Genomic DNA, 69,765 nt, shown 5'->3' on the forward strand with positions numbered 1-69,765 from the left:
GATGTCCTCCCAGTTCTGCATCCACAGCACAGCGAGAGTCAACCCAGCAGTGAGCAGAGGAACAGAGGCCTCTGTTAACTCGTTACATATAATAGTCAGGCAAGAGCTCAAACTGAACTGTTAATAGGCAAACTCTCTGATGCCCTGTGGAGAGAGAAATTCTTGCGCATCTGGCCTTGTCCTGTCTGCAATACAGCCTGTATGATAATCGGATCGTAGATTGTTGTGGGTGGAAGTGCTGGGGATCAGGATTGGGATTGCTGAGCAGGAACAGTGTGCACAGCGTGGGATTTGGAACGTCGATCAAAGGAAAGGAGATGGGAGTTTATGGTGTGTTAGCAGCACCTGTGCTGTGCAGAGATGTACATCTCTTGCCCTCCCTCCCTCATCAACTCCTGCACTTTCCAGCAAACTGCCACACAAACAGCATGGACGTGTGGCTGAAATCAGCCATCTGGTCACAGACCGGCATCTGCAAGTGGTCAAATCACACTGGTGGTCTGTCAGGAAGGAATCCCATTGGATAATTCAGCTCCTTTTCCTGTGGGGCTCTATGACATTTCTTGCCAACCACAGCCCAATTTGTAATCAGACACGTTCCACTGAAGTGGTCCACGCAAGACGGGTGGTAATGAATTGTCCAACTGGAAGGAACGTTCAGAGCCAAATAATTTGAGTCATCTTTTGGAAGGTCGGGTCAGATAGAATGTGAAGTCTCAACATGCAGTGGCTCTTGGTGTTTGTACGGCGTGCACAGCTTGATGCAGCCACACAGATTGCCTTCAGAACTTTTCTCTCCTTTATCCAGAGGCACATCCATCAGCTCCGTGAACTTGCACCATTTTGAGCTCCAAATGATCTTGTGTTATTGTACCTGGTGCAGGTGTAGCCCCTGTAACAGTTGACTCAAGGAGCTCACACCAGATGACCAGGTTCTGTCCCATTCCCTCCCCTCCCCTCCCCCTCACTTCCCACTCCTCACCTCCCCTCCCCTCTTCTGTTCCCTCCCCTCTGCCCTTCCCTCCACTCCCCTCCTCCCTCCTCAACTCTTCCCCACCCTCCCCTCCCCTTCCCTCCACTCCCCTTCCCTCCACTCCCCTCTTTCCTACCCTCCCCTCCCCTCCACTTCCCTCTTCCCCTCCCCTCCACTTCTATCCCCAACCTACTTCACTCCACTCCCCTCTTCCCTCCCCTCTCCTCCCCACTTCCCTGCCCACTTCCCTTCCCTCTTCACTCCCCTCCCCCATTTCCTTCCATCCCCTCCCCTTTTCCCCTCCCTTCTTCCCCTTCTCTCTTTCCCCATTCCCTCCCCTCTGCTCCCATCCTTCTTCCCCTCCTCCATCCCACCCCTCTTCCCTCCCCTCACCTCTTCTCTTCCCTCCCCATTCCCTCCCCCTTTTCTCCCCTCCCCTCTTCCTTCCGCTCCTCTCCCCTGCATTCCTCCCTCCCCTCCTGTCCCCTCTTCCTTCCCCTCCGCTCCCTCCATTCCCCCTTCAATCCCCTCTTCCCTCCCCCTTCCCTCCCCTCCCCTGCAATCTTCCCTCCCATCCCCTCCCCCTTCCCTCCCCACCCCTTTTCCTGCTTCCCTTCCCCCCTCCCCTACCCTCTTCCATCCTCTTCCCTCCCCTCCCCTACAGCATTCCCTCCCCTGCTCTCCCCACTCCCCTCCCCTCGTCCCTCTTCCCCCTTCCCCCCTCCCCTTCCCCCCTCCCCTTCCCTCCCACTTCGCTCCCCTCCCCTTTGTGCCCCTCATCCCTTCCCTCGCCTCGCTCCCCCCTCCCCTCCTGCCTTCACCCACGTCACCACGTTTCTTTCCCCTCCTCCCGCCCCACATCCCGATCATTCCCCATCCGTCGCGCCCTTGTCCCTTCACCAACTCACCGCCTCTCCTTCCTCCCATCGTTTCCCACGGGCGACACCGCCCCGCCCCGTCTCCACGGCAACTCCTGCACGGGCCAAACCTCTCGGGAAGTCTCGCGTGGCCCTGAGCCCGCCGGCCGGCCGCCATGTGGGGGTGAGACGGTGGGGACGGTCGGGGGTGAAGCAGCAATGGAAGGAAGCCGGGTACAATGGACGGTGTGGGGTACAGGCAGCGCTTCAAGGAGGATGTGGTTGGAAGGGTCAGTACAGGATTCTCGGCTGAATGGCCTGTGATGTATGGGCGATGGGCGGGCACGGACCGCAGCGGTTCCTGCAGCACCCACAGTCCTGGGGGCTGCAGACAGTCCGGCAAAGAAAGCCCTCATCCCATCAGTTATTGGTCACAAGTTCCTTTCCAAATTTGATTTGACAGCAACTTGACATTTTTGGCTATTTGGTCACCAGTTCAGATTCAGTGAGTTATACAGCACGGAAACAGGCCCTTCAGCCCAACTGGTCCATGCTGACCAAGGTGCCGACCTGAGATAGTCCCATTTGCCTGCGTTTGGCCCATATCCCTCTCAACCTTTCCTGCCCCTGTACCTGTCCAACGTCCTTTAAGTGTTGTAACTGTACCCTCCTCTTCCGCATTGTACTTGCCTCTCCCACTTCCTCTGGCAGCTCGTTCCACATACCCTCCACCTTCTGTGTGGAAAACGTGCCCTTCAGCTCCCTGTTATATATTTCCCCTTTCACCTTAAACCTCTGCCCTCTACCCCTACCCTAGGGAAAAACCCATCCACCTTATCTACGCTCTCACGATGATATGAACCTTCATCACTTCAGCTACTTGGACCATTGGTGTCTCCCAGCACAGAGGTTCTCTGCACAAGAGGGGCATGTTGCAGCTGAACTGGAGGAGCCCTGGTATCGAGGGAGATTTTCCAGAGCTACTTGGGTTGGTTTAAATGAGTCTGGCAGAGGATGGGACCCTAAATAGTAGTTGAGCAGATGGGAAATTTGAAGCAAATATAGAAGTTTGAGCAAACAACTCCAAAGCAGGACAGAGTGTGGAAGGTCTGGCAGGATAACCTGCACTTACTTAACTGCAGGAAGCCTCACAGGGAAGGAAGATGAACTCAGCATAAATGGGCACATGGAATTGTGAGATTATATGACTGTATATGATAATATATAGTACATATTATAAACATGATGGAGGGATGGGCAGGACTGGCAGCTCAATATGCTGGGCTACTGATGTTTCCGGCATGACAGAGGTAAGAGAGGAGGGAGAGTTGTACTATTGATTAGGGAGAACATCACGGCAATACTTCGAGAGGATATCCCAGGGAGCAACGTCTTGCGAGACCATGTGAGTAGAATTTAGAGATAAGAAGGAGCTGATTACTTTGATGGGCCTCCCATCTACTATAGACTATAGACCCTCCCAGTGGTCAGTGGGAAAAAGAGTCACAAGTATGCCGTGAAATGACAGCTGTAAGAATACTAAGGTTGGAACAGTCGGTGGTTTTAATATTGCCTGGAACTGCCATTGTGCTGAGGGATTAGATGGGGCAGAATTTGTTAAGTGGGTCCAGGAAAGTTTTCTCAAGCAATATGTAGACGGCCTTTCTAGGGAAGGGGCAACACTCAGACTCTTCTTTGGAAATGAGGTTGTGCAAGTGGTTGATGGGTCAGTGTAGTTATGGAAGAAGATAGGACTGGTCCTGAGGTCAAAGTTCTAAATGGGGGGAAGGCTAATTTCAAGGCATCAGACGGGAACTTGCACACATTGATTGGGATAAACCATTTGCATGCAAAGGTTTGTCTGCCAAGTGGGAAACTTTCAAAAGTGAGAAAGGAAGAGTTCAGGGCCAGCACGTTCCTGTTGGGGTGAAGAGCAAGGCAGGCAAGATTAGGGAAGCTTGGTTGACGAGGGATATTAGTGTCAGGTACAGGCAGCTGGGATCAAACTCGTCCCTTGAGCATAAAGGATGTGGACGTATATTTAAGAAGGAAATTGGGATGGCAAAAAAAGGGCCTTGAGATATCCTTCGCAAATAAAGGAGGATCCAAAAAGATTCCGTACAGTAACAGCAAAACGGTAGCCAGGGAGAGAGTAGGTGCTCTGAAGGAGCCGTGCGGTGATCTATAGGTGGAGCCACAGGAAAGGGACCAGGTCGTAAATCAGTGTTTCTTGTCTGTGTTTAACATGTAGAAGGACATGGAAACTGGTGTTTGGGGAAGGAACACTTGTATCCTGGAGCAGATCAGCATTAGAAAGGAGAAGATGTTGGAACAGGTTTTGAAACATGAAGGTGGACCAACCCCAGGGACTGACAGGTGTATGGGAAGCAAGAGAGGAGATTGCTGGGACTGGGGCAGAGATTTGTGCATCTTTGTTAGCCACAAGTGAGATACTAGGAGACTGGAGGGAAGCTAATGCTGTGCCTTTAGGAAGGATAGCAGGGATAAGCCAGGGAACTATAGGCCGGTGAAGCTTACATCAGTGGTGGGAAAGTTATTGGAGGGGATTGTGAGAGATGAGCTCTCCATATATGGAAAGGCAAGGTCTGATTAGGGATTATCATATTGTCCAAGGCCATCCAAACCGGATCAAGTCTGTTCTGGGACAGGTGATCCACCCCAACCAAACCTGTGTTGTATCTGGTAGGAAGATTTCTGGTACCATCACCTCCTGTAGGACAGGGGCGTGGACACCCACCTGGTCAGCTTGGACCAGAAGGCAGCCTTCGACAAACAGTACTCTCCAATTTGGGCTTCGGTGAGGGAATCAGAAATTTGAGGAGGGTATTCATCTCGACCCTCACACAGACATCAGTAGCACAGTCAAATTAACGAGCAGGAATGAGGTGGCAAAAAGATGCACTTCACTGTGTGTTTCAATGTACGTGTGACTAGTAAAGAAATCTCATCTCATCAAGTCTGGAGTCAGGCAGGGTTGCCCTCTCTCCCTTGTCTTGTTTGTGTGTTTTATTGAACCCTTTCCTGAATCCATGAGCAAGGACGAGAGCATCAGAGGAGTGACGTTGCCAGGCAGTGAGAGCACCCAGGTGAAAACCTCCCTGTTCGTGGACGATGTCGTCGTCTTCTGCTCGGATCCGAGGTCAGTTCGCAGATTGATCAGCATCTGCGACCAGAGTGAGTCAGCATCGGGGGCCAGAGTTAACCACAGGAAGAGCGAGGCCATTCTCTTTGGCAACTCTTCAACTGATCCAACAGCCCCTTCACCTTCAGGTGTGACAACCGGAAGGTGCTGGGGATCTGGTTCGGAGGCGCCGAGGCATGCAACAAAAATTTGCTGGAGTGGATTGGGAAGGTTAAACAGAAACTGGGACTGTGGGAATGGCGCTCCCTTTCAATAACTGGGAAGCACTTAGTCATCAGGTGTGAGGTGCTCTCGGGGCTGCTGTACTCAGTGCAGGTGCGGTCTGTTCCCCACTCCTCCGCCTCGGATATTACCCGTGCCGTCTTCCAGTTCATGTGGGGATCCAAGATGGAACGAGTCCAACGGGTCACAAGTCCCCACTGAATGGGGGCAAAAGTGTACCCAACACTGTCTTTGTCCTGATGGCCACCTTCGCCTGTGGCTGCATCAGGCTGTGTGTGGAACCAAAGTACGCGGGCACCAAGTGCCACTACGTGCCAAGGTTCTACCTGTCCCTGGTGTTGCGAAGGATGGGCCTGGCCCTGTTGCCGCACAAACTGTGGAAGAATTCTTCCAAGCAAACACCTTTGACCATCAGGCAGTGGTCAGCATGGAACATCCTGCAGATGCTTGGGAGAAGGACTTGATGAATATTGTGGGGGAAGATGTGCCTGGAAGCTGTGGAAGTGGGTGAGGTCCTCAATGAATACTTCTCTTCAGTATTCACCAAGGAGAGGGGTCTTGATGACGCTGAGGACAATGCTGGTAAGGGTAATGTCCTAGAGTATGTAGATATCAAGAGAGAGGATGTGTTGGAGCTGTTAGAAAATATTAGGACAGATAAGTCCCTGGGACCTGACGGAATATTGCCCAGGCTGCTTTGTGAGGCGAGGGAGGGGATTGCTGAACCGTTGGCTGGGATCTTTGAGTCCTCGTTGTCCAAGGGGATGGTACTGGAGGATTGGAGGGTGGCGAATGTTGTCCCCTTATTCAAAAAAGGTAGTAGGGATAGTCCAGGGAATTACAGACCAGTGAATCTTATGTCTGTGGTGGGCAAGCTGTTGAACAGGATTCTTAGAGATAGGATCTATGAGCATTTGGAGAAGCATGGACTGATTAGGGACAGCCAGCATGGCTTTGTGAAGAGAAGATCTTGCCTCACAAGCCTGATAGGGTTCTTTGAGGAGGTGACCAGGAAGATTGATGAGGATAGTGCAGTGGATGTGGTCTACATGGATTTCTGTAAGGCGTTTGACAAGGTTCCACATGGTAGGCTTCTTCAGAAGGTCCGAGGCCAAGGGATCCAGGGAGGCTTGGCCGTGTAAATTCAGAATTGGCTTGCCTGTAGAAAGCAGAGGGTTGTGGTGGAGGGAGTGTGTTTGGATTGGAGGGCTGTGACTAGTGGTGTCCTACCGGGATCGGTTCTGGGATCTCTACTTTTTGTGATTTTTATTAATGACTTAGATGAGGGGGTAGAAGGCTGGGTTAGCAAGTTTGGAGATGACACAAAGATCGGTGGTGTTGTGGATAGTGTGGAGGGCTGTCAAAGCCTACAGAGGGATATTGATAGGATGCAGAGCTGGGCTGACAAGTGGCAGATGGAGTTCAATCCGGAGAAGTGTGAGGTGGTACACTTTGGAAGGACAAAGTCCAAAGTGGAATATAAGGTAAATGGCAGGATTCTGGGCAGTGTAGAGGAGCAGAGGAATCTGCGGGTTCAGATCCACAGTTGCCACACAGGTGGATAGGGTAGTTAAGAAAGTTTATGGGATGTTAGCTTTCATGAATTGTGGGATCAAGTTGAAGAGCCGCGAGGTAATGATGCAGCTTTGCAAAACTCTGGTTGGACCATACTTGGAGTACTGTGTGCAGTTCTGGTTGCCTCATTATAGGAAGGATGTGGAGGTGTTGGAGAGGGTGCAGAGGAGATTTACCAGGATGCTGCCTGGATTAGAGAATATGGATTATGAGGAGAGACTAAAGGAGCTAGGGCTGTTCTCATTGGAGAGGAGGAGGATGAGGGGAGACATGATAGAGATATACAAAATATTACAAGGAATAGATAGAGAGGACAGCCAGCGCCTCTTTCCCAGGGCACCAATGCTCAATACAAGAGGGCATGGCTTTCAGGTAATGGGTGGGAAGTTCAAGGGAGATGTCAGAGGGAGGTTTTTCACCCAGAGAGTGGTTGGGGCGTGGAATGCGCTGCCTGGGGTGGTGGTGGAGTTGGTCAAGTTCAAGAGATTGCTAGATAAGCATATGGAGGAATTCAAGATAGAGGGATATGTGGGAGGAAGGGGTTAGATAGTCTTAGGAGTGGTTTGAAGGTTGGCATAACATGGTGGGCCGAAGAGTCTGTATTGTATTCTATGGTTCTATGGTGTTGCAGTTTGGAAAGACAAATCAAGGTAGGACATACACAGTAAATGGTAGAGCACTGAGGAGTGCAGAGGAACAAAGGGATCTGGGAGTTCAGATACATAATTCCATGAAAGTGGTGTCACAGGTAGACAGGGTTGTAAAGAAAGCTTTTGGCATCCTGACATTCATAAATCAAAGTATTAAGTATAGGAGTTGGGATGTTATGGTGAGGTTGTATAAGACATTGGTGAGGCCAAATTTGGAGTATTGTGTGCAGTTCTGGTCACCTAACTATAGGAAGGATATCAGTAAGATTGATAAGGTGCAGAGGAGATTTACTAGAATGTTGCCGGCTCTTCAGGAGTTACAGGGAAAGATTGAACAGGTTAAGACTTTATTCCTTGAAGCATAAAGGAATGCGGGGAGATTTGATAGAGGATTACAAAATTATGAGGCGTATAGACAGATTAAATGTGAGTAGGCTCTTTCCACCAAGATTAAGAGAGAGAAGTACGAGAGGACATGGCTTCAGGGTGAAAGGTTTAGGGGGAACATTGGTAGGAACTTCTTCACTCAGAGAGTGATGGGTGTGGAACAAGCTGCCATCTGATGTGGGCTCATTCTTGAGAATAAATTGGATAGATACATGGATGGGAGAGGTCTGGAGGGTTAAGGACAGGATGCAGGTCAATGAGACTAGTGGAATAAAGTTTTGGCACAGACTAGAAGGGCTGAATGACCTGTTTTCTGTGCTGTAGTGTTCTATGGTTCTAGGGGGCTTCCCTCCTTTGATGAAGGCCTGTATCAGTGCAACTTGATGCACGTACCTTGGTATAAAATGACAGCAGTAATTGAGTAGTCTCATTACCTTTCCCATTGCCCTCACACTGACGGGACAGGACATATCCTGCCTCCCCTGTGATATTGTGTGTTCCAGGTACTGCATCATCTGTCTCCCTTTGAGCTTTCTGTGGGCTGATCTTAAACTCCTGGTCCCGTAGTATTTCTAAAACACTGGCTGTTGCCCCCAACTGTCCTATTTTGTCCTCTGAGGCAATTAGCAAATGATCTACATATTGTAGAATGGTCCTGCGAGACAGTGCCAGCCTGAGCTTTCCTAAAGTAGGTGCCGTGGTTTTACTGTGGGAAGCCTGAGGGAGTCTGGCCCTTGTATCCTGCTGCCCAGCCGAGGTGAAAGTAAATCGGGCTTGGGACTCAGAGGTAAAGGCAGCCCCAAAAATATATCAGCATTGTCCAGGACTGTGAAGATGTGATGTTTTGGGGACACTTTTCAGTATTGTGGCAGGACTGGCCACGATGGGACGCTGTCGTGGTGCAGCGCTGAGGGCGGTGTGATCTTTTGTCGAAAAATATGATGCATCCGGTTTCTTTACTGGCCATGCAGCTGAGTTTGTGCTTAACAAGTTCTCTCTTGGTATCCTGTGGTCTTTTAATTCCTTCACCATGCCAGTGCATCAGGTTTTATGGGGTTTAAGCAGTTCCCCTTCTATTTTAACTGGGTCTCACTGCCCAGTCTTGTCTGTTTGTGCCACACCCCTGGGAACTGTTGACAGTGGAACCCACACATCCTGTCCTGGCTCTGATGCCTGGTGATTGGGACAGTGCAGCTGTGAAGGCTACAATGAGCTCTCTGGGTTGTACCCATTCACTGGCCCTGACTCCATGTTATTTACTGAATACATGACAGCCCCTGCCTCCCTTAGTGCATCAAGCTCTTTGGTATTGGTTTATTACTGTCACTTGTACTGAGACACAGTGAAAAATTTGTCTTGCATACCGATCATACAGGTCAATTCATTACACAGTGCAGTTACATTGAGTTAGTAAAGAGTGCATTGAGGGAATACAGGTAAAAACAATAACAGTACAGAGCGATGTGTCACAGCTATAGAGAGTGCAGTGCAATAAGGTGCAAGGTCACAACAAGCTAGATCGTGAGGTCAGACCCCATCTCATTGTATGAAGGAACCGTTCAATAGTCTTATCACAGTGGGGTAGAAGCTGTCCTTAAGCCTGGTGGTAGGTGCCCTCAGGAAGAGGAGAGAAGAGAGAATGTCCCGGGTGGGTGGGGTCTTTGATTATGCCGGCTGCTTCGCCAAGTCAGTGAAGTAAAGACAGAGTCCAAGGAGGGGAGGCTGGTTTTCGTGACACGCTGGGCTGTGTCCACAACTCTCTGCAGTTTCTTGCGGTCCTGGGCAGAGCAGTTGCTGTACCAAGCCGTGATGCATCCAGATAGGAGGCTTTCTATGGTGCAGCGGTAAAAGTTGGTGAGTGTCAAAGGGGACATGCTAAGTTTCTTTAGCCTGCTGAGGAAGTAGAGGCACTGGTGAGCTTTCTTGGCCGTGGCATCTACGTCGTTTGACCAGGACAGGCTATTGGTGATGTTCACTCCCAGGAACTTGAAGCTCTCAATCCTCTCGACCTCAGCATCATTGATGTAGACAGGTGCATGTACACCGCCCCCTTTCCTAAAGTCAATGACCAGCTCTTTGGTTTTGCTGACATTGAGGGAAAGGTTGTTGTCATGACAGCATGTCACTAAGCTCTCTATCTCCTTCTTGTACTCCGACTAATCACTGTTTGAGATAAGGCCTATAACGGTGGTATCCTCTGCAAACTTGTAGATGGAGTCAGAGCAGAATCTGGCCACACAGTCATGAGTGTACAGGGAACAGAGTAGAGGGCTGAGGACACAGCCTTGTGGAGCACCAGTGTTGAGAATAATCGTGCCGGAGGTGTTGCTGCCTATCCTCACTGATTGCAGTCTGTTGGTTAGAAAGTCAGGGATCCAGTTACAGAGGGAGGTGTTGAGTCCTAGGTCTTGGAGTTTGGTGACGTTTGCTTGGGATTATTGTATTGAAGGCAGAGCCAGAAATGCAGAGGTGCATTCCCCCAATCTCTCTTCTCCCTGTCCTCGCTGTTTTCCCCCTGCATCAGTAATATAAATAGCCTTCCTCGTCATTTGTGAGGGTAGGTCAGTTATCCATACTTATAGGCCTGCGTCCACCAATGTGTCACATTGCTGCCCCCTAACAATGCTGTTGTGCACATCTGTGGGTCACCAGTGCTGACGATGGGGGCTGCCGCCAGCTATGTGACCTGGATGCTGACTCTCTATGGTATGGGTGGCAGTCAGAGTGGAGAGAGAGGGTGTTGATGAGGTGGGAGACTGAGGTTCTGTTGTGGTCGCTCCTTGTTTTGTTGGGTGACTTGCACACCTTCCCCCCCTTGTTAGGACACTGCCTCTAACCATGACCTGAAAGGCCACACCTATCACGTGTCATCTCCCTTTCCCTTCTCGTCTAGTCTGGCAGTCCCTCACCGAGTGACCCAGATGCTGGCACATGAAGCAAATTCTGTCCTTGCAGGGATAATGTTTACTGCAGCCATCTTGTGACCTCTTCCCTCTCCTCTGGTCTATCTCATTGGCCCACGATACTGTTGCAGAGTATGTGGATCCCACAGCCGTCCGCAAGTCTACAAACTCCTGGTGGCTGAGCTCAGCCATTGCTTCAGCATTTTCAGAAAGACTGCGTCATCCTGACTAGCAATGACTGCCCCCGAGTGTTCCTCATAGGCCTGGTATTTTCTCTCTGCATAATGCACAGCGGGCTCATCAGCTTTCTGAACAACTGACATTATCATCCTCCCCACTATCCTCACCTCCCTACAGTCCCTGCCTCATTTCCCCCTTCAAGCTGTGTTGCCTCTGCTTATTAGTGACGTCCCCACTGGTCATCTGGCTACAATCCTGCATCCCCGGGCCATGCTGCCCCACATATTTGTCAGGCATTTGGCTTTAACCAAGACATGCACGCCTTTGGTGCATTTGGTGAAGTTCAATCATTTCTTTTAATGTGTCATAACTCTGTATTCCCACACAAAGCTGTAAGTGAGGGAAGCTCAGACACCGGATGGTAGCAGCAAGGTTACTGAGGAGCAGATTGGGAGGCAGATTTTGGAAAGGTGCAAGAATAAGAGAGTTGTTATTGTGGGAGACTTCAACTTCCCAAATATTGATTGGCACCTGCTTAGTACCAAAGTTTTAGATGGGGCAGAGTTTAAGTGTGTCCAGGACGGATTCCTGTCACAGTAAGTTGACAGGCCGACTAGAGGGAATTTCATATTAGATCTAGTATTGGGTAATGAACCGGGTCAGGTGACAGATCCCACAGTGGGTGAGCATTTGGGGAACAGTGAGCCCCGCTCCCAAACCTTTAGCATCGTCATGGACAAGGAAAGGGGCAAAGAGGAGAGAAAGATATTTAACTGAGGAAGGGCAAATTATGAGGCTATAAGGCTAGAACTTGTGAGTGTAAATTGGGATGACATTTTTGAAGGGAGATGTACTATGGAGATGTGGTCGTTGTTTAGGGATCTCTTGCAGGATGTTAGGGATAAATTTGTCTCAGTGAGGCGGAGAAAGAATGGCAGGATGAAGGAAACATGGGTGACGAGAGGTGGAACATCTAGTTAGGAGGAAGAAGGCAACATACATAAGGTTTAGGCAGCAAGGATCAGATAGGGCTCTTGAGGATTATAGGGTAGCAAGGAAGGAACTTAAAGGGCTGAGGAGAGCAAGAAGGGGACATGAAAAGGCATTGGCGAGTAGGGTTAAGGAAAACCCCAAGGCATTTTTCACTTATGTGAAGAGCAGAAGGATGACAGGAGTAAAGGTAGGTCCGATGAGAGACAAAGGTGGGAAGATTTGCCTGGAAGCTGTGGGAGTGGGTGAGGTCCTCAATGAATACTTCAGTATTCACCAAGGAGAGGGGACTTGATGACGCTGAGGACAGTGTTGGTGAGGTTAATGTTCTAGAGCATGTTGATATCAAGAGAGGAAGTGTTGGAGCTGTTAGGAAATATTAGGACAGCTATGTCCCCGGGGCCTGACAGAATATTCTCCAGGCCGCTCCGCGAGGCGAGGGAGGAGATTGCTGAACCATTGGCTAGGATCTTTGAGTCCTGGTTGTCCATGGGAATGGTCCCGGAGGATTGGAGGGTGGCAAATGTTGTCCCCTTATTCAAAAAAGGGAGTAGGGATAGTCCAGGGAATTATAGACCAGTGAGCCTTACGTCTGTAGTGGGCAAGCTGTTGGAAAGGATTCTGAGAGATAGGATCTATGGGCATTTGGAGAATCATGGTCTGATCAGGGACAGCCAGCATGGCTTTGTGAAGGGCAGATCATGTCTCACAAGCCTGATAGGGTTCTTTGAGGAGGTGACCAGATTGATTAAGGTAGTGCAGTGGATGTGGTCTACATGGATCTTAGTAAGGCATTTGACAAGGTTCCACATGGTAGGCTTCTTCAGAAGGTCAGAGGCCAAGGGATCCAGGGGGGCTTGGCCATGTGGATTCAGAATTGGCTTGCCTATAGAAAGCAGAGGGTTGTGGTGGAGGGAGTGCATTCAGATTGGAGGGCTGTGACTAGCGGTGTCCCACAAGGATCGGTTCTGGGACCTCTGTTTTTGTGATTTTTTTTATTAATGACTTGAATGAGGGTGTAGAAGGCTGGGTTGGCAAGTTTACAGACGACACAAAGGTTGGTGGTCTTGTGGATAGTGTGGAGGATTGTAGAAGATTGCAGAGGGATATTGATAGGATGCAGAGCTGGGCTGACAAGTGGCAGATGGAGTTCAATCCGGAGAAGTGTGAGGTGGTACACTTTGGAAGGAAAAACTCCAAGGCAGAGTACAAAGTTAATGGCAGGATTCTGGGTAGTGTGGAGGAGCAGAGGGATCTGGGGGTTCATATCTATAGATCGCTGAAAGTTGCCTCACAGGTGGATAGGGTAGTTAAGAAAGCCTATGGGACGTTAGCATTCATAAGTCGTGGGATCGAGTTTAGGAGCCGCGAGGTAATGATGCAGCTCTACAAAACTCTGGTTAGACCACACTTGGAGTACTGTGTCCAGTTCTGGTCGCCTCATTATAGTAAGGATGTGGAGGCGTTGGAGAGGGTGCAGAGGAGATTTACCAGGATGCTGCCTGGTTTAGAGAATATGCATTATGAGGAGAGACCAAGGGAGCTAGGGCTTTACTCTTTGGAGAGGAGGAGGATGAGAGGAGACATGGGATCCAGGGGGAGAGAGCTCACTGGATTGGTAACTGGCTCGATGGTAGGAAGCAGAGAGTGATAGTCTGGACTGGAGGTCTGTGACTGGTGGTGTGTCACAGGTTGGTGCTGGGACCTTTCTTCATTATTTGGATGTGAATGTAGAAGCTATGGTTTGTAAGTTTGTGCGTGACACTAAAATAGGTGGTATAGACAGTGCAGAAGGTTATCAAAAATGAGAGGGATCTTGACCAGCTGGGTAAGTGGGCTGAGGAATGGCAAATGGCTTTCAATTTGGATGAGTGTGAAGTGTTGCATTTTAGGAAGTTCAACCAGTGAAAGTTAGGGCCCAGGGGAGTGTTATGGAACAGGGGGACCTCGGGGTACAAGTACATAGTTTGCTGACGGTGGTGCCACAAGTAGAGGGTAGTGAAGAAGGTGTTTGGCATGCTGGCCTTCATCAGTCAGGGCACCGAGGGTAGGAGTTGGGACGTTACATTGCAATTGTGCAAGATGCTGGTGAGAAGGCACTTGGAGGGTTGTGTACAGCTTTGGTTGCCCTGTTATAGGAAAGGCGTCTTTAAACTGGAAAGAGTGCAGAAAAGATTTAAGAGGATGCTGCCGTGACTGGATGGCTGAGTTCTTGGGAGAAGGTGGGCAGGATAGGACTTTATCCTGAGGAACAATAGGAGATTGAGGAGAGTGACCACCTTGCAGAGGTGTGCAAAATCATGAGTGGTATAGATTGGGGGAATGCACATGGTCTTTCCCAGGGAAGGAGAACTAAAAACTAGAGGGCATAGGTTTCAGGTGAGAGGTGAAAGATTTCAGAGGGACCTGAGGGGTGGCAACTTCACGCAGAGGGTGGTAGATACATGGAATGAGCTGTCCCAGAGGAAGTGGTTGAGGCAGGTACAATAATAACATTTAAAAGACATTTGGATAAGTACATGGATAGGCTGGGGTTTAGAGGGATATGGGCCAAATGCAGGCAAATAGGACAATTGTTGGGCAGCACGGTCGGCATCCATAAGTTGGGCCGAAGGGCCTGCTTCCATGCTGTATTACTCTGATAGAGATCCCACTATCATTGGCTTGAACAGATCTAATTATGACGTGCTACACCTCAATACTCACCCCTTTAGACTGAGCTCACTGGCCTCAATACAGGTCACAAATATATCCAGGACGAATATCGTGACTGATCCACACGGAGACTGGAGCTGCAGATGTGAAAGGTCGTTGTGCTGAATAAGCGGCCTTCTCTTGGAGACACTCAGCAGTACAGTAGTGTTTTATACCTTTAAACAGATAACAAATGATTAACTGTAGCTTCAATGGTTATGATGACCCACCAACATTTTGGGTGCAGACAGGTAACTTTGTAGAATTACATATTTACAATGGGAGCATCTCAGCTGACAACACTTTGCATATTCAAATACTGTGGCTGGTCTGAGGGGTTCTGAGAACAAAACATGAAACACCCAAAATACTTTTGTTACAGTGTTGAGGTGTAGTAATGAAAGGCCAGGGATCAGATGACAGTGACAACACTACTGACCCCCATGGTCAGATGATAGCATTGCCTATCAGGTCAGAAGCTACACCACTGTCAACCAAAGGTCCGGCTCCGCCCCACCCATTAAAGAGCACACCTGAGGATTGGCTCATAACCCACCTTTGTTCTTGACCCTGAATCATTGGGTTGTTTCACCTGAGTGGGCGTCACCCAGCTACAGCCCTATAAAAGATGGTACACGTGGGCTCTCGTCCTCTTTTCTGATTGCTGCTGGGGTCGAGACCACAGGTGAGAGGGTGCACTTCCACCGGGGTCTAGGACTGTCCTGAGTAGATTCCCAGTAGCGTAGAGCCATTGTTTGTCCCGATTCAGGGGTCCAGACAATGTATTTGTTCATTCCCTGATCGTTTGTACTAGTTCGTTTGTGTGTGAGCGTGTGTGCACTTCACGCCTGTTGCGACTCCCCCCCCACGTTTCGCGATCACCCTAGTGCCAGTGTGCGAGGGTGCATTTGTTCCTTCACATTCTGTTCCCGCGTCGGTCTTTGTGAATAAAATCCTCCTTTTAAAGCACAAAGGCTGTGTGTCCAGATACCTTTTATCTTTAAGATGCCAAAAGATCCTTTCTCATAACATGAGGATGGCTCCCTAGTGTACAGGCAGCCAGAATATTGACAGCAGACACGCTCTGAACCGTGGGTTGAGTGGCAGGATGTGTCTTTAAAGGTGTGTTAATCTAGTGGTTGGCTGTTTCTTACCTTTGTCAGATATTGTACTGTGCTGATGCGTTGCAGGAGAATGCATGGAGAGAATGCTGTGTATGTTACACATCTATTTTTGGATAATAAAGCACTTCTGCAAATGTAGTGGTTCAGAAATAACAGAATAATTCTTCAGACTTCATTGAAGCCGTGACCACTCTGGGAACGTTTATAATTCCCTTTTGGGCCCTGGGGAAATTCCTGGGAATATGTCTTGTCAGATTTTATTTCCCCAAGAAATGGCAAGGTCGATTCCAATTATGCAGATACTCATTTGAATTGTCATTCATATGGAACCTAATTCAGTGACTTCTCCGGAGTCTGTTAACATGTTCAGATGCCGTCGCTCGAGTCAAGTCGGGTTTATCGCCGTATGCACAAATGCAAGGAAAAACTTGCTTGCATCAGCATCACAGGCACATAGCTTGATACAAGCAGCATTCACAAGAAAAATATAAATTAAACATTATGCACAATTTTCTAAGAAAGAACATAATTAGAACAAAATCAGCGAAGTCTACTTTAATCGAAGTCACTCTGTCCACCATGCCTGTGACTGCCTCAATTCAACTGCATTATTCTGTTGTCATCCACCCTGCACAACTAAAAAGTATCACCTAAGGTTCACAATATCGTCAGACAGCACTGAAATGGGCCCTTTGGATCACACTGTCCATGTTGACGATCAAGTCCCCATCTGTACCAATCCCATTTACCTGCACTGGGCCCTTGGCCTTCTATGTCTTGATGATTTATGAGATACTACTTAAATGTTATTGGAGCCTCTGCCTCCACCACCCTCTCGGGCAGTGCATTCCAAACTCTAAGTACTTTCTGGGTGGGAAAAAATCTTCCTTGTATCCTCGCTAAACTCTGACTCCTTATCTTAAACTGAGACCCTCTGGTTAAAGATACCTGTGCCTGGGGTAAAGTTTATTGCGGTCTGTTATCTCTGTCCCTCATTACTTTGTACACCTCTATCCCGTACCCTCCCTGCCCCCCCCCATCCCCCAGCCTTCTATCCTCAAAGGAACACAAACCCAGATCATCTAGTCTCTCCTCATAGCTGTGACCCACTGTCACAGGCAACATTCTGGTGAATCTTCTGTGCATCCTCTCCAGGGCAATGTGGCCCTTCTATACTGTGGTGACCAAAGTGGCACATAATATTCCAGGTGAGGCCTCGCCAGTCTGTTACGCAGCTGTTCCCTGCTCTTGCGTTCTGTTCCCTGCTGCCTTCACCACCCTATCTGTGCTGCCACTTACGATATATAAGGAGGTATTGAGTACAAGTGTTGGGACGGCACGTTGTAGCTGTACAAAACATTGGTCAGGCGGCACTTGGAGTATTCTGTACAGCGCTGTGTGCCGCACTACAGGAAGGATGTGGTAGCATTGGAAGGAGTGTGGAAGAGATTCACCAGGACATTACCTGGAATGGAGGGCTGTAGTCACATGGAGATCAGATAGGTTGGGTTTGTTCTCATTGGAGTGTAAGAGGCTGAGGGGTGACCTGATAGATGTTTACAAGATTATGTAGGGCATTGACAGGGTAGATGCTCCTTTTCCCAGGTTATGGGAGTAAAAAAACTAAAGGGAACAGGCTTAAGGTGAAAAGGGAGAAATTTAAAGGAGATGAGGGGTAACTTTTTATTACAGAGTGAGGGTTATATGGAACTCGTCGAGGCAGATACAATTGCAATGCTTAAGATGGATAGGAAAGGTGTCGAGGGATTAGGGCAGATAGGCACCTACCTGCATTGACAAGTTGGGCTGAAGGGCCCATTTCTGTCCTGGATGGGTCTGTGATTCCTGGAGGCCCTGCAGCCCAGAGTCAACACCAGTTTTTGGAGCAGTCCCGTTCTCCCATTTCCCTGTAACCTGTTGTCTGACAAAAGCCCATCAATTCCACTCCATTCCTACCACCCACCATGTCAGGTTACATTTCTATCACACTCATAGTAGCCAGATTAGCCAACCAACCAGCACATCTGGGATGTGGGAAGAAACCAGAGGACCTGGGGAAACCTACCTGGTCACAGGGAGAACATGCAAACTCCACACAAACCACACCTTGGGTTATAACTGTACTTGGTTCACTGCCAGAGGAGGTGGGGGAATTTGATACAATCACTACATTAACCTTTCACCCACCTTACTTATGGAGTGTCTGCCTAGTTCTGCCTTTCATATAAAAACGTTCAAAAACGCTGCTTTCACCACCCTTTGAGGGAGTTAGGGTGATTGTAATCCCCCATTATTAATGCCCTGGTAGTTCTGCACTTGTCAGAAGCCTGCACACAAATCTGCCCCTCCATCACCCCACAATGTCTGGAAGTCCAGTCCACACCAAACAGTGGCACAACCCCCTTTTCTGATGATTCTTCTAAATTATCACCGCCCACCACAGCTGTTACTGCTTCCTTAACCAACCTCGCCAGCAGCTCCACACCCGTTTTTAATCCCTACCTCCATTTGGTCTGAAATTCCTGTTACCCTGAAGTTCCTCTTGCCATTCCCGCTCCTCTTGAAGCCATGTTTCAATGAAAACTGACATATACATTAAATGTGTCTACTTGTGCCTTTAGCTCGAGCCTCATTTGCTATACTCCTTGCCTCGAGGTACATGGTTGGGCATTAAACCACAGGCAAGCTCCTTATTTGTCTATCTCCCAATCTTTGTTTCCCCTGCCTTCTAAACTCTCAACGTTTGCTGGTTTGCATTTCCAGTTCTCCTTTTCTCCCTTCTGAATCAGTGCTCAGCTTAGCATGCCCCTGCCCGGCTACTGTAAACCTTCCCCAACATCAGAAGCAATGGTTCAAGCTCTCTGAGCAACTGCAGAAGAGGGGTTCAGTCAGCCACAGACCCTCGACAATGGACGAGCCCAAGGGGAGTATCCTCCATCCAATGTTATTTAATGTCCGTACAGAGATATGCCTGCCACAAATGCCCCTGCAACGTTGATAACATGGCACTCTTGACAAAGGCAGAAACCTTCAGGACCTGCAGAACGATTTTGATGGCAGACCTAACTGCTTCTGCTAAACTGGAGACACGAGAGACTGCAGATGTGGGAAATCTGGATCAGCAAACACAAAATGCTGGAGGAACTCAACAGGTCAGGCAGCATCCATGGAGGGGAATGTACAGTCGATGTTCTGGGCCGAGACCCTTCATCAGGACTGGAAAGGAAGAGGACAGAAGCAGGAATAAACGGAGTGGGAAGAGCACGAGCTGGCAGGAGGTAGGTGAGTTCGGGTGAGAGAGGGAAGGTAGGGGGAGAGGTGTGGGGGTGGTGAATGGTTATGATGAGAGAAGCCGGGAGGTGATGGGTGGAAGAGGCAAAGCGCTGGAGGAGGAGGAAGAGAACAGTTGGCCATGGAATAAGGGGAAGGAGGTGGGCAGGTCATGCCAGCTCCTGCTCCTCTCCCTACCCTTTTATTCTGGCTTCTGCCCTCTTCCTTTCCAGTCCTGATGAAGAGTCTCGGCCCAATGCATTGACAGTTCATTTCTTTCCAGAGATGCTGCCTGACCTGTTGAGTTCCTCCAGCATTTTGTATTCATTGCATTGGCTAAAACCTTGCACAAAAGTTGAAGATGCGACCAGACCCGTCAAAACCCATGCTTGCTGTAATCCGTCTCACAAAACCTGGCAACTACAGCGTACAGGAATTTCAAAGTGAGCCAATGCCACCAACCTACTGCTTGTAAGCTCAGCACGAGGTAACAGATGTCCTCCAGCCTGGGAGACGGAGCCAGCGTGACCATTGCACCAGAGGCTCGTCATGGGTGGAAGGCCCGGGGCCGGGGTGGGGATGGCCAGGAGGGAACATTGCAATGTGAGTGTGGGACCAGGAGAGCCAACCAAAGGGAAGGAGAGGGGGGAGCATTCTGTGGACTGGTTGCAGCTCCTGTATCCTGCAGAGGTGAAGTCCTGTTGCAAATTTCATTTGCATTAAGCTGGAAGTTTCACACTCCCAAAATTCAATAGAAATCAACTCTTTGGAAAGAGGAAAGAAATCCAATCTGCAAGTAATGGTAAAAAGCAACAATGGGTGTGCTTGCCAGCTTTTCCAGCTGAAGGATGAGGTGCAGCCCTGCACACCTCTTCTTTTCTGTGCAATGACAATTGTTCAGTGGCTGTGGTTCCCTCAGAGAGGCTGACTGGCCCTGGATTTTAAAGGTACAAGCTGTGGACTTCCCGTCTGCACAGACGATCAGATAGTTTTGAAGGGAAAGGAGGATGGGGGGAGACATGATAGAGGTATACAAAATATTAAGAGGAATAGATAGAGTGGACAGCCAGCGCCTCTTCCCCAGGGCACCAATGCTCAATACAAGAGGACATGGCTTTAAGGTAATGGGTGGGAAGTTCAAGGGAGATGTCAGAGGGAGGTTTCTCACCCAGAGTGGTTGGTGCATGGAATGCTGATACATTGGTCAACTTCAAGAGATTGCTAGATAAGCATATGGAGGAATCTAAAATAGAGGGATATGTGGGAGGAAGGGGTTAGATAGTCTTAGGTGTGGTTTGAAGGTCGGCACAACACGGTGGGCCGAAGGGCCTGCATTGTGCTGCATTGTTCTATGGTTTCCCCCATTTGTTTAACAGTTCGGTTTGTGCTCTTCTCTGACTTTTACACATAACAAGGAAACAGCGGCCTCTGTTCCTCTGCTCACTGTTGGGCTGACTCTCGTTATGCTGTGACCACTAGCACAGAAGCACTTCCTGGCTTCTGCCCTCTTACTCTCCAGTCCTGATGAAGGGTCTCGGCGTGAAACATTGGCTGTTTATTTCCCTCCATGAATGCTGCCTGACCTGTGAGTCCCTCCGGCACTCTGTGCATTGCAGAATTTCTTGTGTCTCCAGTCTTCCACTGATATTTTTTCACACCTGTCCAGCTTCAGTCAGAGTCATACAATTGTACAGCACAGAAACGTGCCCTGGACCTTATCCGACAGCTGCAGAGGAGCAGTAATCCACACTCCTGTAGGAAGGGCACATTCACCTGAACCACAGAGCCACACAACATGGAAACAGGCCCTTCAACCCAACCTGTCCATGGTGACCAAGTTGCCTACCTGAGCTGGTCCCATTTGCCCCAGAGCCCTCTGGACCCTTCCTATCCATGTACCTGTCCAAGTGTCTCTTCAGCCCTGTAATTGTATCCACCTCTACCACTTCCTTAGAAGCTCGTTCCATGTACCAACCAAACTCTGAAAGTCTCGCCCCTCAGGTTCCCATTTAGATCTTTCCCCCTCATCTGAAACCTGTGCCCTCTAGTTTGTGACTCAAGGAATGGCAAGATGGCGCCAGAGTGTGGCAACTCATTACCAGCTGCTCTCTACAGATCTACTCATTACCCTTGCTATAATCGTTCTACACTTTTAAATTTCAACTCTGTGTCACTAATAATGTTCTTTTAAATCTTACAGGGCTGGCGATGTTCCGACCTCCAGAAATGACTATGAAGTGGACCAACTCCTGGACCCCGAGGGAAACGACCAGTGTGGCCTAGGACGGGCCCATCCACGTGGAAGCCTCCACAGGGCGAGGGGACATCCCCACGGAGCCCCGATCGCCGAGATCCGACTCCCAGACCGCAACAGAGCGCCCAATGCCGAGACCTGACTCCCGGACCCCACCAAAGCGACCGACGGCAACCGACCCGACGCGAAGCCGAGGCCCGCGACCGGACCTGACGCCAGGCCGAGGCCTGCGACCCGACCTGACGCCAGGCCAAGGACCGACCCGATGCGAGGCTCGACCAGCCGGGGCACAACATCAGGGCCCCTCCAGATTGGAAACCCGACCCTATTGAGCACCCGCGTCCGAATCCCGATGCCTAGGCCCCCCTAGATGACCCCACTTACCTGTTGAGGCAGCTCACTCTTCTTCAGGACACTTAAACCTGTTTGGAGGCAACAACTTACTTCACAAGACAGCAGAATCGTTTCCAGGTCTTCCAAGTCTGTTTACTAGCAGTCACTTAGCTACCAGTCGAGGTGAATCTGCTCCAGGTCTTCAAAGTCCAGCACAGAAAAGTTACTTACCGTCCAGTCCGGGGGAATCCACTCCAGGTCCTACAGGTCTGACCCTGAACAATAACTGCCCTGGTGGCTCCATTTCAAGAACAAAGAGTCGCCGCCGTTTATCTCGGAAACGTGGCAAGGGGACGGGGCTGCAGGCGAGGCTGAAGCAACGTGGATACAAGACCCCTCTCCCCAGCACACTCCTCTAAGGGCAAGACTGACCTACCAAAGAGAACTGAGGGACTGTTGTGTACTATGTCTCACACCTGCCTCACCTGACTGTGCTATTCAACCTGAGGGCTTCTCAATCCATCGAATGGACCGTACAGCGTCCTCAGGCAAAGTTAAAGGCGGAGAGGTCTGCTTCTTAATTAATAACTCGTGGTGCTCGGACTTGATGGTCCTGGCGAGCTCCTGCTCACCCACCCTGGAATATCTAGAGCTGAAGTGTCGACCATTCTGTCTGCCAAGGGAGTTCACTTCAGCTATCCTGATGGCAGTCTACATCCCATCACAGACGGACGTGAAGCCGGCACTCAATGAGCTATACTCTGTGGTCAACGACCTTGAGACAGGATACCATGAGGCCCTCTTCATCATTGCAGGGGACTTCAATCAGGCCAACCTCAAAAGTGTGTTACCAATATACTATCAGCCAATCTCCTGCTCTACCAGGGGCACCAACACCCTTGACCACTGCTATACAACCATCAAAGATACCTTTCGAGCCACCCCTCGTCCTCACTTTGGGAAATCAGACCACCAGGCTGTGCTCCTTCTCCCTACATACAAACAGAAACTGAAACGGGAGGATCCGGTACGGAGAGTCGTGCAGTGCTGGTCTGAGGAAACAGATGAGCTCCTACATGACTGCTTGGAGACAGTGGACTGGTCCACGTTCAAAGACTCAGCTGCCAGCCTTGATGAGTATGCCACCACCATCACAGACTTTATCAGCAAGTGTGTGGCAGACTGTGTACCAGAGAGGACAATCCGGGTGTTGCCAAACAGGAAACCATGGATGAACCGAGAGATCCACTCCCGACTGAAGGACAGGACTGCTGCACGCAAATCTGGTGATCCTGATCTGTACAAGAAATCGAGGTATGACCTTCAGAAAGCTATCAGGGATGCTTAGAGGCAATACCGACTCAAAATAGAGTCCCTGACCAGCCGTCAGTTATGGCAGGGCTTACATGCCATAACAGTCTACAAGATGAAGCCGGGCTGCATAGCTAACAACAGCGCATCCCTTCTGGATAAACTTAATGCATTCTCTGCGTGTTTTGAACAGAAGGGAAGTGGATTGTCACCATCCACCCCGACAGCCACCAATGAAGCTGAACCTGTGATCATAGTTGAGGATGCAAGATCAGTCTTCCGGAGAGTGAACACGAGGAAAGCACCTGGCCCAGATGGCGTCCCTAGCCGTGTGCTCAGATCCTGTGCTGATCAGCTGGCAGAAGTATTTGCGGACATATTTAACCTCTCCCTGCTTCAGGATCAGGTTCCCACCTGTTTTAAGAAGGCCACCATCATCCCGGTACCTTGTAACTCAAGCCCTCCAGTCCCAGTAACATCGTGTTGAATCTCGTCTGCCCCCTTTAGCTTAATCACTTCCTTCCTACCGTGTGGCACACACCAGGTTCCAACTCTTGCACTCGCTGCCCTGTCTGATAAAGGCAAGAGCGCCTTATGCCAACTTGTCTACCTGTCTCGCCACTTTCAGGGAGCTATGTATTTGTACCCTGAGGGCTCTGTTCTACAACACTTCCCAACGCCCTGCCGTTCACTGTGTGTGTCCTGCCCTGGTTTAACTTCCCAAAGTGCATCACTTCATGCTCGTCAGCGTTAAGTTCCATCTGCCGTTCCTTTGCCCACTTTCCGAGTCGATGTAAATCCTGCTGTAACCGTAAACAGTTTTTTTACTGACCATCACACCACCCAATCACACCACAAACTTGCCAATCACGCCACTTACATTTTCATCCAAATGGCTAACATACATGACAGACAAGAGGACGCAGCACCGATCCCTGCGGCACATCACTGCTCACAGGTATCCAATATGATAAACAACCCTCCTTCTCCCACCAAGCCAGTTTTCCATTCAGTTGGCTGTCTCACCCTGGATCCACGTGATCGTACCTTCCGGAGCAGCCGACCATGGGGGATCTTGACGAAAGCCGTGCTGCGTTTCACAGAGATGACAACGACGGCCATGCCCTCGTCAATTTTCCGGTGTCTGCATCTTTCTTGGTTCCCTCTTCAAAAGATTCAATTTAATTTGTGAGACATGATTTCCCATGCACAAAGCCATGCTGACTTTCCCTAATCAGTCTTTGCCTTTCCAAATACAGATAGATCCTGTTTCTCAGAATCCTCTGCAGTAACTTTCCCACCACTGAAGTTAGGCTCACTGGCCTGAAGCTTCCTGGTTTGTCCTTGCAGCCCTCCATAATGAAGTCGCACCCTAGGCACCCTCCAACATTCCGGTATATCATTCATAGAACATTACAGCACAGTACAGGCCAATCGGCCCACGATGTTGTGCCGACATTTTATCCTGCTCTAATATCTATCTAACCCTTCCCTCCCACATAGCCTTCATTTTTCTGTCATTCACGTGTCTATCCAGGAGTCTCTTAAATGTTCCTAATGTATCTGCCACCACGACCTCTGCCGGCAGTGTGTTCCACGCACCCACCACTCTCTGTGTAAAAAGAATTACCTCTGACATCCCCCGAAACCTTCCTCCAATCACCTTAATTCCCGGGATTTCAATTGCATTAACAAACCTCACACATGACACCTTTTGGAAGTCCACAGACACAACATGAACTGTACTGCTCTTACCACACCACTGCTCAAAATCAAAGCTGGTGTCCAGGCTGCAACATCCGTGGAGGCACCTCAGATGCTGCAACGTGTCACATCACTGCCAATGCAGGCCAGTGGCACAGCCACCTCTGCAAGATCCACTGCACCTGGGTATTCCTTGCCTGTCTCCCATCCAAATTCCAACCAGTTTGAGGTCAGTCTACAGCAGGCGTTTCACAATCACTACCCACAGCCATTCCTCAGGTTATCAAAAGAGTGACATGACCATAAAGAATGGCAGGTGGTTTAGGTGGGAAGTGCATGGAGTGACCACGAGGGAATCTGAGAGGTGGTGACAGATTGGCAGCTGCAGTGTTGCTAACAGCTCACACGCAGCTTGTGTCTGCATCACAACATCTCAATGGATGTGAGCAGGAGCTATATTCAACGGCATTGGGATGCCGAGTTGGGGTCCACTTGAAAATGCTGGTCTCTGCCCAGATAGTTGACTTCAGGAACCTGTCCATGCCGCTTGTACAGATGTTTGCCGACATGTACCGGAATTGAAGGGGAGGAGATGCACAGTTGGCAGTGGTGGCAGCGGCAGTGTGAGGAGACGCTGTTCTGCGTTTGGTCTCGGACGTATGAAGGAGGAGATGTTGGCAACCTTGAGGCACGTAAAAGTGGATAAATCCCTGGAGCCTGATCGAGTGTACCGTCAGACATGGGAAGCAAGGGAAGAAATTGCTGGGGCCCTGGCAGAAAATTTTGTATCTTCCTTAGCCATGAATTCAGACTTTTTCCCAGGGCCACAATGTCTAACACAAGGGGGCATATAGCATATATATGATACACATATATATATATATTTATATATATTTATATATATACATATAGCATATACAAGGGGAGGGAATCGGGGAGGGGAGGGGAGTGGGGAGAGCAGGGGAGGGAATGCTGTAGTGGAGGGGATGGAAGAGGGTAGGGGAGGGGGGAAGGGAAGCAGGAAAAGGGGTGGGGAGGGAAGGGGGAGGGGATGGGAGGGAAGATTGCAGGGGAGGGGAGGGAAGAGGGGATTGAAGGGGGAATGGAGGGAGCGGAGGGGAAGGAAGAGGGGAGGTGGTGGAAGAGGGGACGGGAGGGGAGGGAGGAAGAGGGGAGGGGAGAAAAGGGGGAGGGAAGAGAAGAGGAGGGAAGAAGGATGGGAGCGGAGGGGAGGGAATGGGGAAAGAGAGGAGGGGAAAAGGGGAGGGGAGTGAAGAGGGAAGGGAAGTGGGCAGGGAAGTGGGGAGGAGAGGGGAGGGAAGAGGGGAGTGGAGTGAAGTAGGGAGGGGATAGAAGTGGAGGGGAGGGTAGGAAAGGGGAGTGAAGGGGAGGGGAGTGGAGGGAAGGGAGGGAATGAAGAGGAAGGAGGGTGGGGAAGAGTTGAGGAGGGAGGAGGGGAGTGGAGGGAAGGGCAGAGGGGAGGGAACAGAAGAGGGGAGGTGAGGAGTGGGAAGTGAGGGGGAGGGGAGGGAATGGGACAGAACCTGGTCATCTGGTGTGAGCTCCTTGTGTTATTGTACCTGGTGCAGGTGTAGCCCCTGTAACAGTTGACTCAAGATCATTTGGAGCTCAAAATGGTGCAAGTTCACGGAGCTGATGGATGTGCCTCTGGATAAAGGAGAGAAAAGTTCTGAAGGCAATCTGTGTGGCTGCATCAAGCTGTGCACGCCGTACAAACACCAAGAGCCACTGCATGTTGAGACTTCACATTCTATCTGACCCGACCTTCCAAAAGATGACTCAAATTATTTGGCTCTGAACGTTCCTTCCAGTTGGACAATTCATTACCACCCGTCTTGCGTGGACCACTTCAGTGGAACGTGTCTGATTACAAATTGGGCTGTGGTTGGCAAGAAATGTCATAGAGCCCCACAGGAAAAGGAGCTGAATTATCCAATGGGATTCCTTCCTGACAGACCACCAGTGTGATTTGACCACTTGCAGATGCCGGTCTGTGACCAGATGGCTGATTTCAGCCACACGTCCATGCTGTTTGTGTGGCAGTTTGCTGGAAAGTGCAGGAGTTGATGAGGGAGGGAGGGCAAGAGATGTACATCTCTGCACAGCACAGGTGCTGCTAACACACCATAAACTCCCGTCTCCTTTCCTTTGATCGACGTTCCAAATCCCACGCTGTGCACACTGTTCCTGCTCAGCAATCCCAATCCTGATCCCCAGCACTTCCACCCACAACAATCTACGATCCGATTATCATACAGGCTGTATTGCAGACAGGACAAGGCCAGATGCGCAAGAATTTCTCTCTCCACAGGGCATCAGAGAGTTCAGTTTGAGCTCTTGCCTGACTATTATATGTAACGAGTTAACAGAGGCCTCTGTTCCTCTGCTCACTGCTGGGTTGACTCTCGCTGTGCTGTGGATGCAGAACTGGGAGGACACCACAGAGAGACCTGTGGCGTGGAGTGACGGTGCAGGACGGAGGCGGGGAGGGGCAGGCTTCAGATCCCTGGGCTCCATCGGGGTCGGTTCTGCAGTGGGGGGAGCTGGGGCCTTTAGATTTGGCGCTCGCACACAGGTTTGCCTCAGTCTACAGCATATGCTTTCCAAAATGAGTTTTGAATGCTCGGTGCGTGTGTGTGTGTGTGTGTGTGTGTGTGTGTGTGTGTGTGTGTGTGTGTGTGTGTTGGCAGGGTGTCGAGGGAAGGCGCGGTAGAATAAAACTTTGTTGAATTACAGGCTTAGTTTTGAAACAGTGAATATTTAAAGGGGAAAGAGAAGGCTCAATCATATTGTGCTGTTGATCAGTTAAAACCGCAAAGTCACAATTCCCGGCACTGCGAAAGAAGTAACGATCGTCAGGGTGATGTTTACTGCCGGGGGTCTGAAGGGAGACTAAGCTGTATGTGAACCACAGTGATCAGACATTCATAGACATCACTGCAGACATACGTCTCTGGCTTGGTATGGTTAAATGTGACACTTTGAAGTGAGTGGCCTTCGAAAATGATTATCTTGTCAACCTGACCTAAACCATCCCACTCCTCCCACACCCCAAACCCCAAATGAAAAAATTCTCTTACCCCAGTGTTTTGGGATCATAGAATGGGAAAGACACTACTCTGCTGATTGTGTATTGTGAATACGTCTATGGGCAGGCTGGTAGTGCATGGGGTGGGATCATTGGCTGTGGGGAGAGGGTGCGGCAAGGTGCAACAGGTCGTCACAAGGCACCATTTTTGGATTCATCACAGGACTAGTTTACAGTCTCTGGGAATCAGGCAGCAGGAAAGGACAAGGCAAGGTGAGCAAAGTTTTATGACAGTTGCTTTGTAACACTGTGTTCAATTTTCTAGTTGCTCTGAGAAGTCTCTCGGCTCCTCAGAGGGTCACACGTCTGCAAAATATTGCTTCAGCTACTGATAGGAAATTGCAGACTTACTCCGAGGAAAGAAGAGGGGGAGAACTCCATGTGATCCGATTGCAGCTCCCTCATGCTGCTGAGGTGCAGTTCTGTTGGAAAGTTTAGCTAGGATGCAAACTTCCCAAAATTGGATGGAAATGAAGTCTTTTGGAAAGATTGCAAAAAATTCCAATCTGCAGGTAATGGTCAAAAGAAACAATGGGTTTGCTTGCAGATTTTCCAGCTGAAGGATGAGGCGAAGCCGTTCACACCTCTTCTGTGCGATGACAATTGTTCAGTAGCTGTGGTTCCCTCAGAGATGCTGACATCTCCTAGATTTAAAGATACGAATTGTAGACCTTGTCTCTCCACAGGGCATCAGACAGTTTCCCTATTTTGTAAACAATTCAGTTTGTACTCTTGCCTGACTTTTATATGTCCCAAGTTAACAGCGGACTCTGTTCCTCTGCTCTCTGCTGCGCTGACTCTTGCTGTGCTGTGGGTGCAGACACGGGAGGACATCACACAGAAACGTGTGATGTGGCGTGGACTGACTCTACAGGACGGAGGCGGGGAGGGGCTGGCTTCAGATTGCTGGGCACCATCGGATCGGTTCTGCAGTAGGGGGTACTGGGGCTCCAGATTTTTACTCATACCCAGATTTGCTCAGGTTTTCCAAATGGAAAAAGACTCTTACACCAGTGTGTTGGATCATGGAATGGGAATGACACTGTTCTGCTGATAATGTGAATACGTCTGTGAGCTGGCTGACGGTCACGGTTCTGTCCTATGGCGGTGAGTGCTTGAAGTAGATCGACCCTTCCTTAGAGCCAGCCGCCTGCGCAAGGTCACAGCCAAGAGCCGACACTGACTGGCGTGATTCTTTAACCGACCTCTCTGTAAACTCAGCACCGGTGCAGAGAACGAGGACCGGTGTGACCACTGGATCCGAGGCTCCTGGTGGGTGGGTGGGAGGCCTCCCGGGGCCGAGCTGGGGGCTGGGGCTTGGAGGGTGGGCGTGGGGATTGCCACCAGGGAACAGACAGTGCCACGAGCAGCGTGGCCCTTGCTTGCAAAGCTGACGGAAGGAAAGCACGAGGAGGAGGAGCAGTGCGTGGTCCGCTGGCAGCTGCCCTGCGCTGCGCAGGTGTGGTTGCAAAGTTCAGCTTGCATTTAGCTGCAAGCTGCAACTGTACAACTGCTCCAAGACAACAGAAATTAAAGTCTTTTGAAAGAGAAACAAAAGGCAACGATAGGTGTGCTAGACAGCCCATCCAGCCGAAGGCGGCGCTTCCAGCCATTCGCACCTCTTTTGTGCTCCTGTGCGATGATTCCCATTGTTCCGTGGCTGGCTGGCCTGCATTTTAAAGATACAAGAGGGGTAGACTTTGTGTCTGCACAGGTCATGGGGGCACTTTGCTGCATAATTTTTAACACTTGCCTGACTTTTCTACGCAACGAGTTAACGGCGGCCAGCCTCTGTGCCTCTCTGCTGACTACTGGGCTGACACTGGGGGCGCAGAAATTGCCTAGCCCAGCTATTCATTGCCATTTGTCTGCATCTGTGCCACCTCCCTCTGAACTCTTGGTAGCTGAGAGAAGATGAGATGAGATTTCTTTGTTGGTCACAGTTACATTGAAGAAATGCATCTTTGCGTACGTAGCCTGTGGTGAGGGCAGCCCACCAAAGTGTTGCGAGTCTTGCGGCGCCGACTTGCACGCCCGCCCACAAGTGGCTAACTAAGCGGTAGGTCTTTGCAAGGTGGCAGGAGAGCGGAGCAGCCGGAGGAAAGCCACACACGCAGTGACGGGGAGAAGGTAGAAACTCCTTGCAGACAGCGGGCGGAATTGAAGGCGGCTGGGGCCGTAATAGCGTCACGCTGAGCGCTACAGCACCGTGCCTGAGGTTTGGACAGAGGTCAAGTGGTTTGCTTGATTGTAATTGAAGGAGCAACGGCTGTGGCTGCAGGGACTGAGCAGGAGACTCAGCTTAGTTGCCAGTGAAGTGATAAGTGCAGCGTTCACCTCCTCCCTCCCTCCTCCACCCCAGCCAGCGCTCCTCTGTGCCTGCGTGGATCTGAGTGAGTGCAAGCAGATAGGCAGCAAACGCCATCCACGCACGCGTCTTCAGAGTGGCTGGCTTAGAGCGCTACTGCCCACAAACACAGGGGCAGCGTGGACGCAGAGAGCCAGCAAGGAGCACGGCTGATGAGGAAAGGGTGGAATTTGGTCTTTTCTTTTATACTTTGAAAATGTCCCCAGAGGGAAGTGCACCGCTCCCAGAGGCACTGCAATACTGGGTCGATGCGCGGAGTGGACGGAGCAAGCCCCTATTCCATCTCCCTGTTCCAAAAATCAATTTAATATATGGTCCCTAGATAAGGGACGTATCAGATATTAAACTGATAAGAACAGATACTACACTTGATCTTAGCCAAAAGGCCGAGAAGCGATGCCGGTGCCGCCCATGACGCTTTCGTGTCCTGCTTCCCCCCCCTCTTTTCAGTCAGACAGGGGGAGCCTGCAAAGACCCAGCTCCCCTGCCCCCTTCCAGACCTGCCTGGGTTTGCTGGCATCTCTCACTCTGCTCGACAGATGTTACTTTCCCCCCTCCCCACGTCCCTGTCGACTCAAAGCTGTCCAAGGATATGTAAAGCTGCCAATAACCCCACCAATCAGATGGGAGAGGGTGGTGCCCGTCGGCACCTACGTCAGCGGCTCGGAAGCCTGCGGCTGCCTCCACGGCCTCTTTGACTGGCCGGCTGCCAGGGGAGACGAACTTTTTCTTTCCGCCACTGCCGCGAGCAGGCGTGCTGTCTGCTCTGGAAGGGCGCAGGACCGGGTGGGCGTCCCTGCCTGCAAGTTAGCGGCCGTCAGCGGACCGAGCCGGACGCAGGTGGCGGTCACGGTTCGGTCCCGTGCGGGTGAGCGCTTGAAGTAGCTCGACGAAGAGCGGACGGACGCTGACTCGCGTGATTCTTTAGCCGACCTCTCTGTAAACTCAGCACCGGTCCAGGGGACGAGGGCCCGTGTGACCACTGGATCCGAGGCTCCTGGTGGGTGGGTGGGAGGCCTCCCGGGGCCGAGCTGGGGGCTGGGGCTTGGAGGGTGGGCGTGGGGATTGCCACCAGGGAACAGACAGTGCCACGTGCAGCGTGGCCCTTGCTTGCAAAGCTGACGGAAGGAAAGCACGAGGAGGAGGAGCAGTGCGTGGTCCGCTGGCAGCTGCCCTGCGCTGCGCAGGTGTGCTTGCAAAGTGCAGCTTGCATTTAGCTGCAAGCTGCAACGGTACAACTGCTCCAAGACAACAGAAATTAAAGTCTTTTGAAAGAGAAACAAAAGGCAACGATAGGTGAGCTAGACAGCCCATCCAGCCGAAGGCGGCGCTTCCAGCCATTCGCACCTCTTTTGTGCTCCTGTGCGATGATTCCCATTGTTCCGTGGCTGGCTGGCCTGCATTTTAAAGATACAAGCGGGGTAGACTTTGTGTCTGCACAGGTCATGGGGGCACTTTGCTGCATGATCTTTAACACTTGCCCGACTTTTCTACGCAACGAGTTAACGGCGGCCAGCCTCTGTGCCTCTCTGCTGACTACTGGGCTGATACTGGGGGCGCAGAAATTGCCTAGCCCAGCTATTCATTGCCATTTGTCTGCATCTGTGCCACCTCCCTCTGAACTCTTGGTAGCTGAGAGAAGATGAGATGAGATTTCTTTGTTGGTCACAGTTACATTGAAGAAATGCATCTTTGCGTACGTAGCCTGTGGTGAGGGCAGCCCACCAAAGTGTTGCGAGTCTTGCGGCGCCGACTTGCACGCCCGCCCACACGTGGCTAACTAAGCGGTAGGTCTTTGCAAGGTGGCAGGAGAGCGGAGCAGCCGGAGGAAAGCCACGCACGCAGTGACGGGGAGAAAGTAGAAACTCCTTGCAGACAGCGGGCGGAATTGAAGGCGGCTGGGGTCGTAACAGCGTCACGCTGAGCGCTACAGCACCGTGCCTGAGGTTTGGACAGAGGTCAAGTGGTTTGCTTGATTGTACTTGAAGGAGCAACGGCTGTGGCTGCAGGGACTGAGCAGGAGACTCAGCTTAGTTGCCAGTGAAGTGATAAGTGCAGCGTTCACCTCCTCCCTCCCTCCTCCACCCCAGCCAGCGCTCCTCTGTGCCTGCGTGGATCTGAGTGAGTGCAAGCAGATAGGCAGCAAACGCCATCCACGCACGCGTCTTCAGAGTGGCTGGCTGCTTCCTTAGAGCGCTGCTACCCACAAACACAGGGGCAGCGTGGACGCAGAGAGAGAGCAAGGAGCACGGCTGATGAGGAAAGGGTGGAATTTGGTCTTTTCTTTTATACTTTGAAAATGTCCCCAGAGGGAAGTGCACCGCTCCCAGAGGCACTGCAATACTGGGTCGATGCGCGGAGTGGACGGAGCAAGCCCCTATTCCATCTCCCTGTTCCAAAAATCAATTTAATATATGGTCCCTAGATAAGGGACGTATCAGATATTAAACTGATAAGAACAGATACTACACTTGATCTTAGCCAAAAGGCCGAGAAGCGATGCCGGCGCCGCCCATGACGCTTTCGTGTCCTGCTTCCCCCCCCTCTTTTCAGTCAGACAGGGGGAGCCTGCAAAGACCCAGCTCCCCTGCCCCCTTCCAGACCTGCCTGGGTTTGCTGGCATCTCTCACTCTGCTCGACAGATGTTACTTTCCCCCCTCCCCACTTCCCTGTCGACTCAAAGCTGTCCAAGGATATGTAAAGCTGCCAATAACCCCACCAATCAGATGGGAGAGGGTGGTGCCCGTCGGCACCTACGTCAGCGGCTCGGAAGCCTGCGGCTGCCTCCACGGCCTCTTTGACTGGCCGGCTGCCAGGGGAGACGAACTTTTTCTTTCCGCCACTGCCGCGAGCAGGCGTGCTGTCTGCTCTGGAAGGGCGCAGGACCGGGTGGGCGTCCCTGCCTGCAAGTTAGCGGCCGTCAGCGGACCGAGCCGGACGCAGGTGGCGGTCACGGTTCGGTCCCGTGCGGGTGAGCGCTTGAAGTAGCTCGACGAAGAGCGGACGGACGCTGACTCGCGTGATTCTTTAGCCGACCTCTCTGTAAACTCAGCACCGGTCCAGGGGACGAGGGCCCGTGTGACCACTGGATCCGAGGCTCCTGGTGGGTGGGTGGGAGGCCTCCCGGGGCCGAGCTGGGGGCTGGGGCTTGGAGGGTGGGCGTGGGGATTGCCACCAGGGAACAGACAGTGCCACGTGCAGCGTGGCCCTTGCTTGCAAAGCTGACGGAAGGAAAGCACGAGGAGGAGGAGCAGTGCGTGGTCCGCTGGCAGCTGCCCTGCGCTGCGCAGGTGTGCTTGCAAAGTGCAGCTTGCATTTAGCTGCAAGCTGCAACTGTACAACTGCTCCAAGACAACAGAAATTAAAGTCTTTTGAAAGAGAAACAAAAGGCAACGATAGGTGTGCTGGACAGCCCATCCAGCCGAAGGCGGCGCTTCCAGCCATTCGCACCTCTTTTGTGCTCCTGTGCGATGATTCCCATTGTTCCGTGGCTGGCTGGCCTGCATTTTAAAGATACAAGCGGGGTAGACTTTGTGTCTGCACAGGTCATGGGGGCACTTTGCTGCATGATTTTTAACACTTGCCCGACTTTTCTACGCAACGAGTTAACGGCGGCCAGCCTCTGTGCCTCTCTGCTGACTACTGGGCTGATACTGGGGGCGCAGAAATTGCCTAGCCCAGCTATTCATTGCCATTTGTCTGCATCTGTGCCACCTCCCTCTGAACTCTTGGTAGCTGAGAGAAGATGAGATGAGATTGCTTTGTTGGTCACAGTTACATTGAAGAAATGCATCTTTGCGTACGTAGCCTGTGGTGAGGGCAGCCCACCAAAGTGTTGCGAGTCTTGCGGCGCCGACTTGCACGCCCGCCCGCCCGCCCACAAGTGGCTAACTAAGCGGTAGGTCTTTGCAAGGTGGCAGGAGAGCGGAGCAGCCGGAGGAAAGCCACGCACGCAGTGACGGGGAGAAGGTAGAAACTCCTTGCAGACAGCGGGCGGAATTGAAGGCGGCTGGGGACGTAATAGCGTCACGCTGAGCGCTACAGCACCGTGCCTGAGGTTTGGACAGAGGTCAAGTGGTTTGCTTGATTGTACTTGAAGGAGCAACGGCTGTGGCTGCAGGGACTGAGCAGGAGACTCAGCTTAGTTGCCAGTGAAGTGATAAGTGCAGCGTTCACCTCCTCCCTCCCTCCTCCACCCCAGCCAGCGCTCCTCTGTGCCTGCGTGGATCTGAGTGAGTGCAAGCAGATAGGCAGCAAACGCCATCCACGCACGCGTCTTCAGAGTGGCTGGCTGCTTCCTTAGAGCGCTGCTACCCACAAACACAGGGGCAGCGTGGACGCAGAGAGAGAGCAAGGAGCACGGCTGATGAGGAAAGGGTGGAATTTGGTCTTTTCTTTTATACTTTGAAAATGTCCCCAGAGGGAAGTGCACCGCTCCCAGAGGCACTGCAATACTGGGTCGATGCGCGGAGTGGACGGAGCAAGCCCCTATTCCATCTCCCTGTTCCAAAAATCAATTTAATATATGGTCCCTAGATAAGGGACGTATCAGATATTAAACTGATAAGAACAGATACTACACTTGATCTTAGCCAAAAGGCCGAGAAGCGATGCCGGCGCCGCCCATGACGCTTTCGTGTCCTGCTTCCCCCCCCTCTTTTCAGTCAGACAGGGGGAGCCTGCAAAGACCCAGCTCCCCTGCCCCCTTCCAGACCTGCCTGGGTTTGCTGGCATCTCTCACTCTGCTCGACAGATGTTACTTTCCCCCCTCCCCACTTCCCTGTCGACTCAAAGCTGTCCAAGGATATGTAAAGCTGCCAATAACCCCACCAATCAGATGGGAGAGGGTGGTGCCCGTCGGCACCTACGTCAGCGGCTCGGAAGGCTGCGGCTGCCTCCACGGCCTCTTTGACTGGCCGGCTGCCAGGGGAGACGAACTTTTTCTTTCCGCCACTGCCGCGAGCAGGCGTGCTGTCTGCTCTGGAAGGGCGCAGGACCGGGTGGGCGTCCCTGCCTGCAAGTTAGCGGCCGTCAGCGGACCGAGCCGGACGCAGGTGGCGGTCACGGTTCGGTCCCGTGCGGGTGAGCGCTTGAAGTAGCTCGACGAAGAGCGGACGGACGCTGACTCGCGTGATTCTTTAGCCGACCTCTCTGTAAACTCAGCACCGGTCCAGGGGACGAGGGCCCGTGTGACCACTGGATCCGAGGCTCCTGGTGGGTGGGTGGGAGGCCTCCCGGGGCCGAGCTGGGGGCTGGGGCTTGGAGGGTGGGCGTGGGGATTGCCACCAGGGAACAGACAGTGCCACGTGCAGCGTGGCCCTTGCTTGCAAAGCTGACGGAAGGAAAGCACGAGGAGGAGGAGCAGTGCGTGGTCCGCTGGCAGCTGCCCTGCGCTGCGCAGGTGTGCTTGCAAAGTGCAGCTTGCATTTAGCTGCAAGCTGCAACTGTACAACTGCTCCAAGACAACAGAAATTAAAGTCTTTTGAAAGAGAAACAAAAGGCAACGATAGGTGTGCTGGACAGCCCATCCAGCCGAAGGCGGCGCTTCCAGCCATTCGCACCTCTTTTGTGCTCCTGTGCGATGATTCCCATTGTTCCGTGGCTGGCTGGCCTGCATTTTAAAGATACAAGCGGGGTAGACTTTGTGTCTGCACAGGTCATGGGGGCACTTTGCTGCATGATTTTTAACACTTGCCCGACTTTTCTACGCAACGAGTTAACGGCGGCCAGCCTCTGTGCCTCTCTGCTGACTACTGGGCTGATACTGGGGGCGCAGAAATTGCCTAGCCCAGCTATTCATTGCCATTTGTCTGCATCTGTGCCACCTCCCTCTGAACTCTTGGTAGCTGAGAGAAGATGAGATGAGATTGCTTTGTTGGTCACAGTTACATTGAAGAAATGCATCTTTGCGTACGTAGCCTGTGGTGAGGGCAGCCCACCAAAGTGTTGCGAGTCTTGCGGCGCCGACTTGCACGCCCGCCCGCCCGCCCACAAGTGGCTAACTAAGCGGTAGGTCTTTGCAAGGTGGCAGGAGAGCGGAGCAGCCGGAGGAAAGCCACGCACGCAGTGACGGGGAGAAGGTAGAAACTCCTTGCAGACAGCGGGCGGAATTGAAGGCGGCTGGGGACGTAATAGCGTCACGCTGAGCGCTACAGCACCGTGCCTGAGGTTTGGACAGAGGTCAAGTGGTTTGCTTGATTGTACTTGAAGGAGCAACGGCTGTGGCTGCAGGGACTGAGCAGGAGACTCAGCTTAGTTGCCAGTGAAGTGATAAGTGCAGCGTTCACCTCCTCCCTCCCTCCTCCACCCCAGCCAGCGCTCCTCTGTGCCTGCGTGGATCTGAGTGAGTGCAAGCAGATAGGCAGCAAACGCCATCCACGCACGCGTCTTCAGAGTGGCTGGCTGCTTCCTTAGAGCGCTGCTACCCACAAACACAGGGGCAGCGTGGACGCAGAGAGCCAGCAAGGAGCACGGCTGATGAGGAAAGGGTGGAATTTGGTCTTTTCTTTTATACTTTGAAAATGTCCCCAGAGGGAAGTGCACCGCTCCCAGAGGCACTGCAATACTGGGTCGATGCGCGGAGTGGACGGAGCAAGCCCCTATTCCATCTCCCTGTTCCAAAAATCAATTTAATATATGGTCCCTAGATAAGGGACGTATCAGATATTAAACTGATAAGAACAGATACTACACTTGATCTTAGCCAAAAGGCCGAGAAGCGATGCCGGCGCCGCCCATGACGCTTTCGTGTCCTGCTTCCCCCCCCTCTTTTCAGTCAGACAGGGGGAGCCTGCAAAGACCCAGCTCCCCTGCCCCCTTCCAGACCCGCCTGGGTTTGCTGGCATCTCTCACTCTGCTCGACAGATGTTACTTTCCCCCCTCCCCACGTCCCTGTCGACTCAAAGCTGTCCAAGGATATGTAAAGCTGCCAATAACCCCACCAATCAGATGGGAGAGGGTGGTGCCCGTCGGCACCTACGTCAGCGGCTCGGAAGGCTGCGGCTGCCTCCACGGCCTCTTTGACTGGCCGGCTGCCAGGGGAGACGAACTTTTTCTTTCCGCCACTGCCGCGAGCAGGCGTGCTGTCTGCTCTGGCAGGGCGCAGGACCGGGTGGGCGTCCCTGCCTGCAAGTTAGCGGCCGTCAGCGGACCGAGCCGGACGCAGGTGGCGGTCACGGTTCGGTCCCGTGCGGGTGAGCGCTTGAAGTAGCTCGACGAAGAGCGGACGGACGCTGACTCGCGTGATTCTTTAGCCGACCTCTCTGTAAACTCAGCACCGGTCCAGGGGACGAGGGCCCGTGTGACCACTGGATCCGAGGCTCCTGGTGGGTGGGTGGGAGGCCTCCCGGGGCCGAGCTGGGGGCTGGGGCTTGGTGGGTGGGCGTGGGGATTGCCACCAGGGAACAGACAGTGCCACGTGCAGCGTGGCCCTTGCTTGCAAAGCTGACGGAAGGAAAGCACGAGGAGGAGGAGCAGTGCGTGGTCCGCTGGCAGCTGCCCTGCGCTGCGCAGGTGTGCTTGCAAAGTTCAGCTTGCATTTAGCTGCAAGCTGCAACGGTACAACTGCTCCAAGACAACAGAAATTAAAGTCTTTTGAAAGAGAAACAAAAGGCAACGATAGGTGAGCTAGACAGCCCATCCAGCCGAAGGCGGCGCTTCCAGCCATTCGCACCTCTTTTGTGCTCCTGTGCGATGATTCCCATTGTTCCGTGGCTGGCTGGCCTGCATTTTAAAGATACAAGCGGGGTAGACTTTGTGTCTGCACAGGTCATGGGGGCACTTTGCTGCATGATCTTTAACACTTGCCCGACTTTTCTACGCAACGAGTTAACGGCGGCCAGCCTCTGTGCCTCTCTGCTGACTACTGGGCTGATACTGGGGGCGCAGAAATTGCCTAGCCCAGCTATTCATTGCCATTTGTCTGCATCTGTGCCACCTCCCTCTGAACTCTTGGTAGCTGAGAGAAGATGAGATGAGATATCTTTGTTGGTCACAGTTACATTGAAGAAATGCATCTTTGCGTACGTAGCCTGTGGTGAGGGCAGCCCACCAAAGTGTTGCGAGTCTTGCGGCGCCGACTTGCACGCCCGCCCACACGTGGCTAACTAAGCGGTAGGTCTTTGCAAGGTGGCAGGAGAGCGGAGCAGCCGGAGGAAAGCCACGCACGCAGTGACGGGGAGAAAGTAGAAACTCCTTGCAGACAGCGGGCGGAATTGAAGGCGGCTGGGGTCGTAACAGCGTCACGCTGAGCGCTACAGCACCGTGCCTGAGGTTTGGACAGAGGTCAAGTGGTTTGCTTGATTGTACTTGAAGGAGCAACGGCTGTGGCTGCAGGGACTGAGCAGGAGACTCAGCTTAGTTGCCAGTGAAGTGATAAGTGCAGCGTTCACCTCCTCCCTCCCTCCCCCACCCCAGCCAGCGCTCCTCTGTGCCTGCGTGGATCTGAGTGAGTGCAAGCAGATAGGCAGCAAACGCCATCCACGCACGCGTCTTCAGAGTGGCTGGCTGCTTCCTTAGAGCGCTGCTACCCACAAACACAGGGGCAGCGTGGACGCAGAGAGAGAGCAAGGAGCACGGCTGATGAGGAAAGGGTGGAATTTGGTCTTTTGTTTTATACTTTGAAAATGTCCCCAGAGGGAAGTGCACCGCTCCCAGAGGCACTGCAATACTGGGTCGATGCGCGGAGTGGACGGAGCAAGCCCCTATTCCATCTCCCTGTTCCAAAAATCAATTTAATATATGGTCCCTAGATAAGGGACGTATCAGATATTAAACTGATAAGAACAGATACTACACTTGATCTTAGCCAAAAGGCCGAGAAGCGATGCCGGCGCCGCCCATGACGCTTTCGTGTCCTGCTTCCCCCCCCTCTTTTCAGTCAGACAGGGGGAGCCTGCAAAGACCCAGCTCCCCTGCCCCCTTCCAGACCTGCCTGGGTTTGCTGGCATCTCTCACTCTGCTCGACAGATGTTACTTTCCCCCCTCCCCACTTCCCTGTCGACTCAAAGCTGTCCAAGGATATGTAAAGCTGCCAATAACCCCACCAATCAGATGGGAGAGGGTGGTGCCCGTCGGCACCTACGTCAGCGGCTCGGAAGCCTGCGGCTGCCTCCACGGCCTCTTTGACTGGCCGGCTGCCAGGGGAGACGAACTTTTTCTTTCCGCCACTGCCGCGAGCAGGCGTGCTGTCTGCTCTGGAAGGGCGCAGGACCGGGTGGGCGTCCCTGCCTGCAAGTTAGCGGCCGTCAGCGGACCGAGCCGGACGCAGGTGGCGGTCACGGTTCGGTCCCGTGCGGGTGAGCGCTTGAAGTAGCTCGACGAAGAGCGGACGGACGCTGACTCGCGTGATTCTTTAGCCGACCTCTCTGTAAACTCAGCACCGGTCCAGGGGACGAGGGCCCGTGTGACCACTGGATCCGAGGCTCCTGGTGGGTGGGTGGGAGGCCTCCCGGGGCCGAGCTGGGGGCTGGGGCTTGGAGGGTGGGCGTGGGGATTGCCACCAGGGAACAGACAGTGCCACGTGCAGCGTGGCCCTTGCTTGCAAAGCTGACGGAAGGAAAGCACGAGGAGGAGGAGCAGTGCGTGGTCCGCTGGCAGCTGCCCTGCGCTGCGCAGGTGTGCTTGCAAAGTGCAGCTTGCATTTAGCTGCAAGCTGCAACTGTACAACTGCTCCAAGACAACAGAAATTAAAGTCTTTTGAAAGAGAAACAAAAGGCAACGATAGGTGTGCTGGACAGCCCATCCAGCCGAAGGCGGCGCTTCCAGCCATTCGCACCTCTTTTGTGCTCCTGTGCGATGATTCCCATTGTTCCGTGGCTGGCTGGCCTGCATTTTAAAGATACAAGCGGGGTAGACTTTGTGTCTGCACAGGTCATGGGGGCACTTTGCTGCATGATTTTTAACACTTGCCCGACTTTTCTACGCAACGAGTTAACGGCGGCCAGCCTCTGTGCCTCTCTGCTGACTACTGGGCTGATACTGGGGGCGCAGAAATTGCCTAGCCCAGCTATTCATTGCCATTTGTCTGCATCTGTGCCACCTCCCTCTGAACTCTTGGTAGCTGAGAGAAGATGAGATGAGATTGCTTTGTTGGTCACAGTTACATTGAAGAAATGCATCTTTGCGTACGTAGCCTGTGGTGAGGGCAGCCCACCAAAGTGTTGCGAGTCTTGCGGCGCCGACTTGCACGCCCGCCCGCCCGCCCACAAGTGGCTAACTAAGCGGTAGGTCTTTGCAAGGTGGCAGGAGAGCGGAGCAGCCGGAGGAAAGCCACGCACGCAGTGACGGGGAGAAGGTAGAAACTCCTTGCAGACAGCGGGCGGAATTGAAGGCGGCTGGGGACATAATAGCGTCACGCTGAGCGCTACAGCACCGTGCCTGAGGTTTGGACAGAGGTCAAGTGGTTTGCTTGATTGTACTTGAAGGAGCAACGGCTGTGGCTGCAGGGACTGAGCAGGAGACTCAGCTTAGTTGCCAGTGAAGTGATAAGTGCAGCGTTCACCTCCTCCCTCCCTCCTCCACCCCAGCCAGCGCTCCTCTGTGCCTGCGTGGATCTGAGTGAGTGCAAGCAGATAGGCAGCAAACGCCATCCACGCACGCGTCTTCAGAGTGGCTGGCTGCTTCCTTAGAGCGCTGCTACCCACAAACACAGGGGCAGCGTGGACGCAGAGAGCCAGCAAGGAGCACGGCTGATGAGGAAAGGGTGGAATTTGGTCTTTTCTTTTATACTTTGAAAATGTCCCCAGAGGGAAGTGCACCGCTCCCAGAGGCACTGCAATACTGGGTCGATGCGCGGAGTGGACGGAGCAAGCCCCTATTCCATCTCCCTGTTCCAAAAATCAATTTAATATATGGTCCCTAGATAAGGGACGTATCAGATATTAAACTGATAAGAACAGATACTACACTTGATCTTAGCCAAAAGGCCGAGAAGCGATGCCGGCGCCGCCCATGACGCTTTCGTGTCCTGCTTCCCCCCCCTCTTTTCAGTCAGACAGGGGGAGCCTGCAAAGACCCAGCTCCCCTGCCCCCTTCCAGACCCGCCTGGGTTTGCTGGCATCTCTCACTCTGCTCGACAGATGTTACTTTCCCCCCTCCCCACGTCCCTGTCGACTCAAAGCTGTCCAAGGATATGTAAAGCTGCCAATAACCCCACCAATCAGATGGGAGAGGGTGGTGCCCGTCGGCACCTACGTCAGCGGCTCGGAAGGCTGCGGCTGCCTCCACGGCCTCTTTGACTGGCCGGCTGCCAGGGGAGACGAACTTTTTCTTTCCGCCACTGCCGCGAGCAGGCGTGCTGTCTGCTCTGGCAGGGCGCAGGACCGGGTGGGCGTCCCTGCCTGCAAGTTAGCGGCCGTCAGCGGACCGAGCCGGACGCAGGTGGCGGTCACGGTTCGGTCCCGTGCGGGTGAGCGCTTGAAGTAGCTCGACGAAGAGCGGACGGACGCTGACTCGCGTGATTCTTTAGCCGACCTCTCTGTAAACTCAGCACCGGTCCAGGGGACGAGGGCCCGTGTGACCACTGGATCCGAGGCTCCTGGTGGGTGGGTGGGAGGCCTCCCGGGGCCGAGCTGGGGGCTGGGGCTTGGAGGGTGGGCGTGGGGATTGCCACCAGGGAACAGACAGTGCCACGTGCAGCGTGGCCCTTGCTTGCAAAGCTGACGGAAGGAAAGCACGAGGAGGAGGAGCAGTGCGTGGTCCGCTGGCAGCTGCCCTGCGCTGCGCAGGTGTGCTTGCAAAGTTCAGCTTGCATTTAGCTGCAAGCTGCAACGGTACAACTGCTCCAAGACAACAGAAATTAAAGTCTTTTGAAAGAGAAACAAAAGGCAACGATAGGTGAGCTAGACAGCCCATCCAGCCGAAGGCGGCGCTTCCAGCCATTCGCACCTCTTTTGTGCTCCTGTGCGATGATTCCCATTGTTCCGTGGCTGGCTGGCCTGCATTTTAAAGATACAAGCGGGGTAGACTTTGTGTCTGCACAGGTCATGGGGGCACTTTGCTGCATGATCTTTAACACTTGCCCGACTTTTCTACGCAACGAGTTAACGGCGGCCAGCCTCTGTGCCTCTCTGCTGACTACTGGGCTGATACTGGGGGCGCAGAAATTGCCTAGCCCAGCTATTCATTGCCATTTGTCTGCATCTGTGCCACCTCCCTCTGAACTCTTGGTAGCTGAGAGAAGATGAGATGAGATTTCTTTGTTGGTCACAGTTACATTGAAGAAATGCATCTTTGCGTACGTAGCCTGTGGTGAGGGCAGCCCACCAAAGTGTTGCGAGTCTTGCGGCGCCGACTTGCACGCCCGCCCACACGTGGCTAACTAAGCGGTAGGTCTTTGCAAGGTGGCAGGAGAGCGGAGCAGCCGGAGGAAAGCCACGCACGCAGTGACGGGGAGAAAGTAGAAACTCCTTGCAGACAGCGGGCGGAATTGAAGGCGGCTGGGGTCGTAACAGCGTCACGCTGAGCGCTACAGCACCGTGCCTGAGGTTTGGACAGAGGTCAAGTGGTTTGCTTGATTGTACTTGAAGGAGCAACGGCTGTGGCTGCAGGGACTGAGCAGGAGACTCAGCTTAGTTGCCAGTGAAGTGATAAGTGCAGCGTTCACCTCCTCCCTCCCTCCTCCACCCCAGCCAGCGCTCCTCTGTGCCTGCGTGGATCTGAGTGAGTGCAAGCAGATAGGCAGCAAACGCCATCCACGCACGCGTCTTCAGAGTGGCTGGCTGCTTCCTTAGAGCGCTGCTACCCACAAACACAGGGGCAGCGTGGACGCAGAGAGAGAGCAAGGAGCACGGCTGATGAGGAAAGGGTGGAATTTGGTCTTTTCTTTTATACTTTGAAAATGTCCCCAGAGGGAAGTGCACCGCTCCCAGAGGCACTGCAATACTGGGTCGATGCGCGGAGTGGACGGAGCAAGCCCCTATTCCATCTCCCTGTTCCAAAAATCAATTTAATATATGGTCCCTAGATAAGGGACGTATCAGATATTAAACTGATAAGAACAGATACTACACTTGATCTTAGCCAAAAGGCCGAGAAGCGATGCCGGCGCCGCCCATGACGCTTTCGTGTCCTGCTTCCCCCCCCTCTTTTCAGTCAGACAGGGGGAGCCTGCAAAGACCCAGCTCCCCTGCCCCCTTCCAGACCTGCCTGGGTTTGCTGGCATCTCTCACTCTGCTCGACAGATGTTACTTTCCCCCCTCCCCACTTCCCTGTCGACTCAAAGCTGTCCAAGGATATGTAAAGCTGCCAATAACCCCACCAATCAGATGGGAGAGGGTGGTGCCCGTCGGCACCTACGTCAGCGGCTCGGAAGCCTGCGGCTGCCTCCACGGCCTCTTTGACTGGCCGGCTGCCAGGGGAGACGAACTTTTTCTTTCCGCCACTGCCGCGAGCAGGCGTGCTGTCTGCTCTGGAAGGGCGCAGGACCGGGTGGGCGTCCCTGCCTGCAAGTTAGCGGCCGTCAGCGGACCGAGCCGGACGCAGGTGGCGGTCACGGTTCGGTCCCGTGCGGGTGAGCGCTTGAAGTAGCTCGACGAAGAGCGGACGGACGCTGACTCGCGTGATTCTTTAGCCGACCTCTCTGTAAACTCAGCACCGGTCCAGGGGACGAGGGCCCGTGTGACCACTGGATCCGAGGCTCCTGGTGGGTGGGTGGGAGGCCTCCCGGGGCCGAGCTGGGGGCTGGGGCTTGGAGGGTGGGCGTGGGGATTGCCACCAGGGAACAGACAGTGCCACGTGCAGCGTGGCCCTTGCTTGCAAAGCTGACGGAAGGAAAGCACGAGGAGGAGGAGCAGTGCGTGGTCCGCTGGCAGCTGCCCTGCGCTGCGCAGGTGTGCTTGCAAAGTGCAGCTTGCATTTAGCTGCAAGCTGCAACTGTACAACTGCTCCAAGACAACAGAAATTAAAGTCTTTTGAAAGAGAAACAAAAGGCAACGATAGGTGTGCTGGACAGCCCATCCAGCCGAAGGCGGCGCTTCCAGCCATTCGCACCTCTTTTGTGCTCCTGTGCGATGATTCCCATTGTTCCGTGGCTGGCTGGCCTGCATTTTAAAGATACAAGCGGGGTAGACTTTGTGTCTGCACAGGTCATGGGGGCACTTTGCTGCATGATTTTTAACACTTGCCCGACTTTTCTACGCAACGAGTTAACGGCGGCCAGCCTCTGTGCCTCTCTGCTGACTACTGGGCTGATACTGGGGGCGCAGAAATTGCCTAGCCCAGCTATTCATTGCCATTTGTCTGCATCTGTGCCACCTCCCTCTGAACTCTTGGTAGCTGAGAGAAGATGAGATGAGATTGCTTTGTTGGTCACAGTTACATTGAAGAAATGCATCTTTGCGTACGTAGCCTGTGGTGAGGGCAGCCCACCAAAGTGTTGCGAGTCTTGCGGCGCCGACTTGCACGCCCGCCCGCCCGCCCACAAGTGGCTAACTAAGCGGTAGGTCTTTGCAAGGTGGCAGGAGAGCGGAGCAGCCGGAGGAAAGCCACGCACGCAGTGACGGGGAGAAGGTAGAAACTCCTTGCAGACAGCGGGCGGAATTGAAGGCGGCTGGGGACATAATAGCGTCACGCTGAGCGCTACAGCACCGTGCCTGAGGTTTGGACAGAGGTCAAGTGGTTTGCTTGATTGTACTTGAAGGAGCAACGGCTGTGGCTGCAGGGACTGAGCAGGAGACTCAGCTTAGTTGCCAGTGAAGTGATAAGTGCAGCGTTCACCTCCTCCCTCCCTCCTCCACCCCAGCCAGCGCTCCTCTGTGCCTGCGTGGATCTGAGTGAGTGCAAGCAGATAGGCAGCAAACGCCATCCACGCACGCGTCTTCAGAGTGGCTGGCTGCTTCCTTAGAGCGCTGCTACCCACAAACACAGGGGCAGCGTGGACGCAGAGAGCCAGCAAGGAGCACGGCTGATGAGGAAAGGGTGGAATTTGGTCTTTTCTTTTATACTTTGAAAATGTCCCCAGAGGGAAGTGCACCGCTCCCAGAGGCACTGCAATACTGGGTCGATGCGCGGAGTGGACGGAGCAAGCCCCTATTCCATCTCCCTGTTCCAAAAATCAATTTAATATATGGTCCCTAGATAAGGGACGTATCAGATATTAAACTGATAAGAACAGATACTACACTTGATCTTAGCCAAAAGGCCGAGAAGCGATGCCGGCGCCGCCCATGACGCTTTCGTGTCCTGCTTCCCCCCCCTCTTTTCAGTCAGACAGGGGGAGCCTGCAAAGACCCAGCTCCCCTGCCCCCTTCCAGACCCGCCTGGGTTTGCTGGCATCTCTCACTCTGCTCGACAGATGTTACTTTCCCCCCTCCCCACGTCCCTGTCGACTCAAAGCTGTCCAAGGATATGTAAAGCTGCCAATAACCCCACCAATCAGATGGGAGAGGGTGGTGCCCGTCGGCACCTACGTCAGCGGCTCGGAAGGCTGCGGCTGCCTCCACGGCCTCTTTGACTGGCCGGCTGCCAGGGGAGACGAACTTTTTCTTTCCGCCACTGCCGCGAGCAGGCGTGCTGTCTGCTCTGGCAGGGCGCAGGACCGGGTGGGCGTCCCTGCCTGCAAGTTAGCGGCCGTCAGCGGACCGAGCCGGACGCAGGTGGCGGTCACGGTTCGGTCCCGTGCGGGTGAGCGCTTGAAGTAGCTCGACGAAGAGCGGACGGACGCTGACTCGCGTGATTCTTTAGCCGACCTCTCTGTAAACTCAGCACCGGTCCAGGGGACGAGGGCCCGTGTGACCACTGGATCCGAGGCTCCTGGTGGGTGGGTGGGAGGCCTCCCGGGGCCGAGCTGGGGGCTGGGGCTTGGAGGGTGGGCGTGGGGATTGCCACCAGGGAACAGACAGTGCCACGTGCAGCGTGGCCCTTGCTTGCAAAGCTGACGGAAGGAAAGCACGAGGAGGAGGAGCAGTGCGTGGTCCGCTGGCAGCTGCCCTGCGCTGCGCAGGTGTGCTTGCAAAGTTCAGCTTGCATTTAGCTGCAAGCTGCAACGGTACAACTGCTCCAAGACAACAGAAATTAAAGTCTTTTGAAAGAGAAACAAAAGGCAACGATAGGTGAGCTAGACAGCCCATCCAGCCGAAGGCGGCGCTTCCAGCCATTCGCACCTCTTTTGTGCTCCTGTGCGATGATTCCCATTGTTCCGTGGCTGGCTGGCCTGCATTTTAAAGATACAAGCGGGGTAGACTTTGTGTCTGCACAGGTCATGGGGGCACTTTGCTGCATGATCTTTAACACTTGCCCGACTTTTCTACGCAACGAGTTAACGGCGGCCAGCCTCTGTGCCTCTCTGCTGACTACTGGGCTGATACTGGGGGCGCAGAAATTGCCTAGCCCAGCTATTCATTGCCATTTGTCTGCATCTGTGCCACCTCCCTCTGAACTCTTGGTAGCTGAGAGAAGATGAGATGAGATTTCTTTGTTGGTCACAGTTACATTGAAGAAATGCATCTTTGCGTACGTAGCCTGTGGTGAGGGCAGCCCACCAAAGTGTTGCGAGTCTTGCGGCGCCGACTTGCACGCCCGCCCACACGTGGCTAACTAAGCGGTAGGTCTTTGCAAGGTGGCAGGAGAGCGGAGCAGCCGGAGGAAAGCCACGCACGCAGTGACGGGGAGAAAGTAGAAACTCCTTGCAGACAGCGGGCGGAATTGAAGGCGGCTGGGGTCGTAACAGCGTCACGCTGAGCGCTACAGCACCGTGCCTGAGGTTTGGACAGAGGTCAAGTGGTTTGCTTGATTGTACTTGAAGGAGCAACGGCTGTGGCTGCAGGGACTGAGCAGGAGACTCAGCTTAGTTGCCAGTGAAGTGATAAGTGCAGCGTTCACCTCCTCCCTCCCTCCTCCACCCCAGCCAGCGCTCCTCTGTGCCTGCGTGGATCTGAGTGAGTGCAAGCAGATAGGCAGCAAACGCCATCCACGCACGCGTCTTCAGAGTGGCTGGCTGCTTCCTTAGAGCGCTGCTACCCACAAACACAGGGGCAGCGTGGACGCAGAGAGAGAGCAAGGAGCACGGCTGATGAGGAAAGGGTGGAATTTGGTCTTTTCTTTTATACTTTGAAAATGTCCCCAGAGGGAAGTGCACCGCTCCCAGAGGCACTGCAATACTGGGTCGATGCGCGGAGTGGACGGAGCAAGCCCCTATTCCATCTCCCTGTTCCAAAAATCAATTTAATATATGGTCCCTAGATAAGGGACGTATCAGATATTAAACTGATAAGAACAGATACTACACTTGATCTTAGCCAAAAGGCCGAGAAGCGATGCCGGCGCCGCCCATGACGCTTTCGTGTCCTGCTTCCCCCCCCTCTTTTCAGTCAGACAGGGGGAGCCTGCAAAGACCCAGCTCCCCTGCCCCCTTCCAGACCTGCCTGGGTTTGCTGGCATCTCTCACTCTGCTCGACAGATGTTACTTTCCCCCCTCCCCACTTCCCTGTCGACTCAAAGCTGTCCAAGGATATGTAAAGCTGCCAATAACCCCACCAATCAGATGGGAGAGGGTGGTGCCCGTCGGCACCTACGTCAGCGGCTCGGAAGCCTGCGGCTGCCTCCACGGCCTCTTTGACTGGCCGGCTGCCAGGGGAGACGAACTTTTTCTTTCCGCCACTGCCGCGAGCAGGCGTGCTGTCTGCTCTGGAAGGGCGCAGGACCGGGTGGGCGTCCCTGCCTGCAAGTTAGCGGCCGTCAGCGGACCGAGCCGGACGCAGGTGGCGGTCACGGTTCGGTCCCGTGCGGGTGAGCGCTTGAAGTAGCTCGACGAAGAGCGGACGGACGCTGACTCGCGTGATTCTTTAGCCGACCTCTCTGTAAACTCAGCACCGGTCCAGGGGACGAGGGCCCGTGTGACCACTGGATCCGAGGCTCCTGGTGGGTGGGTGGGAGGCCTCCCGGGGCCGAGCTGGGGGCTGGGGCTTGGAGGGTGGGCGTGGGGATTGCCACCAGGGAACAGACAGTGCCACGTGCAGCGTGGCCCTTGCTTGCAAAGCTGACGGAAGGAAAGCACGAGGAGGAGGAGCAGTGCGTGGTCCGCTGGCAGCTGCCCTGCGCTGCGCAGGTGTGCTTGCAAAGTTCAGCTTGCATTTAGCTGCAAGCTGCAACTGTACAACTGCTCCAAGACAACAGAAATTAAAGTCTTTTGAAAGAGAAACAAAAGGCAACGATAGGTGTGCTGGACAGCCCATCCAGCCGAAGGCGGCGCTTCCAGCCATTCGCACCTCTTTTGTGCTCCTGTGCGATGATTCCCATTGTTCCGTGGCTGGCTGGCCTGCATTTTAAAGATACAAGCGGGGTAGACTTTGTGTCTGCACAGGTCATGGGGGCACTTTGCTGCATGATTTTTAACACTTGCCCGACTTTTCTACGCAACGAGTTAACGGCGGCCAGCCTCTGTGCCTCTCTGCTGACTACTGGGCTGATACTGGGGGCGCAGAAATTGCCTAGCCCAGCTATTCATTGCCATTTGTCTGCATCTGTGCCACCTCCCTCTGAACTCTTGGTAGCTGAGAGAAGATGAGATGAGATTGCTTTGTTGGTCACAGTTACATTGAAGAAATGCATCTTTGCGTACGTAGCCTGTGGTGAGGGCAGCCCACCAAAGTGTTGCGAGTCTTGCGGCGCCGACTTGCACGCCCGCCCGCCCGCCCACAAGTGGCTAACTAAGCGGTAGGTCTTTGCAAGGTGGCAGGAGAGCGGAGCAGCCGGAGGAAAGCCACGCACGCAGTGACGGGGAGAAGGTAGAAACTCCTTGCAGACAGCGGGCGGAATTGAAGGCGGCTGGGGTCGTAACAGCGTCACGCTGAGCGCTACAGCACCGTGCCTGAGGTTTGGACAGAGGTCAAGTGGTTTGCTTGATTGTACTTGAAGGAGCAACGGCTGTGGCTGCAGGGACTGAGCAGGAGACTCAGCATAGTTGCCAGTGAAGTGATAAGTGCAGCGTTCACCTCCTCCCTCCCTCCTCCACCCCAGCCAGCGCTCCTCTGTGCCTGCGTGGATCTGAGTGAGTGCAAGCAGATAGGCAGCAAACGCCATCCACGCACGCGTCTTCAGAGTGGCTGGCTGCTTCCTTAGAGCGCTACTGCCCACAAACACAGGGGCAGCGTGGACGCAGAGAGCCAGCAAGGAGCACGGCTGATGAGGAAAGGGTGGAATTTGGTCTTTTCTTTTATACTTTGAAAATGTCCCCAGAGGGAAGTGCACCGCTCCCAGAGGCACTGCAATACTGGGTCGATGCGCGGAGTGGACGGAGCAAGCCCCTATTCCATCTCCCTGTTCCAAAAATCAATTTAATATATGGTCCCTAGATAAGGGACGTATCAGATATTAAACTGATAAGAACAGATACTACACTTGATCTTAGCCAAAAGGCCGAGAAGCGATGCCGGCGCCGCCCATGACGCTTTCGTGTCCTGCTTCCCCCCCCCTCTTTTCAATCAGACAGGGGGAGCCTGCAAAGACCCAGCTCCCCTGCCCCCTTCCAGACCTGCCTGGGTTTGCTGGCATCTCTCACTCTGCTCGACAGATGTTACTTTCCCCCCTCCCCACTTCCCTGTCGACTCAAAGCTGTCCAAGGATATGTAAAGCTGCCAATAACCCCACCAATCAGATGGGAGAGGGTGGTGCCCGTCGGCACCTACGTCAGCGGCTCGGAAGCCTGCGGCTGCCTCCACGGCCTCTTTGACTGGCCGGCTGCCAGGGGAGACGAACTTTTTCTTTCCGCCACTGCCGCGAGCAGGCGTGCTGTCTGCTCTGGCAGGGCGCAGGACCGGGTGGGCGTCCCTGCCTGCAAGTTAGCGGCCGTCAGCGGACCGAGCCGGACGCAGGTGGCGGTCACGGTTCGGTCCCGTGCGGGTGAGCGCTTGAAGCAGCTCGACGAAGAGCGGACGGACGCTGACTCGCGTGATTCTTTAGCCGACCTCTCTGTAAACTCAGCACCGGTCCAGGGGACGAGGGCCCGTGTGACCACTGGATCCGAGGCTCCTGGTGGGTGGGTGGGAGGCCTCCCGGGGCCGAGCTGGGGGCTGGGGCTTGGTGGGTGGGCGTGGGGATTGCCACCAGGGAACAGACAGTGCCACGTGCAGCGTGGCCCTTGCTTGCAAAGCTGACGGAAGGAAAGCACGAGGAGGAGGAGCAGTGCGTGGTCCGCTGGCAGCTGCCCTGCGCTGCGCAGGTGTGCTTGCAAAGTTCAGCTTGCATTTAGCTGCAAGCTGCAACTGTACAACTGCTCCAAGACAACAGAAATTAAAGTCTTTTGAAAGAGAAACAAAAGGCAACGATAGGTGTGCTGGACAGCCCATCCAGCCGAAGGCGGCGCTTCCAGCCATTCGCACCTCTTTTGTGCTCCTGTGCGATGATTCCCATTGTTCCGTGGCTGGCTGGCCTGCATTTTAAAGATACAAGCGGGGTAGACTTTGTGTCTGCACAGGTCATGGGGGCACTTTGCTGCATGATTTTTAACACTTGCCCGACTTTTCTACGCAACGAGTTAACGGCGGCCAGCCTCTGTGCCTCTCTGCTGACTACTGGGCTGATACTGGGGGCGCAGAAATTGCCTAGCCCAGCTATTCATTGCCATTTGTCTGCATCTGTGCCACCTCCCTCTGAACTCTTGGTAGCTGAGAGAAGATGAGATGAGATTGCTTTGTTGGTCACAGTTACATTGAAGAAATGCATCTTTGCGTACGTAGCCTGTGGTGAGGGCAGCCCACCAAAGTGTTGCGAGTCTTGCGGCGCCGACTTGCACGCCCGCCCGCCCGCCCACAAGTGGCTAACTAAGCGGTAGGTCTTTGCAAGGTGGCAGGAGAGCGGAGCAGCCGGAGGAAAGCCACGCACGCAGTGACGGGGAGAAGGTAGAAACTCCTTGCAGACAGCGGGCGGAATTGAAGGCGGCTGGGGACGTAATAGCGTCACGCTGAGCGCTACAGCACCGTGCCTGAGGTTTGGACAGAGGTCAAGTGGTTTGCTTGATTGTACTTGAAGGAGCAACGGCTGTGGCTGCAGGGACTGAGCAGGAGACTCAGCTTAGTTGCCAGTGAAGTGATAAGTGCAGCGTTCACCTCCTCCCTCCCTCCTCCACCCCAGCCAGCGCTCCTCTGTGCCTGCGTGGATCTGAGTGAGTGCAAGCAGATAGGCAGCAAACGCCATCCACGCACGCGTCTTCAGAGTGGCTGGCTGCTTCCTTAGAGCGCTGCTACCCACAAACACAGGGGCAGCGTGGACGCAGAGAGCCAGCAAGGAGCACGGCTGATGAGGAAAGGGTGGAATTTGGTCTTTTCTTTTATACTTTGAAAATGTCCCCAGAGGGAAGTGCACCGCTCCCAGAGGCACTGCAATACTGGGTCGATGCGCGGAGTGGACGGAGCAAGCCCCTATTCCATCTCCCTGTTCCAAAAATCAATTTAATATATGGTCCCTAGATAAGGGACGTATCAGATATTAAACTGATAAGAACAGATACTACACTTGATCTTAGCCAAAAGGCCGAGAAGCGATGCCGGCGCCGCCCATGACGCTTTCGTGTCCTGCTTCCCCCCCCTCTTTTCAGTCAGACAGGGGGAGCCTGCAAAGACCCAGCTCCCCTGCCCCCTTCCAGACCCGCCTGGGTTTGCTGGCATCTCTCACTCTGCTCGACAGATGTTACTTTCCCCCCTCCCCACGTCCCTGTCGACTCAAAGCTGTCCAAGGATATGTAAAGCTGCCAATAACCCCACCAATCAGATGGGAGAGGGTGGTGCCCGTCGGCACCTACGTCAGCGGCTCGGAAGGCTGCGGCTGCCTCCACGGCCTCTTTGACTGGCCGGCTGCCAGGGGAGACGAACTTTTTCTTTCCGCCACTGCCGCGAGCAGGCGTGCTGTCTGCTCTGGAAGGGCGCAGGACCGGGTGGGCGTCCCTGCCTGCAAGTTAGCGGCCGTCAGCGGACCGAGCCGGACGCAGGTGGCGGTCACGGTTCGGTCCCGTGCGGGTGAGCGCTTGAAGTAGCTCGACGAAGAGCGGACGGACGCTGACTCGCGTGATTCTTTAGCCGACCTCTCTGTAAACTCAGCACCGGTCCAGGGGACGAGGGCCCGTGTGACCACTGGATCCGAGGCTCCTGGTGGGTGGGTGGGAGGCCTCCCGGGGCCGAGCTGGGGGCTGGGGCTTGGAGGGTGGGCGTGGGGATTGCCACCAGGGAACAGACAGTGCCACGTGCAGCGTGGCCCTTGCTTGCAAAGCTGACGGAAGGAAAGCACGAGGAGGAGGAGCAGTGCGTGGTCCGCTGGCAGCTGCCCTGCGCTGCGCAGGTGTGCTTGCAAAGTTCAGCTTGCATTTAGCTGCAAGCTGCAACGGTACAACTGCTCCAAGACAACAGAAATTAAAGTCTTTTGAAAGAGAAACAAAAGGCAACGATAGGTGAGCTAGACAGCCCATCCAGCCGAAGGCGGCGCTTCCAGCCATTCGCACCTCTTTTGTGCTCCTGTGCGATGATTCCCATTGTTCCGTGGCTGGCTGGCCTGCATTTTAAAGATACAAGCGGGGTAGACTTTGTGTCTGCACAGGTCATGGGGGCACTTTGCTGCATGATCTTTAACACTTGCCCGACTTTTCTACGCAACGAGTTAACGGCGGCCAGCCTCTGTGCCTCTCTGCTGACTACTGGGCTGATACTGGGGGCGCAGAAATTGCCTAGCCCAGCTATTCATTGCCATTTGTCTGCATCTGTGCCACCTCCCTCTGAACTCTTGGTAGCTGAGAGAAGATGAGATGAGATTTCTTTGTTGGTCACAGTTACATTGAAGAAATGCATCTTTGCGTACGTAGCCTGTGGTGAGGGCAGCCCACCAAAGTGTTGCGAGTCTTGCGGCGCCGACTTGCACGCCCGCCCACACGTGGCTAACTAAGCGGTAGGTCTTTGCAAGGTGGCAGGAGAGCGGAGCAGCCGGAGGAAAGCCACGCACGCAGTGACGGGGAGAAGGTAGAAACTCCTTGCAGACAGCGGGCGGAATTGAAGGCGGCTGGGGTCGTAACAGCGTCACGCTGAGCGCTACAGCACCGTGCCTGAGGTTTGGACAGAGGTCAAGTGGTTTGCTTGATTGTACTTGAAGGAGCAACGGCTGTGGCTGCAGGGACTGAGCAGGAGACTCAGCATAGTTGCCAGTGAAGTGATAAGTGCAGCGTTCACCTCCTCCCTCCCTCCTCCACCCCAGCCAGCGCTCCTCTGTGCCTGCGTGGATCTGAGTGAGTGCAAGCAGATAGGCAGCAAACGCCATCCACGCACGCGTCTTCAGAGTGGCTGGCTGCTTCCTTAGAGCGCTACTGCCCACAAACACAGGGGCAGCGTGGACGCAGAGAGCCAGCAAGGAGCACGGCTGATGAGGAAAGGGTGGAATTTGGTCTTTTCTTTTATACTTTGAAAATGTCCCCAGAGGGAAGTGCACCGCTCCCAGAGGCACTGCAATACTGGGTCGATGCGCGGAGTGGACGGAGCAAGCCCCTATTCCATCTCCCTGTTCCAAAAATCAATTTAATATATGGTCCCTAGATAAGGGACGTATCAGATATTAAACTGATAAGAACAGATACTACACTTGATCTTAGCCAAAAGGCCGAGAAGCGATGCCGGCGCCGCCCATGACGCTTTCGTGTCCTGCTTCCCCCCCCTCTTTTCAATCAGACAGGGGGAGCCTGCAAAGACCCAGCTCCCCTGCCCCCTTCCAGACCTGCCTGGGTTTGCTGGCATCTCTCACTCTGCTCGACAGATGTTACTTTCCCCCCTCCCCACTTCCCTGTCGACTCAAAGCTGTCCAAGGATATGTAAAGCTGCCAATAACCCCACCAATCAGATGGGAGAGGGTGGTGCCCGTCGGCACCTACGTCAGCGGCTCGGAAGGCTGCGGCTGCCTCCACGGCCTCTTTGACTGGCCGGCTGCCAGGGGAGACGAAATTTTTCTTTCCGCCACTGCCGCGAGCAGGCGTGCTGTCTGCTCTGGCAGGGCGCAGGACCGGGTGGGCGTCCCTGCCTGCAAGTTAGCGGCCGTCAGCGGACCGAGCCGGACGCAGGTGGCGGTCACGGTTCGGTCCCGTGCGGGTGAGCGCTTGAAGTAGCTCGACGAAGAGCGGACGGACGCTGACTCGCGTGATTCTTTAGCCGACCTCTCTGTAAACTCAGCACCGGTCCAGGGGACGAGGGCCCGTGTGACCACTGGATCCGAGGCTCCTGGTGGGTGGGTGGGAGGCCTCCCGGGGCCGAGCTGGGGGCTGGGGCTTGGAGGGTGGGCGTGGGGATTGCCACCAGGGAACAGACAGTGCCACGTGCAGCGTGGCCCTTGCTTGCAAAGCTGACGGAAGGAAAGCACGAGGAGGAGGACACAGGAAAGTAGAAGTGTGAAGGGCTGCACCTCATCCTTCAGATGGAAAAGCTGGCAAGCACACCATTTGTTGCTTCTACCATTAACTGTAGATTGGAATTTTTTGCAATCTTCGCAAAAGACTTCATCTCCATGCAATTTTGGGAAGTTTACATGCAACCTAAACTTTCCAACACAACTGAACCTCTGCAGCATGCAGGAGCTGCAATCGGATCACACAGAATTCTCCCCATCTCCTTTCCTCGGATTAACGCTCCAAGTTCGAAACAGTACCTGAAGCAGAATTGTGACCATCTGAGGAGCCGAGAGACTTCTCACAGCATCTAGAAAAATGAACACAGCTATACACAGCAAATGTCACAAAACTTTGCTCACCTCCAGATGGGAGGCTTCTACAGAAGGTCAGAGGGCAAGGGGTCTGGGGATGCTTGTTTGTCTGGATTCAGATTTGGCTTTCCTGTAGGGTTATGTTGGAGGGAGTGCATTCGGATTGGAGGGCTGTGACTCCTGGTGTACTGCAGGGATCAGTTCTGAGATCTCTACTTTTTGAGACATTTATTAACAACTTTGATGAGCGGGTTGAAGGCTGGGTTAGCAAGTTTGCAGATGACACAAAGATTGGTGGTGCTGTGGATAGTGTGGAGGGCTGTCGAAGCTTGCGGAGGGATATTGATAGGATGCAGAGCTGGGCTGACAAGTGGCAGATGGAGTTCAATCTGGAGAAGTGTGAGGTGGTACACTTTGGAAGGACAAACTCCAAGGCAGAGCACAAGGTAAATGGCAGGATTCTGGGCAGTGTCGAGGAGCAGAGGGATCTGGGGGCTCATATCCACAGATCACTTAAAGTTGTCTCGCAGATGGATAGGGTAGTTAAGTAAGCTTATGGGATGTTAGCTTTCATGAGGGGATCGAGTTTAAGAACCGCGAAATAATGATGCAGCTTTACAAACCTCTGGTGAGGCCACACTTAGAGTATGTGTCCAGTTCTGGTTGCCTCATTATAGCAAGGACGTGGAAGCATTGGAAAGGGTGCAGAGGAGATTTACCAGGATGCTGCCTGGATTAGAGAGTATGGATTATGAAGAGAGACGACAGGAGCTGGGGCTGTTCTCATTGGAGAGGAGGAGGATGAGGGGAGCCCTGATAGAGGTATACAAGATATTAAGAGCACTAGATAGATTGGACAGCCAGCGCCTCTTTCCCAGGGCACCAATGCTCAAAACAAGAGGGCATGGCTTTAAGGTAATGGGCGCGAAGTTCAAGGGTGATGTCAGAGGGAGGTTTTTCACCCAGAGAGTGGTTGGTGCATGGAATGCGCTGCCTGGGGTGGTGGTGGAGGCTGATACGTTGGACAAGTTCAAGAGATTGTTAGATAAGCATATGGAGGAATTTAAGATAGAGGGATGTGTGGGAGGAAGGGGTTAGATAGTCTTAGGTGTGGTTTAAAGGGCGGCACAACATGGTGGGGCATAGGGCCTGTATTGGGCTGTATGGTTCTACCTCATCTTGCCCTGACCTGCTGCCTGTCTCCCTTGGCCAGAAACTTGTCCAGTGATGAATCCAAAAAGGGTGCCTTGTGACAACCACTTGCACCTTGCCGCACCCACTCCCCACAGCCAATGATCCCACCCCCTGCACCACCAGCCAGCCCACAGACGTATTCACAATACACAATCAGCAGAGCAGTGTCTTTCCCATTCTCTGATCCCAAAACTCAGGGGTAAGAGGTTGTTTTTATTTGGGGTCAGTGGTTTGGGGTCAGATTGACAAGATAGTCATTTTTGAAGGCCACTCACTTCAACGTGTCACATTTAACCATAACCGAGCCAGAGACGTACTTTTGCAGTGATGTCTATGAATGCCTGATCACTGTGGTTCACATGCAGCTTAGTTTCCCTTCAGAGCCCTGACAGCAAACATCACCCTGACGATCGAGACTTCTTTCAGTGCCGGGTACTGTGACTTTGCCGTTTCAACTGATCGACAGCACAATGTGATCAAGCCTCCTCTTTCCCGTTTAAATATTCACCGTTTCACAACTAAGCCTGTCATTCAACAAAGTTTCATTCAACTGATCCTGCCCCCGACCCCCTTTCAACACCCACACACCTGATTTTCAAAACTCATTGAGAATAGCATGTCCTGAAAACTCGGGCAAATCTGGGTGTGTATGCCAAATCTTGAGGCCCCATCTCCTCCTGCGGTATAACCTACCACGGTGGAGCCCAGGGTTCTGAGGCCTGTCCCTCCCCTCCTCCATCCTGCACCGTCACTCCACACCACAGGTCTCTCTGTGATGTCCTCCCATCTCTGTACCAACAGCACAGTGAGAGTCAGCACAGCAGTGAGCAGAGGAGCAGAGACCGCTGTTAACTCGGGACATATAAAAGACAGGCAAGAGCACAAACTGAACTGTTTACAAAATAGCGAAACTGTCTGATGCCCTGTGGAGAGACAAAATCTGCAGCTCGAATCTTTAAAATCCAGGGAGTCAGCCTCTCTGAGGGAACCACAGCTACTGAACAATAGTCATCACATAGAAGAGGTGTGAATGGCTGCAATTCGTCCTTCAGCTGGAAAAGCTGGCAAGCACACCATTTGTTGTTTTTACCATTACCTGTAGATTGGAATTTTTTGCAATCTTTCCAAAAGACCATTTCCATCCAATTTTGGGAAGTTTACATGCAACCTAAATTTTCCAAGAGAACTGCACCTCTGTAGTGTGCAAGAGCTGCAATCGGATCACACGGAATTCACCCCCTCTCCTTTCCTTGATTAACGCTCCAAGTTCCAAATAGTACCTGAAGCAATCTTTGCAGAGGTGTGACCCTCTGAGGAGCCGAGAGACTTCTCACAGCATCTAGAAAATTGAACACAGCTTTACAAAGCAACTGTCACAAAACTTTGCTCACCTCGCCTTGTCCTGACCTGCTGCCTGTCTCCCTTGGCCAGAAACTTGTCCTAAGATGAATCCAAAAAGGGTGCCTTGTGACGACCACTTGCACCTTGCCGCACCCACACCACACAGCTAATGATCCCACCCCCTGCACCACCAGCCAACCCACAGACGTATTCACAATACACAATCAGCAGAGCAGTATCTTTCCCATTCTCTGATCCCAAAACACTGGGGTAAGAGGTTGTTTTTATTTGGGGTCAGTGGTTTGGGGGAAGAGGGATGGTTTAGGTCAGATTGACAAGATAGTCATTTTTGAAGGCCACTCACTTCAACGTGTCACATTTAACCATGCCGAGCCAGAGACGTACTTTTGCAGTGATATCTATGAATGCCTGATCACTGCGGTTCACATACAGCTTAATCTCCCTTCAGACCCCTGCCGGCAAACATCACCCTGACGATCAAGACTTCTTTCGCAGTGCTGGGAATTGACCTTGCCGTTTTTTAACTGATCGACAGCACAATGTGATCGAGCCTCTTTTCCCTTTAAATATTCACTCTTTCACAACTAAGCCTGTATTTCAACAAAGTTTTATTCAACTGCACCTGCCGCCGACCACCTGTCAACACCCACACACCTGATATTCAAAACTCATGCTGAAAACCCGGGCAAATCTGGGTGCGTGCGCCAAATCTAGAGGGCCCACTTCACCACTTTGCAGAACTAACGACGGAGTTGCCCAGGGATCTGAAGCCTGCCACTCCCCGCCTCCGTCCTGCACCATCACTCCATGACATGCCACAGGTTTCTCTGTGATGTTCCCCCATTTCTGCACCCACAGTATAGTGACAGTCTGCGCAGCAGTGAACAGAGACCGCTGTTAACTCGGTGCATGTAAAAGTCAGTCAAGAGCACAAACTGAACTGTTTACAAAATAGGGAAACTGTCCGATGCCCTGTGGAGAGACAAAGTCTGCAGCTCGAATCTTTAAAATCCAGGGGCAGTCAGCCTCTCTGAGGGAACCACAGCGACTGAACAATAGTCATCACACAGAAGAGGTGTGAACGGCTGCAATTCATGCTTCATCTGGAAAAGCTGCAAGCACAACATTTGCATCTTTTACCATTACCTGTAGATTGGAATTTTTTGCAATCTTTCCCAAACACTTCATGTCCATCCAATTTTGGGAAGTTTACATGCAACCTAAATTTTCCAACAGAACTGCACCTCCGCAGCCTGCAAGAGCTGCAATCGGATCACACGGATTTCACCCCCTTTCCTTTCCTTGAGTAATGTTCCAAGTTCCAAACAGTACCTGAAGCAATCTTTGCAGAGGTGTGACCCTCTGAGGAGCCGAGAGACTTCTCACAGCATCTAGAAAAATGAACACACTGTCACACAACTTTGCTCACCTCGACTTGTCCTTCCCTGCTGCCTGTCTCCCTTGGCCGGAAACTTGTCCTGTGATGAATCCAAAAAGGGTGCCTTGTGATGACCACTTGCACCTTGCCGCACCCACACCACACAGCCAATGATCCCACCTCCTGCACCACCAGCCAACCCACAGACGTATTCACAATACACAATCAGCAGAGCAGTGTCTTTCCCATTCTCTGATCCCAAAACACTGGGGTACGAGGTTGTTTTAATTTGGGGTCTGGGGGTGAGTGGAGTGAAATGGTTTGGGTCAGATTGACAAGATAATCATTTTCAAAGTCCACTCACTTCAACGTGTCACACTTAACCATACCGAGCCAGAGACGTACATTTGCAGTGATGTCTATGAATGCCTGATCACTATGGTTCACATACAGCTTAATCTCCCTTCAGACCCCTGCCAGCAAACATCACCCTGACGATTGTGACTGCAGTGCTGGGAATTGTGACCTTGTGGTTTTAACTGATTGACAGCACAATGTGATCGAGCCTCTTCTTTCCCCTTCAAATATTCACTCTTTCACAACTAAGCCTCTGATTCAACAAAGTTTTATTCAACTGCACCTGCCCCCGACCATTTGTCAACACCCACACACCTGATATTCAAAACTCATTGAGAATTGCACTTGCTGAAAACTCGGGCAAATCTGTGTGCGAGCGCCAAATCTGGAGGACCCACCTCTGCCTATGCAGAACTGACCCTGGTGGTGCCCAGGGATCTGAGGGCTGCCCCTCCCCACCTCCGTCCTGCCCCGTCACTCCATGCCATGCCAAAGGTTTCTCTGTGATGTCCTCCCATTCCTGCACCCACAGCATAGTGACAGTCTGCGCAGCAGTGAGCAGAGGAACAGAGGCCACTGTTAACTCAGGACATATAAAAGTCAGGCAAGAGCACAAAGTGAACTGTTTACAAAATAGGGAAACTGTCTGATGTCCTGTGCAGAGACACAGTCTCCAGCATGAATCTTTTAAATCCAGGGGCAGAGCCTCTCTGAGGGAACTGCAGCTACTGAACACTTGACATCACACAGAAGAGGTGTGAACGGCTGCAATTCATCCTTCAGCTGGAAAAGCTGCAAGCACACCATTTGTTGCACCATTACCTGTAGATTGGAATGTTTTGCAATCTTTCCCAAAGACTACATTTCCATCCAATTTTGGGAAGTTCAAATGCAACCTAAATTTTCCAACATAACTGCACCTCTAGAGCATGCAGGAGCTGCAATCGTATCTTCCCGAATTCTCACCATCTCCTATCCTCAGAGTAACTCTCCAAGTTCCAATCAGTACCTGGAGCAATCTTTGCAGTGTTGTGACCCTCTGAGGAGCCCAGAGACTTCTCATTGCATCAGATAATTGAACACAGTTTTACAAAGCAACTGTCACAAAACTTTGCAAACCTTGCCTTGTCCTGCCCTTCTGCCGTAAGCTTGTCCTGTGATGAATCCAAAAAGGGTGCCTTGTCACAACCACTTCCACCTTGCCGCACCCACTTCCCACAGCCAATGATCCCACCTCCTGCACCACCAGCCAGCCCACAGACTTATTCACAAAACACAATCAGAAGAGCAGTGTCTTTCCCATTCTCTGATCCCAAAACACTGGGGTAAGAGGTTGTTTTTATTTGGGGTCAGTGGTTTGGGGGAAGTGGGATGGTTTAGGTCAGGTTGACAAGCTAATCATTTCTGAAGGCCACTCACTTCAACGTGTCACATTTAACCATACCGAGCCAGAGACATACGTCTGCAGTGATGTCTATGAATGTCTGATCATTGCGGTTCACATACAGCTTAGTCTCCCTTCAGACCCCTGCCAGCAAACATCACCCTGACGATCGAGACTTCTTTCACAGTGCTGGGAATTGTGACCTTGCCATTTTAACTGATCGACAGCACAATGTGATCGAGCCTCCTCTTCCCCCATTAAATATTCACCGTTTCACAACTAAGCCTGTCATTCGACAAAGTTTTATTCAACTGATCCTGCCCCCGACCCCCTGTCAACACCCACGCACCTGATTTTCAAAACTCATTGAGAATAGCATGTCCTGAAAGCTCGGGCAAATCTCGGTGCCAGTGCCAAATCTAGAGGCCCCAGCTCCCCCCGCTGCAGAACCCATCCCGGTGGAGCCCAGAGTTCTGAAGCCTGTCCCTCCCCGCCTCCATCCTGCACCATCACTCCACGCCACAGGTTTCTCTGTGATGTCCTCCCATCTCTGTACCAATAGCACAGCGAGATTCAGCGCAGCAGTGAGCAGAGAAACAGAGGCCGCTTTTAACTCGGAACATATAAAAGTCAGGCAAGAGCACAAACTGAACTGTTTACAAAATAGGGAAACTGTCTGATGCCCTGTGGAGAGACAAAGTCTGCAGCTCGAATCTTTAAAATCGAGGGGCAGTCAGCCTCTCCGAGGGAACCACAGCTACTGAACAATTGTCATCACACAGAAGAGGTGTGAATGGCTGCAATTCATCCTTCAGCTAGAAAAGCTGCAAGCACAACATTTGTTGCTTTTACCATTACCTGTAAATCGGAATTTTTTGCAATCTTTCCAAAAGACTTCATTTCCATCCAATTTTGGGAAGTTCACATGCAACCTAAATTTTCCAGCAGAACTGCACCTCTGCAGTGTGCAAGAGCTGCAGTCGGATCACACGGAATTCACCCCCTCTCTTTTCCTTGAGTAACGCTCCAAGTTCCAAACAGTACCTGAAGCAATCTTTGCAGAGGTGTGACCCTCTGAGGAGCCGAGAGACTTCTCACAGCATCTAGAAAAATGAACACAGCTTTACAAAGCAACTGTCACACAACTTTGCTCACCTCGCCTTGTCCTGACCTGCTGTCTGTCTCCCTTGGCCGGAAACTTGTCCTGTGATGAATCCAAAAAGGGTGCTTTGTGACAACATCTAGCACCTTGCCGCACCCACTCCCCACAGCCAATGATCCCACCCCCTGCACCACCAGCCAGCCCACAGACATATTTACAAATCACAATGAGCTGAGCAATGTCTTTCCCATTCTCTGATCCCAAAACACCGGGGTAAGAGTGTTTTTCCATTTGGGGTCCGAGGACCACTCACTTTAACATGTCACATTTAACCATACCTAGCCAGAGATGTACTTTTGCAGTGATGTCATCTGCTTGCGTGACGTCAGCAGGTAAGGCGCGGGCAGTTTTAAAGTGAACGGCCATATCCAGCCGGCAGCATCGGAGCGGGCAGCGGAGTGATAGGGAGCAGAGTGTTTGGGCTTTGGCTTAAGGGGCTTCGGCGTAAAGGGGCAAGGCAGGTGAGTAGCTGGTAATTAGGTAAAGGTAAGGTTTTACCTGTTATCTGTTATAAATTTTTAAGTTGGAAAAACTAGGGGGAGAAAAATAGTCCAGATGGAGGACATGGTGGTGTGCTGTAGCTGCTTGATGTGGGAGCCCGTGGACCTTGCTGTGGTCCACGATGGCCACGTCTGCAATAAGTGCTGGAGGCTGGAGGAACTTTGGCTCAAAATCGATGAGCTGGAGTTACAGCTTCAAACACTGCGCAGCATCAGGGAGGGGGAGAGTTATGTTGATACTGTACATCAGGAGACGGTCGCCCCCCCTTAGAGCAGGTACTACTGGGGTCCAGGAAGTAGATAGAAGGGTGACTGTTAGGGGAGGGAAAAGGGAAAGGAAAACGAACAGGTAGATAGAGCAGAGGACCCCGGAGGCTGCTCCCCTCAGTAACAGGTTTTCCGCTTTGGAGGCTGTTGAGGGAGATGATCTGCCGGGCCTAGCAGCAGTAGCCAGGTCTATGGCACTGGGACCGGTCCTGCTGCTCAGAAGGGAAGGGAAGAGAAGAGGAAGGCAGTAGTGATAGGGGACTTAATAGTCAGGGAAACAGATAGGAGGTTCTGTGGCAGTGAGCCTGAATCCTGGATGGTATGTTGCCTCCCAGGTGCCAGGGTCTGGTATGTCACTGATCGGGTCCACAGGATTCTAGAGCGGGAGGGAGAACAGCCAGAAGTCGTGGTTCATGTTGGTACCAACAACATAGGTAGGAAGAGGGATGAGGTCCTGAAAAGTGAGTTTCGCGAGCTAGGCAGAAGGCTGAAGAACAGGACCTCAAGGGTAGTGATCTCGGGATTGCTGCCAGTGCCACATGATAGTGAAGGTAGGAATAGGAGGAGATGGCAGATAAATGCACAGCTGAGAAGTTGGTGTAGGAGGGAGGGTTTTAGATTTTTGGATCATTGGGATCTCTTCTGTGGAAGGTGGGACCTGTACAGAGAGGACAGGTTACACCTGAACCTGAGGGGGGCCAATATCCTTGTAGCCAGGTTTGCTAGGATACTTCAGGAAGGTTTAAACTAGATTGCGAGGGGGAAGGAAACCAGAGGAGTAGGTCAGAGGAAGAAGGGGATGGGGAAAAGGCAGATCTGACAGGTAGAGAGGCTTTGAGGAAGAAGAAGCAGAATACAGGCTACAAAATTAGTGAGGTGGATGAGCGAAGGTGCATTTACTTAAATGCAAGAAGCATCAGGGATAAGGGAGATGAACAGGGCTTTGATAAGTGCATGGGACTATGATATTGTGTCTATTACAGAGACATGGTTGACATCAGGGCAGGAATGGATATTGAATATTCCTGGTTTTCAGTGTTTTAAAAGGGATAGGGAGGGGGGGAGAAGAGGAGGAGGGGTGGCGATACTGGTCAGGGACACTGTTACAGCTGCAGAAAGGGTGGATAATGTAGAAGGATCCTCTCCAGAGTCAATATGGGTGGAAGTTAGGAACAAGAAAGGAGCAGTTACCCTCCTGGGAGTATTCTATAGGCCCCCTGGTAGCAGTAGGGATACTGAGGAGCAGATTGGGAGGCAGTTTTTGGAAAGATGCGAAAACAACAGTGTTATTATAATGGGAGACTTCTACTTCCCAAATATTGATTGGCACCTACTTAGTGCCAAAGGTTTAGACGGGGCAGTTTGTTATGTGTGTCCAAGACAGGTTCCTGACACAGTATGTTGACAGGCCGACTAGAGGGAATGCCATATTAGATCTATAATGAACCGGGACAGGTGACAGATCTATCAGTGGATGATCATCTGGGGGACAGTGACCATTGCTCCATAACCTTTAGAATTGTCATGGACAGGGATAGGAGCAAAGAGGACGGGAAGTTATTTAACTGGGGAAAGGCGAATTATGAGGCTGTAAGGCGAGAAATTTGGAGTGTAAATTGGGATGACATTTTTGAAGGGAAATGTACTATGGAGATGTGGTCGATGATGAGGGATCTTTTGCAGGATGTTAGGGATAAATTTGTCCCGGTGAGGCAGAGAAGGAATGGCAGGGTGAAGGAACCGTGGGTGATGAGAGAGGTGGAACAACTAGTTAGGAAGAAGGAGGCAGCATACATAAGGTGTAAGCAGCAAGGATCAGACAGGGCTCGTGAGGAATATAGAGTAGCAAGGAAGGAACTTAAGAAAGGGCTGAGGAGAGCGAGAAGGGGACATGAAATGCTTTGGCGAGTAGGGTTAAGGAGAATCCCAAGGCTTTTTTCTCGTACGTGAAGAGCAGAAGGATGGCTAGAGTAAAGGTAGGTTCAATTAAAGACAAAGGTGGGAGGATGTGCCTGGAAGCTGTGGAAGTGGGTGAGGTTCTCAATGAATACTTCTCTTCAGTATTCAACAAAGAGAGAGTTCTTAATGATGCTGAGGACAATGTTGGTAAGGGTAATGTTCTAGAGCATGTAAATATCAAGAGAGAGGATGTGTTGGAGCTGTTAGAAAATATTAGGACAGGTAAGTCCCAAGGGCCTGACAGAATATTCCCCAGGCTGCTTCGTGAGGCGAGGGAGGAGATTGCTGAACCGTTGGCTTGGATCTTTGAGTCCTTGTTGGCCACGGGGATGATACCGGAGGATTGGAGGGTGGCGAATGTTGTCCCCTTATTCAAAAAAAGTAGTAGGGATAGTCCAGGGAATTACAGGCCGGTGAGCCTTACGTCTGTGGTGGGCAAGCTGTTGGAAAGGATACCAAGAGATAGGATCTATGATCATTTCGAGAATCATGGACTGATTAGGGACAGCCAGCATGGCTTTGTGAAGGGAAGATCTTGCCTCACAAGCCTGATGGGATACCTTGAGGAGGTGACCAGGAAGATTGATGAGGGTAGTGCAGTGGATGTGGTCTATATGGATTTTAGTAAGGCGTTTGACAAGGTTCCGCATGGTAGGTTTCTTCAGAAGGTCAGAGGCCAAGGGATCCAGGAAGGCTTAGCAGTGTGTATTCAGAATTGGCTTGCCTGTAGAAAGCAGAGGGTTGTGGTGGAGGGAGTGCATTCAGATTGGAGGGCTGTGATTAGTGGTGTCCCACAGGGATCGGTTCTGGGACCTCTACTTTTTGTGATATTTATTAATGACTTAGATGAGGGGGTGGAAGGCTGGGTTAACAAGTTTGGAGATGACACAAAGATCGGTGGTGTTGTGGATAGTGTGGAGGGTTGTCAAAGCTTACAGAGGGATATTGATAGGATGCAGAGCTGGGCTGACAAGTGGCAGATGGAGTTCAATCCAGAGAAGTGTGAGGTGGTACACTTTAGAAGGACAAACTCCAAGGTGGAGTACAAGGTAAATGGCAGGATTCTGGGCAGTGTAGAGGAGCAGAGGGATCTGGGGGTTCATATCCACAGATCACTGAAAGTTGCCTCACAGGTGCATAGGGTAGTTAAGAAAGCTTATGGGATGTTAACTTTCATAAGTTGGAGGATCGAATTTAGGAGCCGTGAAGTGATGATGCAGATTTACAAAACTCTGGTTAGACCACACTTGGAGTACCGTGTCCAGTTCTGGTCGCCTCATTATAGGAAGGATGTGGAGGCGTTGGAGAGGGTGCAGAGGAGATTTACCAGGATGCTGCCTGGATTAGAGTATGGTTTATGAGGAGAGACTAAGGGAGCTAGGGCTGTTCTCATTGGAGAGGAGGAGGATGAGGAGAGACATGATAGAGGTATACACGATATTGAGAGGAATAGATAGAGTGGACAGCCAGCGCCTCTTTCCCAGGGCGCCAATGCTCAAAACAAGAGGACATGGCTTTAAGGTAATGGCTCGGAAGTTCAAGGGGGATGTCAGAGGGAGGGTTTTCACTCAGAGAGTGGTTGGTGCATGGAATGCGCTGCCTGGGGTGGTGGTGGAGGCTGATACGTTGTTTAAGTTCAAGAGATTGTTAGATAAGCATATGGAGGAATTCAAGATAGAAGGATATGTGGGAGGAAGGGGTTAGTCTTAGATGTGGTTTGAAGGGTGGCACAACATGGTGGGCCGAAGGACCTGTATTGCGCTCTATGGCTCTATCAATGCCTGATCACTGTGGTTCACGTACACATTAGTCTCCCTTCAGACCCCTGCAAGCAAACGTCGCCCTGACGATCGTGACTTCCTTCACAGTGCCGGGAATTGTGATCTTGCTGTTTTAATTGATCGACAGCACAATGTGATCGAGCCTCCTCTTTCCCCATTAAATATTCACTCTTTCACAACTAAGCCTGCAATTCAACAAAGTTTTAGTCAACTGCTGCTCCCCCCGACCCCCTGGCGACACCCACACACCTGATATTCAAAACTCATTGAGAATTGCATGTGCTGAAAACTCGGGCAAATCTGGGTGCGAGTGTCAAATCTAGAGGCTCCAGCTCCCCCCGCTGCAGAACCGACCCCGGTGGTGTCCAGGGATCTGAAGCCTGCCCCTCCCCGCCTCCATCCTGCACTGTCACTCAACACTACGCCACAAGTTTCCCTGTGATGTCCTCCCAGTTCTGCACCCACAGCACAGCGAGAATCAGCACAGCAGTGAGCAGAGGAACAGAGGCCGCTGTTAACTCGGGACATATAAATGTCAGTCAAGAGCACAAACTGAACGGTTTAAAAAATAGTCAAACAGTCTGATGCCCTGTGGAGAAACAAAGTCTACGGCTCCAATCTTTAAAATCCAGGGGCAGTTGCTTCTCTGAGGAAACCACAACCACTGAACAATTGGCATCACACAGAAGAGGTGTGAACAGCTGAACCTCATCCTTCAGCTGGAAAAGCTGGCAAGCACACCCATTGTTGCTTTTTACCATTACCTGTAGATTGGAAGTTTTTGCAATCTTTCCCAAAGACTTCATTTCCATCCAATTTTGGGAAGTTTACATGCAAGCTAAACTTTCCAACAGAACTGCACCTCTGCAGCATTCAGGAGCTGCCATCGGATCACAAAGAATTCTGTTGAGAACGCAACTGCCAGTTCTCAGTGTGAGACCACTTGAGATATCTATGTAAACTGCCAAGGTGATCTCTTCTCTTAACACTGGTCGTGCATTAAACAATGTAGCATCCATCGATACTTCAAACCAGTCACTGAGCATGGAACATTCCAAATCTGTACCATTGTAACTACTCAAGGGAAGACATTCAGTCAATTGAAATTGCTATTTTATGACAGGAAAAATATTAGTTTATCGAAAGATTGGGGTCAAAAGTGAACTCATCCTGATGACCACCTTCATGTGTGGCTGCATAAGGCTGTGTGTGGATCCAAAGTACATGGGCATCAGGTGTCACTACCTGTCCCTGGTGTTGCGAAGGACGGGCCTGGCCCCATTGCCACACAATGACCCAGTCAGCTGGACGTTGCCACACTACCTGTCCTTTGTGGAAAAGTTCTTCCAAAAACACACCTTTGACCACATGTCCATCAGGCAGTGGTCAGCGCGGAACGTACTGCAGACACTGCAGGACAGGGACTCTGTGGATACTGTAGGATGCTTCCCTGAGCAAACTGTCCAAATCATCAGGCAGAACGCCTCATTGCCAGAACTTAACAAACACCAAGGCCTCGCTTGTCTGGTGGTGAGAGGGGCCTCACAGTCAGATCCTTCCTGTACAGATGAGATATCCCCAACACACGCTGCCCTCGGATGGCTGAGGTGGGGACGGTCGCCCACCTTTTTGCAGGCTGTGGGTTTGCGGAAAGGGTGTGACGAAAGATGCAAGGGTCCTTGTCTCAGTTCATCCCCAGTACCTGCGTAACAGAGGACTCTCTGATCTACAGGCTGTTCCCGGGGACACACACAGAGACGGACATCAACTGCTGCTGGAAGGTCATCAACTCGATGAAAGACGCCTTTTGCCCTGCCTGAAACCTGTTGGTTTCCCAGCACAGCGAGATGTCCGTAGGGGAATGCTGCCGACTAGCACGGTCCAGGCTGCAGGAGTACGTGCTGAGGGACGCACTGAAGCTGGGTGAAGCCATTCCAAGGGCTCGGTGGGGAGGGACGACGGTCCAGTGTTCTTCCGCTACTGGACTTGGAGGGGCGGGGTCAGGTGGGGAAGCCCCTTGAATATTGTTTTGATGTATCACCCCAGGAAGCCACAGGAGGGGCAATGGTGCTATGGGTTTAAAAAAACAAGTTAACATTACTGAATATAATGACCATGAATGTAAAAGTTTGAACTATTTTTTTTATTACGAATAAAGTCTATTTTCAAAATTAAAAAAAACTTAATACTCTCCTACAAAGTCCATACTTATCCTTATTTAGTTGACCTGTTATAGGAAAGACATCATTAAACTGGAGAGAGTGCAGAGATTTAGGAGGATGCTGTCGGACTTGAGGGGCTGAGTTAATGGGGAGACGTTGGGCAGGCTCGGACTTTATTCCTTGGAACCCAGGAGATTGAGGGGGGGCCTTAGAAGTGCAGGGGATGGGGAATTAAAAACCAGAAGGCATCGGTTTAAAGTGAGAGGTGAAAGATTTAAAAGGGACCTGAGGAGCAAGTTCTTTCCGTAGAGCGTGGTGTGTATCTGGAATGAGCAGCCAGAGATAGGATCAGAATCAAGTTCATTATCACTGATTTACGTGTCGTGGAATTTGTTGATTTGCGGCAGCAGCTACTATAACAACATTCAAAAGACATTTGGATAAGTCCACGGAGCAGAGGTTTTGAGGGATGGGGCCAAACGCGGGCAAATGGGACTAACTTGGTGGGCACCATGGTCGGCACGGATGTGTTGGGTCGAATGGCCTGTTTCCATGCTTTGTGACTCCAAAGGGCAGACACGAGTGGAGTGATGGATTGTAAGAAAACATCCTGAATTGACAGTATAATGAACGAAGGGAAATACGTGCACCAAATGTAGTTACTGAATGTACAAAGAGATTTGTTAAAAAATGTTTCTTGCTGGACAGCTGCACCGAGGTGTTTAAAATGTCCACGTTTTCTGTTTTGATTTGAGTTTGGAACAGCTTGCTTGTGTTGGGAAGATGTTCGATGTGTTTGGTGCATTGGAACTGCAACGTTTGCTTGAGTGTTGGAGGAGACATCTGAAAGTACCAGTTGTATATTATTGACTCTGTATTTACAGAGATTAGAGACTGGTGCAGATTGATTCTCTGGATTATCTGTCACTGTGTTAACGCACATCTGTTGGGATAAACTGGAACTGCAGGGTGCAGCTGCTTGTGTTGTGAGCCCGATCTGCAATGTGCAGCTGCCGCTCACTCGTTTGTGCATCAACGGAGACATCTGTTGGTGGAAAGTTCAACTGCACGTTGCCCTCGTCTACGAGTGAACGGAGCCACTTGTTGGGATCAAGTGGAACTGCAGATCACTCTTCCTTCTGAGTTCACTGAGACACCCGTTGGGGTAAAGTGGAGCTGCAAGTGACCCTCGTCTGCTTGTTGCCCGAGACACCTGTTGGAATAAACTGGAAATGCAGCTCACTGTTGCTTCTGAGTGAACTGAGATATATCTTGGTATAAAGTGGAACTGCACGTGTCTTTGTTGTGTTGAAATAGTCGTGTAAAAATTAGAATCTTGTGGAATCAAGTGGGTGAAGGGAAGATATTCTTTGCTTCCCTCTTTATGCAGAGTGCAGTCAGGATGGCGGTCAGGGCAGTGGTACGCTTCTCCTGCAGGATGTGGGAGATCAGGGAAACTTCCAGTGACCCTGAGGACGACACCTGTGGGAAGCGTGTCCACCTGCAGCTCCTGACTGACCGCACGATGGGGCTGG

General features: G+C 52.4%; 12 non-coding genes across 12 annotated transcripts; all 12 read right to left on the reverse strand.

Moving 5' to 3' along the window:
* Positions 1–30,274: 30,274 nt before the first annotated feature.
* Positions 30,275–30,465, reverse strand: LOC127585726 (U2 spliceosomal RNA). Its single transcript, XR_007958562.1, has one exon. It is a non-coding gene; the product is annotated as a U2 spliceosomal RNA (small nuclear RNA).
* Positions 30,466–32,377: 1,912 nt separating this feature from the next.
* On the reverse strand, positions 32,378–32,568 carry LOC127585727 (U2 spliceosomal RNA). Its single transcript, XR_007958563.1, has one exon. It is a non-coding gene; the product is annotated as a U2 spliceosomal RNA (small nuclear RNA).
* Positions 32,569–34,488: 1,920 nt separating this feature from the next.
* Positions 34,489–34,679, reverse strand: LOC127585728 (U2 spliceosomal RNA). Its single transcript, XR_007958564.1, has one exon. It is a non-coding gene; the product is annotated as a U2 spliceosomal RNA (small nuclear RNA).
* A 1,920-nt stretch (positions 34,680–36,599) lies between these two features.
* On the reverse strand, positions 36,600–36,790 carry LOC127585729 (U2 spliceosomal RNA). Its single transcript, XR_007958565.1, has one exon. It is a non-coding gene; the product is annotated as a U2 spliceosomal RNA (small nuclear RNA).
* A 1,912-nt stretch (positions 36,791–38,702) lies between these two features.
* LOC127585730 (U2 spliceosomal RNA) lies at positions 38,703–38,893 on the reverse strand. Its single transcript, XR_007958567.1, has one exon. It is a non-coding gene; the product is annotated as a U2 spliceosomal RNA (small nuclear RNA).
* Positions 38,894–40,813: 1,920 nt separating this feature from the next.
* LOC127585731 (U2 spliceosomal RNA) lies at positions 40,814–41,004 on the reverse strand. The gene has a single exon (XR_007958568.1). It is a non-coding gene; the product is annotated as a U2 spliceosomal RNA (small nuclear RNA).
* Positions 41,005–42,916: 1,912 nt separating this feature from the next.
* On the reverse strand, positions 42,917–43,107 carry LOC127585732 (U2 spliceosomal RNA). The gene has a single exon (XR_007958569.1). It is a non-coding gene; the product is annotated as a U2 spliceosomal RNA (small nuclear RNA).
* Positions 43,108–45,027: 1,920 nt separating this feature from the next.
* LOC127585733 (U2 spliceosomal RNA) lies at positions 45,028–45,218 on the reverse strand. The gene has a single exon (XR_007958570.1). It is a non-coding gene; the product is annotated as a U2 spliceosomal RNA (small nuclear RNA).
* Positions 45,219–47,130: 1,912 nt separating this feature from the next.
* Positions 47,131–47,321, reverse strand: LOC127585734 (U2 spliceosomal RNA). The gene has a single exon (XR_007958571.1). It is a non-coding gene; the product is annotated as a U2 spliceosomal RNA (small nuclear RNA).
* A 1,920-nt stretch (positions 47,322–49,241) lies between these two features.
* On the reverse strand, positions 49,242–49,432 carry LOC127585736 (U2 spliceosomal RNA). Its single transcript, XR_007958574.1, has one exon. It is a non-coding gene; the product is annotated as a U2 spliceosomal RNA (small nuclear RNA).
* A 1,921-nt stretch (positions 49,433–51,353) lies between these two features.
* LOC127585737 (U2 spliceosomal RNA) lies at positions 51,354–51,544 on the reverse strand. The gene has a single exon (XR_007958575.1). It is a non-coding gene; the product is annotated as a U2 spliceosomal RNA (small nuclear RNA).
* Positions 51,545–53,456: 1,912 nt separating this feature from the next.
* On the reverse strand, positions 53,457–53,647 carry LOC127585738 (U2 spliceosomal RNA). Its single transcript, XR_007958576.1, has one exon. It is a non-coding gene; the product is annotated as a U2 spliceosomal RNA (small nuclear RNA).
* Between the last annotated feature and the right edge of the window lie 16,118 nt (positions 53,648–69,765).

Source organism: Pristis pectinata, chromosome 33 (genome assembly GCF_009764475.1).
Source record: "Pristis pectinata isolate sPriPec2 chromosome 33, sPriPec2.1.pri, whole genome shotgun sequence".
In the NCBI taxonomy this organism is placed as follows: Eukaryota; Metazoa; Chordata; class Chondrichthyes; order Rhinopristiformes; family Pristidae; genus Pristis; species Pristis pectinata.